At 34.4% G+C, this 72,089-nt stretch overlaps 1 protein-coding gene across 1 annotated transcript; it reads left to right on the top strand.

The window, feature by feature from the left end:
- The first annotated feature begins 43,269 nt into the window (after nt 1–43,269).
- LOC145278353 (uncharacterized) lies at nt 43,270–58,225 on the top strand. The gene is made up of 7 exons (XM_080130645.1): nt 43,270–43,353; nt 45,249–45,357; nt 46,592–46,691; nt 47,392–47,518; nt 52,553–52,620; nt 55,112–55,294; nt 57,986–58,225. Exons 1-7 carry the CDS (start codon nt 43,284–43,286, stop codon nt 58,139–58,141), a joined length of 813 nt encoding a protein of 270 aa, XP_079986771.1. The 5' UTR covers nt 43,270–43,283; the 3' UTR covers nt 58,142–58,225.
- Nucleotides 58,226–72,089: the final 13,864 nt, after the last annotated feature.

The raw sequence follows: 72,089 nt of genomic DNA, 5'->3' as shown, positions 1-72,089 counted from the left end.
CAGAAGCTACTGCATGGTCCAGAATCCATTCACTAAATGGCAATACAGCAGCCCCAGTAGTTGGGACAGCCTTCTGAATGGTTAATCCAAGGCTCGATCCCTGACTACCAGGCGGATAACATCAGCCCAGATAAAACGTTTACCTCCAGCACCATTACTAGTGACATAGCTACAAGGATAGACATAGAAACAGAAAATTTCCGACATCTCTGGCGGCTGTTCGCGCAAAATGCTACCAACCTAGAATACAGCTATTTCTTCTCCCTTTGTCAGAAAAAAATCACTCATAAACAGATGAGGACCGAGGGACAAATAAAGAGAAGCAAGAGTAACGGGAGCTGCCGATAACGCATCCACAATGCGTTCTCTACTCTCCTGTTGCTTTTGGTTTCGATACTATCTGATGGTACCAAAATACATTTGTTTACATTTGAAATCACGACTTTATAATAATACATACGAAATCTGGACAAATTAAAATATCATTTTGAAGCGTATTTTACGCCCGTGAAAAGCCAGCCCCCGTTAGTAGTTATAGATATATATGATGGACTCTCCCGTCGATGTCGACGGATGAGCGTCTAAAAAACTAATTTTAGCCTCGGTCTTTCTGTCTTTCATGATACTTGAGCCCAGCCAGTTACCATGCAAATGCGACCACAAACCAGGCACATTTATTTAATAAATTTTGCTGTGTTTGGCAGCCAATTATTTCCTTTTTTCCTTGGACTATCTGAGTTTTTGTATTCGTCCTAATTCAAAGATTTTTAAGGCATTGTGACATGTCAGTCTCCATTGTTTCCTGTCAAAAGTTGACAGTGAAAAGTTAGTTGTCGGATTGTGCTTGAGCTAATCCTTGTACCTCAACCTGTTTGAAGGTGACCGTACAAAAGTGCCTTAGACATTCTATCATAACTCATTATGACTACGTGTCTGGTTCAACGTAACTGACACTGTATAAGAATAATTTCAATTCCACTGATATCACACTTTTCAGAGAGATCAGCATTGTCACCTTGTCCTTCAGGGTAAATCCACATATTGTGCGAAGGCATGGTTTGTGAAATGCGTGGAACTGCACCGTACACTCTGATTTTACTTTCTATGTTTATACCTCTATCTTTATATCACAAACGGTTTCGAAGTTTACCAAAAGCTGATATTGCCTTCGTTATAGGATTTACAATTTCATCGTCAAGGGTTCCGTTTGAGTTCACTATTCTACCTAAGTATTTGAAACATTCGACATATTTCAAATTCCTCCCATCTACAGTAATATAATAATTAGGAAAGGAATGAACTGGAGGATTTTGTTTCACATCATTTGTTTGCTTTGGCGAGGAGGCGGCTAATGAACTACTTTAGTTTTCTTAATACTTATTGTGAGTCCAAATCATTTGTTGGCTTCAGAAATCTGTTGACAAGTTTTTGCGCTGCAGCATACGATATAACGACCAATGCAGTATCATCAGCAAATAACATGTCATATATCATTTGGGTTCTTAGCAATGTTTCTGCCTTTAAGCGCTGATGGTTAAACAATCCACCGCTGGTACAAAACCGGAAGTTCACACCACCATGGAAATCACTGTCAAATGTCAAAGCATCACCGAAAAATCCAGCGTGAATAGAACTGGAGCGAGCACACACCCTTGCTCTGTACCATTTGAGACATCAAAAGTATCTAAAGAAGATTCATCTGAGATCACAGTACTTTTTATGCTGTCATGGAATGCTGTAATAACATCAAGTATCTGGTATTCCAACCTTTTTCAGTACCTTCTAAAGTGCCTCTCTTTTAGTAATATCGACAAAGACCAGGTACAATCCACTGTTTTTGTTTCTGTGCTTTTTTCGGCTTGTCTAAAAGAATATAGTCATATACACAGTACCCCGGCCAAACCTAAAAATGTAATTCAGGATAGATGTCATACACCAGACCTCTTTTGATTCTATTTAGAATTAGATGCGCCAGAAATTTATGATTACTTTGTTTTTAGAAATGTGTTTCATATCCGCATGCTTAAAATCTTGTGGAATCTGTCCATGAAGCCAAATGATTTTTAAAAAGCTGATGCAGCTTTTTGACTAGTTTTTGGCCTCCATACTCATAAATTTCCGGTGGAAACATATCTTAAACAAGGGGCTTTGCCTGAAGATAATTGCTTGACGCCGTTGACGACTTTAAGGGAGGTTCAACAGCTGTGGTAGTTCTGGGCGTTGGAAGATCAATGCAAGTGCTGCCTTCTCAACGGTATAGGTTGAGTTTAGCTTTTGTCTTCAAATGATCTTTCCATCGCAGCATTCACTCTTCTCAGTTAAAAGGGTTGTACAATCAGAAGCAAGCACTGGTGAAGTACCACTTTCTCTGGGACCATACACTTTCCTCAGATCATCATAAAATGCTTTGCAACCTTCTTGTCTGCAGCTTCCTGCAATTCTGATGCCCTTGCATCCCACCAGGCATTTTTCATTTGCTTTAATTCGGCCTGAACCTTAGCTTTACATTTTTTTTGATTGCTTTGCAGTTGATTGTCACAAATCCATGCTTTATGTGTTCTATACATATAATAGTCTTCACCTCGCATTATTGTCGTCAAACAAGTCCTGGTGTTTGCGAACTGAGAAACCAATGACCCCCTGTTATGTGCTGTGGATCACATATCATAGAGATTTCCACGAAGAGTCAATGGTCTCAGAAAGCAAGACTGAATTAAGAGATGAGTCCATTTTACTTGACAATTCGTTACGCTTTTCCACGTTTCTAAAAAGTAAGACATTTATGCGTTTAGGCAATAGATATTTTTTAGCTGGATTCGCTTCGTTTTTTTTTGAGCTGGATTCGAAGAAGAATGTGGTTAAACAAATAGTAGATTGAGTAAAATCTAACGAGAAGTCATTATGTATCCTCGCCTTGTGACAACATGATCTATCATCTACCAATCCTTGGATCGTGGATGCATCCATGAAGTTTAACACTGATTTGGTAGCTGGACCTATTCCACCATTCCAAGTGACATAATCAACGCGAGCATTACAATCTCCAAACACTATTAGTTTTACTTTGTACCTAGCATTTGTTATAACAGTATGAAAATCATTGTGGAAGTTATCTACCTCATCTGTGTTTGACATAGTCGGAGCATAACAAGTTATTATCATTTTTAGAGTTAATGTAGGAGATAGCTGTAGGAAGTGAGGAAAGGGGTTTGGCAAGCTCGGTTTTTATTAGCAAAGCCTACACCGGAAGTACGACTTTCTTCTTCCTTCCCACCATTAACGAAAAAATGTATAACTTCAGCTGACTTCATCAACTTGTCTAGAATCTACCAAACGAGTTTCACTGAGCAATCGATATATTATATTTTTGTAGAATCATAGCCACATGTGCTGCTGTCTTGGAGTGTACAGACATTCTAAGAGGCAAGTTTCAATTTTATTTGTTTCTTCGTTTTGGTACTGCAAAACAATGGATAACCAGGAATCTGCAACTAACTCCCAGGTGAAGTCATGAGAACTCAACATTTAAAGTTCAATTTATCACCCCCTCCCCTTCCATAGAAAGTAGATCTGTACCTAACTGGGCATGCTTTGTCATCAATGGAGAATACGGACGCGCAAGTACCCAATTGGCCACTGAGTTCCAACTAGGAATATGGCCTTTTCCTCTCACCTTTGCTCTCTCGTCACTGGACTTATCACATGTGGCTATAACTGAAACCGAAAAAATCGTTTAGTTTTGGATAACGAATCAAATTTCACAGGCATCGAACGAGCCATCAGACGTTAATGACTGGGCTTTTGATCGTTCGATTCAAAAGTACCCGAGGAGATAGCGGAATTGAGAGAAGTAACGTGAATAAAAGAGTGCTTATGTTAGATAAAATGGCCACCGGAGATAAGGAAATGATAAGGTCAAACTGTATTGTGACAACAATGGGAAATTGCAATAATTATTGCGTAATATGTCGAAATCCGATTAAGTAAGGGGCACGAATAATACCTCTGGCCCTCTGGGTCAGTTATAAACCGTTTCCTATTGTCTCGTATAATCTCGACAAAGGGAGTGAGCAGTTAAGAGACAGCATTAGTCGTAATTGTTTCATCAAAAGTGTCTGAACAGTTAAGAAACAAAAAGGGCTGTAAAAGTTTAGATACACTAGTTGTCTCTGATTATCTCACTATCTGGAGATACATTTAAGATACATAGGTTGTAGAACTAGGCAAAAGGTTTTGCTAACTAGTGTTACAAACAGCCACCCCGACATATTTTTCCTTTATTTGTTAGCGATAGAATAAATATCTAATTATATGTTCGAATTGAGCCAGAGTCCACTAATTCATTCTTCTTTTAAATCCTAATATTAAAGTCAGTCTAAAGGGACGAGAGCGTGCAACCACATCTATTTTCTATTTACTTACCTCCCCGCGAGGGCAGAGTTGGACAAAAGATCAGTTTTGATATGGGAAAATCCAGCTCCTCAAAGAAGGGCACTCTAGATGTAAACAAAAGTGAAGATTGTCTCAGTCATTTCTCTTCCACTGACTGAGGACAGAAAAAGTAAAGTATAGTAGCAGAACAGATACTACACTGTGATACGGTCTCGAAAGCCAAGAGCTCAGCTATTTGAAGTATTTCATCAGCCACAGAAAAGAAAAAAAAAGATTTCATCAATTTTATTTTTCGATCAGCCTCATTTTTCTGTGGCCCTTAAGCAGCTATGACGCGTCTCCAAGCATTGAAGTTCAGAAAGAAGAAACATACCGGCTAGAGGCGAGTTGGAACGTTTAGCCGTCTCTTTTCTGAAGCGGAAAATATCCTAATTAACACCGCGGAAAAGTTATTTCGGAAAACTGAAAACGAATACATATGATATGAAAAGGGGATGATAAAAAAGAGAAAAACTGATTTTATTATTTGAACGTTCTTCCCCCACTCCACTGGACTAAATACGTCGCTAACAAATTATGAAAAGAAAAAAAACAAAACAAAAGAAGAAGAAAAAAAACTATGAGTGAATATTTGTTCCTCTATCTATCTCAGACTGAAGATTTATTTTCTCGTGGTCGCGTAATTTCCAGTTACGCCGCTAATCTCTTCTTTCCAAGGTTTTCGCTCAGTTCAAAATTGCTAGAAATATTCCAAACTCCATAAATCTTGAATCCTTTCTTTTCGATAAATTTTTCTTTCTCTATCTTTAATAAACCTATATTTATTTTTATTCGTTGTTTCTCGCATTCTGTTGTGTTCGACCCTTTTATGCCTTGCATCCCGTTTGTCTGATAGAAACCGATAGGTGTTTCTTGTGTCAACCTTTTTTAATTGAAATTTGAACCTTAATAGGACCTTTATGAGTCACACCCCTACGCAGAACACTTGTTGGCATGAAATAAATATTTTAAATATTTGATAAAAGAAATCCTTACATAAGAATCCCTCCCATCTTTTTTTTTATTTTCAAATCCCCTTTCACATTTTCTTACCTTTGCCACGTGTGCGCCTGCCGTATCCCCAAACACTAGTTTAGTCAGAGAATTTTGGAGAGGAAGTTAAAAATCTATTTCCGCAGTTGGCGTGGAAACTTGTCGAACACAAAGAAAGAAATATTAATATAGGTAGAGGAAATTTGAAGGTTTATAAGAAAATGAGAAAAGAATGCATAAGAAAATAACTTGCATGACGAAAAATAAAATTAAAAAATAACAGTACAACCTCTAAGGTTTTCCTTGAGCTTAGGGAATAACCAAAAGTTACGTCTGGACGATAGGGAGGGTGTGAAACTGTCTTGATGCCCATCTTGGTTAAATAGTCTGTGATAAAGACGGAGTTGTGGTGTATTGTCCAAATCTTCAGTTTCACGCGAATAATTGTGTGTACAGTTCCCACCCTGACTTCCATAAACTGTACAATTATTGTCTCTATAGACACACAACGTTCCTTATCCATAAAATTCTTTATTGGGCTGATCAACTCTAATTTTCTGACTTCCTTACCCCTCCCACACCTCACATCACCTTTAACGTACCCCATGCCTCCCTTAAATCTCTTATGCCACTTAAAAACTGATGCTCGATTCATGAAGATGGTCCAAAAGTAGTCTGAAGCATTGCATACGTTTCTGTGGCATGTTTTCCAAGCTTAAAACAGAATTTTATTGCATATCGTTCTTCTAAAACATCCCCATGTTCAGAATGCATTTTTGAAATTCATCAGCTGTGACTATTAGGCTTTAGTAGGCTGTACTCCAATTTCTGCTGTAGCTGTTCATGTGAACCTAAAATCATAAAAATTTATCAGTCATATCTTTCCCCCACTCTATATCTGTGCCTAAATCAAAACGTGGATTCCATGAACAAAGCTTCTTTCTTAGAACTGCGCGCCTGTGGAACTCTGTTCCGTCTGCCTGCTTCCCACCTGACTACAACTTGGATGTGTTCAAATCCAACGTTAACAAATTCCTAATGAACCGCCCCCTTAAGTAAGCACTTCATCAAATCTCCACACTAACGTAATGTACTTGCAATAACCCTTATCCCTGAGTGGCTTCCGGGCCTTGATAAGTGGTGACATCTGTGTAAAAAAAAATAGTGAATTTTCAATATTTAAATACAAAAATTCTGAAGGCACCTTGTATGTGTATATGTATGCCATAACATTATTGAAAACTGTCTTGATGTGATAATGATGGAGTTGTCAGCATCTTAACTTTCACGTGAATAGTTGTCTGTACAGTTTCAACTCTTGCTTATATAAACTGTGCACTTATCTTTATAAACACACGACATTCTTTATCCATGCAATTCTTTATTTGGCCAATCAACTCTAATTTTCTAACTTCCTTACTTCTCCCACACCTCTTAACACTTCTCACATACTCCATGTCTTTCTTGAATCTCTTATGCCACTTAAAAACTGATGCTCAATTAATGCAAGATGGTCCAAAAGCAGTATGAAGCATTCCATACGTTTCTGTAGCATTTTTACAAGTTTAAAATAGAATTTTATTGCATATTGTTCTTCTAAAGTGTCCTTACATTCAGATTGCATTTTTGAAATTCATCAGCTGTGACAATCAGGCTTTAGTAGGGTGTATTCCAATTCCTGCTGTGGCTGTTACCGTGAACCTGAAATCATAAAAAATGGGCAGTAATCTCATACAGATGTAAATCAATAACATACTGAAATTTCAAGAGTCTAGGACAATTTTTAAAAATTCTTGAAACTGATTAAATGCACCTTGTATGTATATGATACCATAACATGATTGAAAACGGACGCAGTGACTATTTGGTGTAAATGCTGCTTTGCTATGAGATCTCTTTTAACGCTGGTTATAGTCAAGAGTGCTTGCTCTGTCTCTTTACGATCAATTATGATCAATGATTATCATTAATTAATTATATGAAAGCCATCTTCCCTTTCCCAATGTTAAGAATGATTTTCTTTTTACCTTGAGCATGTCTGATTATCTAGCCAAATGGATGGCAAAAACCGGAAGTCAAAAAGAGCACACATTCTTTACTAGTATGTGTTGTTTTGCTACGTAATGACACGGCTCAGACAGAGGTACACCGCTTAAGTATTATCTAGGAGCTCCACCCTCCCAGACCTTGCTATCTGGCCTTCAGGTTGAATAATGTTATTCCTTGTTGCCTATGGCGCCTCCAGCGAGGAATGCCGACGGGGATACCTGGGCAATTTTTGTTAGACCAGAGTGGCCCACTTTTAGGGGTGTGGCTTGACATCCCCACTTTCCGACCTTGTGTCACGTCTAGTTGAAGTAGGCAGCAACTCAATATCTACACCTAAAACCTTCATAATTCTTTTGTTGTGATATATTTTCGGCTTTTTCACGCGGGGCAATCATAAATAATCTATCATTTCAGCGGGGATAATCAACTCGCCTTTCAAGTCTTTAATCTTTAATCTTTAATCATTATATGAAAGGATCCACGGTCTTTTTCAGGCTTCCCCGTGACATTTCAACGTTTATAAATAAACAATGAGATCTCCAAAATATATAGCGTTTTTTTATGATCTGAACTCGACAACCGAAAATAATCTGTCATGACTTTTAAAAAATGTGTAAATAGAAGGTTCTCAAGAGCAACACATCAAGCCAAGATAGTAAAATTATTGCAGATGGATTTCTTATAAATATATATGATACAAAACTTGCAGGAAATACGACCTTTTATGTACGATTTCGAAGATGAAAATAATTATTAGGAATTTTACATTTCCCAGCAAGAAATGCCCTGATCTTTGTTTTGCTTAATAAACAATTTTATGAATTAACTAACAAGGAAACCCGACATTACTCGGGATTTAATTATGATCTACGAATAGTTTACACTCCCATATTTTTATTGTCATCAAAATCGATGAAATCGTCCATTTTTCAAGAAATTCGATTGATTTCCTGCTCTAGTTGGACACCCATCACAGTGCACCGGGTGGAAGCATCACATGGCTCCCACAGTGACTTAGTCCACAATATATTGTAATCTACATTGCACTGTAGAGAACCTACTGTTGATTCTATAAAAATATTTTTTATATATAATGGCTTGCATTAAAGTTTAAAATTAAAAAAGTCAAGGATCATGTGTTTTAATTGTGCTTTAAACATAAACATTCATTTCGAACGCACCCATGTAATATCAAAGAACTCACTGTTGATTTTTTATGACAGGCCTTTCTACTTGTGCGGCAATAAAACTTCTCAAATGCACTTGTGATGTTTGACTGTATAATGTGTAAACTTTGATCAAAATCGCCTGTTTTCATCGGATTATTCCGATTATCGATACTTATCGAAGACATTCCGATACAAACCTATCTAAGAACACCATTAGGCACATAAAGTACATTCGTGTGAAATTTCATAAAATCGGTCTGATTGTTTTCGAGTCCATAGGGAACAAACTAACACACAGACACAAACACGCATGCAAAGTTTCTTTTATATCATAGTAGAGATAGAGATTAAATATTGATGCCAGTCATATACGATTGAGGGACGAATTCAGGGAAGGAGACACAGATTAGCTAAAACTCTATTATAGTAGTGTAGCGCTAGGGAACATCTTCTAGTTTACAACTGTCGCCGAGAACTATCTCTGACGTTTAAAATGTATACATCAAAATTACTGTTTCTTTTTATCACGTTTTAAATATGCAGACCAAGCTAATTAGAATATTAAAGAAAACAAGTGAAGCATATATTGTTCCTTGGCAGTGTACAGTGAACGAGGCATAAAAAATACTAAGTTCAGCATTTATCCCCCCCCCATTTATCCCCCCAAAAACGGTGCAGTTTTATGCCTTAAAATATATAACTTTAAGTTCTGCACTATGCAAAAAAAAAAAAAAATTGACTCTGTCCATCATTTGTCCCCCCCCTCATTTAGCCCCAAAAGTCCCCAAATCCTTAACATATTTAAATTTGAGTTCAGCACCATGCAAAACTGCTAGATAGACATACATAGAAAATTTTGGATAAATATGGTAAAATAGTCCCAAAAATGGAATGTTTTTTATTAGCCCTAAGAGAGACCCTGGGGCACACCCAAGAGTTATCACGAAGTATAGAAAACAAAATTGAATAGAAATGTGTTAGTTACAACTGTTCAGAAAGTTTTATAAAAATCCAAGGCATCATTTTTTTTTTTGATAAGCACAAAAGTGTTAATTTTATCCATTGGAGCACTATATCTTAGTACCCCCGTTGTGGTGGTTGTTAACACCCCCTTCAGCATGGCCAGGTGGTAATTTGGCCGTAATCCAAGGGATACACAGAAAAATGCAATCCCATCTCTCTTTTCTCGATCTCTTTTTTTCGTCCGGACAGCATGGGGTTAGACGCATGTTTTTGTCTCTCCGTAAATGAGGGGAAGAGTACCCCTTCCTCATCACTAGTTAAGGTTAGTTTTAATTATAGAAGTTAATTATCACTTGTAAATTGTTTTTATAAAAATATTGTAATATTTTCTTGTAAAAAAATAAATAGTTAATTATATTTATCATTTTGTCGCGTGTCGTTTTTTTTGTGTCTGCATGAAGTCGAAGAAGGTTCCAGGCATAATGCCACTAGAGTGATCTCAAGTATGCCTCTCCTCTTGATATTCAGACCATTTTTTTTCAAGGTGGTCACAACTTATCAAGGCCCGGAAGCCACTCAGGGATAAGGTTTATTGTAAGTACAGTACGGTAGTGTGGAGATTTAATAAAGTGTCCACTTAAGGGGGCGGTTCATCAGGATTTATTTTACGTTGGACTTGAAGACATCCAGGTTGTAGTCAGGTGGGAAGCAGGCAGACGGAACAGAGTTCAACAGGCGTGCAGTTCAAAGAAAGAAGCTTTGTTCACAGAATCTACGTTTTGATTTAGGCACAGATAAAGAGTGGGGAAAATTTTTCACAGTGGATTCAGCTAGACGGGTGTTTTTCGTGAAAGATTGGCGAGGGGAGGATCAGAGATTGGTGTTCAGAGTAGCACCTTCTATGGAAATAACGATAAAACAAAGATAGGCTTGCAACGTCTATTCTGTGGGAGAGAGGTTGAAGGGAAGAGACAAAGGCATCCCCCACTAAGCCACGAAGTCTATTTTGTACTCTGTCAAGACAGGATAGACTGTTTTTAGCAGCTCCTGGCCAGATATGGCAGCAGTATTCCATCCTTGGACGTACTTGACTTTTATATAGATAGAGAATTGCATCAGTAGTGAGATATCTTTTGGGGCGGTAGAAGGATCCTACCATCTTTCCAGCGACCTTGACAACAGACTTGATGTACGTGTTACATTTTAGATCAGGAGTAAAGGTCAAACCCAGAAGCTTGTCAAAATATGGGGCTTCTCCTAGACGAGAGCAATCCATTTCAATTGATGCCAGATGGGGATCAGAGCGTTGATGATGTAAAGATAGGAGTTTGGTTTTAGATGCATTAAAGGTAACCAGCCACGTCTTCCCCCACTGAACCACGCGCTCGATATCAGAGGAGAGAGAATCAGAGAGAGCTTTGTCATTTACGGCTTTTGATGTGTTGCCGTAGATGGTCGTGTCATCAGCATAGATGTCAACGAATGATTTAAGTATGTGTTTAGGGAGATCATTGATGTAGATCAGGAAGAGAGTTGGGCCCAGGTTTGACCCTTGAGGGACTCCAGCATTAATACTGCAGGCCTCTGATTTTTGTCCATCAACCACTACTCTTATGAACCTATCAGAGAAATGATTTAATGACAGAGAGAACATTTCCAGTTATACCGTAGCTGGAAATCTTGTGAAGTAGACCCTTATGCCATACCTTGTCGAAGGCCTTTGATATGTCAAGAGCAATGGCCCTAGGAAGGAAGCCTTTGTCAAGAGATTCACTAATCCTATGAGATATAACAGTTAGCACATCTGCGGTAGATCTTGCAGAACGGAAACCACATTGCGTGTCACCAAGACGGTTATTTCTGCTGAGGTAGTTGACTATTTCTCTATTTAATATGGATTCCAGCAGCTTACTCATGACACACAGGAGACTTATTGGTCTGTACTGAGAGGGAGATGACTTTTCACCTGAGTTCTTAAACACAGGGCAAACTGATGAGGTTTTCCAGGGTGTTGGAAAGGACTTCTCCTTAAAGCAACGTTTAAACAGTTTCGTAAGTATGGGAGCAAGTTCTGGTTGAAGCTTTTTTAACACTATAATTGGGATGCCGCCAGGGCCAGTTGCTTTACTGGAATCAAGGTTCTTGATTAGCTTGGCGACCTCATGCACAGATATTTGTATGTTACCTAGCGTGTTCTGTGTTATAGGAGGAAATATGGGGAGTTGATGGCCTTCGTCGCATAGGGTATAATTAGCTGCAACATTTTTGGAAAATAGTTTGGCCTTGTCTGATGCTGACGAGATGACCTCTGGTCCATTGATAATGGTTGTGATAGAACGCACACTTCTGTTCAGGATCATGTTTGTTATTTGCCAAAACTGGTGGGAACAAAGCCGCTGCTCAGCTACTTTGGATTTAACGGACTGGGCATATAGCCCTCTTGCATTTTTTATTACTCTTTTATTGTGGTTGCTGGCGTTCCTGAAAGCAGCTTTAGTCTCGGTGCATATATTACGTTGGTAGCTATGGAAAAAGTGATTTCTGTGCGCGATAGCAGCAGCACATTCTGGGGAGAACCATGGCTGGCTGTTAGGTTTTTGTTGGAATTTTTTAGATGGCATGAATCAGGTCTTATACTATAGAGGACGCATCCTTTTTAAACATGGAATGCGGAGGTAGATCGGATATAAATGTACGGGAGCTATACCAGTCAGCCATAGAGTATCGGTATACAGTACGGTGGAGGGGTACGTCTGGGGACTTATTACATTTCGTTTTTATCTTAACTGATACGACGGAGTGGTCGGAGAATCCTAGACGAAAATGAACGGAACATGAACATAGCTCAGGGGAAGTTGAGCGAAAAAGGTCTAGGAGGCTTGCATATTGACCTGTAGTATTGGGCACACGGGTGGGCTCGCGAACAATCTGAGTGAGATCATAAGCAATGGCAAAATCATGACAGAACCTCCCCTCATCGTCCGTCTTATTTGAGTGGGTCAGCCATTCCACGTTATGGACGTTGAAGTCACCACAGATGTGGATGTTAACTGAGAGATGTGCAGACAGGATGTGGTTAATTTTCTCAGATATTCTCTTAAAGATAGTAACTCCACTGTTATGGAGCTGATAGAGGGCAAATATAAATGCAGTGGTGTAAGCAAGTGCAACCCGGAAGCACATATAAGGTAAATTAGGATCTTCTCTAGAGATATCCCTGCCATATGGGAAGCCATCCTTAATGTAGGCAAATATTCCATGCCCATGGCGATCTTGGGGGTCAGATTTAGATGTTAAGTTAGAGTATCCGTTAATTATACACTCATCTAGGGAAGTGGTCGGCCCTATTCCAGTTTCGTTTAGAAAGAATATGTCCGGTTTCGTCTCCTGTAATTGGGTTTCAACCTCTGGAAGGTTGGAACGTAGACCCCTGATGTTGGAGAAAGAGACATGGTAGTAGGGGTCTACGTTGAAAGATCGGGTTCTAGGTTTATTCGAGTTTTTATTCTGGAGATATTTCATGTTGAGGTTTTGGGATTTGTGGAACAGGTTGGCATATTTGGTTAGAGCAGTACAGAGAGGGAAAGTAAGAGAGAAAAAGACAGGAAATTATTTTTTTGTAGCACACGAAAAGGTAAAGCCGTAACAATTACCCACTAGTATGGCATCGAGAGGCCCCACCAGAGACTACTGCATGGTCCAGAATCCATTCACCAAATGGCAATACAGCAGTCCCAGTACTTTGCGCCTGCTGATAGGACAGCCTCCTTAGTGGTTAATCCAAGGTTCGGGTTCCTGACTATCAGGCGGATAACGTCAGCCCAGACGAAACGTTTACCTCCAGCACCCTTACTAGTGACATGACCACAAGGATAGACATATAGAGAGAAAAATTTCCGAATCTCAGACTACTGTTCACCAAGTACTACCGACCTTTAAAGCATCTTTTTCTTCACCCTTTTTCAGAAAAATCACTCATTTGAATGAGGACACGGACAAAAAAGGAGAAGCGAGAGTTACTGGAGCTGCCGATAACATATCCACTGTATTATCTACTCTCCATAACGACTAACGACTGACCCATCGTCACATCATCATGGGACCGTTTCTAAGACAGTGTAACACGTGGCTCGTGTTATAAATGATGCTCAATGACCAGGATATAATATTTTCCAACATTGAAATAATTTCGACCAGGTTTAAATCGATTACGGCGCGATCTGTTATAAATGTTGCCGTCAATCCAGGATTGTTTCTCGCATAGGAACAAGCACGACCCCACGAAAGAAAAGGTCAAATGTTATTAAGTTTGACCCTAATTTTGACCCCCTAACATTTATTATTTCTGGATCAAACTGAATTAAAAAGTTTCATCCATGTCCAAGTAACCTACATCTAAAACTTCAAGTGTTCATACCATAAATTGGCGGAGGAGTTTGGTAGAGTTTTCGAAGGTCAAATCGTTGAACTTTGACCCATTGACAGCCGAGAATCTGGCAGAAAAAAGTTTTTCCCAAATCTCAATACCCCTTATATCAAATCCTGTGTCTGTAGACTGAAAATTGACAGAGTAGTTTGGTAGGGAAATGTACACACACAGACAATTTCACTTTTATTTTTATTTTTTTTTAATTTAATTTTTTTTTATTACATTTTCACCCCAAACAAGGCAAATTGCCACTTTGGTGTAGGGGCTACTATCAGGGGCAACAACTACTGGGGTACTATGTAGGGATTTGGGCAGCAAGATATCGGTTCACGTTACATTTGAACTTCTTCACGTCAGTACTGTTGGGGAAGCAGGGACCTGGAATGGAATTCCAAAGTCTAGCGGTTCTGGGGAAGAAACTACTGGAGTAAAAAGATCTTTTACATCTAGGGATCTCTACACTGTGGGGGTGGGATTTTGCAGCTTGTCGGCTTTGTCGAGGGTGCTCACGTCGTGGGGGCATAAGTGCTTGCAGTTCGTCAGAGCATTCACCAATAAAGCACTTGTAGAAAAGGCAGAGGGATGCAACATTTCGTCGATGGGACAGAGGTTGAAGCTTAGATGCCAGTTTAGGGCCTATCAGATTTGCGACTCTCTTTTGAACCTTGAGAGACTAGTAGCAGATGCACCAGCCGAAATGTGACAGCAATACTCCATACATGGGCGAATGGTGGCCTTATAGAGGTACAGGATGCATTCGGGTGTTAGTAGTTGTCTAGCACGGTAGAGAGGTCCCACCTTTCTTGCAGCGGCCCTGGCAATGCCTTCAATGTAATGCCTTATAGTTATAATAGTTATAATAGATATGTTAGCTTCTTATATGAGGTCATTTCAAACCCTTATGTGAATCTATTTCTATAAAATTATTTTCTCATTTCGAAAGATTACTTGTGTAGCTTTAGTTACCTGCATATGAAATGGAAAGACTGAAAAACGCCTAATAAAATCGACAAAAACAATACTTTTTTCAAATATTCACTGAATTTGACCACCAACAACAAAGATTTGTTATGATTAATGATTGCGTATAGGATTCACGTTCGATTGATCGCCTGACAATTTATTTTTCCCCTTAGAATATTAACAGTTTGCGCTTCATCGGAAACATTTTAAACAATTTCTTTAATTAATTTAAAAAAAGCTGCAATAATAAAAAAACTATACCAGATTGAATTCGTTTTATTTAGGATCATTTGGACTACTATTTTCATATTGAGTGTTAGTTTCACAAAAGTTAGGCCGATGTCGTCTCCGACCTTCTTCAGGCACATCTTCCAAACAAAGGTGAGAATAGTAGATTGAATAATTATAATTCGCAAACAGTAATAATAGTGTATTTTGTGCGCATGAGTTAATTTCCTATGGACTCTGAAACGACTTGATACTTGACTGGTACTTGACTTTTGCATTTTAAACTCGAATTCAAACTATTATATAAAAACGATTTGATAAAGTTTACAGTGTGTTAAAATGTTTTGTGGATTAAGTCACTTCGTCGAGGCATGTAAAGCTTCTTCCTAGTGCACCATGATGGGACTTGAATAGAACAATCAATCGAGTTGATTGAAAAATGGATGCTCTCACCAAATTAATTATAAAAATGGACATTTAAAGCTGAATTGAAAATATAAGCTTAAAATATTACGCAATTCGATCAACAACAGAAAAGAATTAGGGTAGAGAAAAATCAGGGAGAATTCATTTTAGGAATTTAAACGAACGGAAAATTACGAAATTTGACGATCGATAAATAAATATAATTACACATTTTCACATCGTTTTCTGCTCCTTTATTTTTTATATCTTACTATCTTTTTGAGGTTTTAAGTGAAATATTTACACTTACTTTAGAGCCAGTGTTCTATATAAGTTATTCTAATTTACGGAATTAAAATATCAAGGCTGTTATAAATGAGTACACCCCCCACACATATATATATATATATATATATATATATATATATATATATATTCTGCTAACCTATATATGGATCCTTTTATATTTGAGTTTTTTCTATTTTTGACTTTTACTACACCACTCTCCTGTACAACTCACAGCCCCAATAAAATTATGACCCATTTTTATTTTTATTTCAAATTTACATTCTGTTGTGAAAAGTTTTGAATATCTTCCAATAGGTCCTAATGCGATCTTTCCTTTTTCTTTTTTTCTATCCCCCCTTTTGTTCTATCCTCTTTATTATAAACCCTTTATGAACCTTTTATACTTTTTTTGAAGAGCTCCATTTTACTTAATTTCTCTCTATCCCATTTTTCATTTTTATTTTTGGCGTCGAGAGGTTCCAGCTCGCTTGATGAAGTCTGTTTGACTGAAACAAATGGCTATTTGTAGCGACCATATGTAACTGTTTACCCCCCCCCAAATATATATATATATATGTATATATATATATATATATATATATATATATATAATAAGTACGAGCAAAATGAATGCCGATGCTCAAAATGTATAAACATTTTGACCCCTCCCTTTACTTAAAAATTCACCAAAAATCAGGAAATCAACCAATTTTAACGAAATTTTCAGTATTTCCCAAAACAAAAAAAAAAAAAAACGCAAGAATTTATTTTTGCTTTTTAATGTAAATAAAGCATCGTAATTCGTAACAATAAAATAAAAATAAAATAATTTTTACAGGAACATTACGAAAAAAAACCCATATTAATGAAATCGATATAACTCGAAGAAAAATTAATTTCCCGAAATATCAATATTATCATTGAATTAAGCATTTTTTAGTTAATATTTTCACACAAAAAATTATAATTGCACAAATTATTTATACTTTTTTTACGTTTACATTTTTAACGTAATCTTAACATGTAAGATTCTAATATTTCCAGTGCACGCAAGAACATATAATTATCGACGTAAAATAATGTTCATATAATCTTTGAAAAAAAAAAAAAAAAAAAAAAATTAAATCGAAAAACAGGAACATAGAAAAATAATTTAATTAAAAATGGCAAAAATTATACGAACGTTCCATGTCGGTAAGTACGGATGCTTAGAGTTGAAAAGAAAACTAGTCTGTTTTCCCACCCTCCTCCTTTTTTCAACTACCCGCCTGTTTGTGTTTATGAACTTTAAAGTTCACGTAAACATTATGATAAATTTTAATGTCTGTATTTTTTTAGTGTGTAATTTTTTCAATGATTATAAATTGTTTTCTAACCAATTGTAATTCTGTATTAATATTAAAAAATAATGGTGCTAACTTTTTTATCAAAGAATAAATTGTCAGTAGTATAATTAATGAATTTAATTAACTTTTATGCATTTTTGAATGAAGGAAGGAGGGTCTGCGACTAAAAAAAGTCGCTCAATATGCCAGAATAATGTTAAATAAACATATGAATTATGTTTAATTTGTCCTTCCATACTTATTTGAATTTTGCAGCCAGAGTTTTTTTGATAAGATAAACAAGTCTCGTTCCAACGAGTGATACATTTTTGGATAATTATTACTTTTTAGCAAAAGTTAAGTACATTTATTGTATTAATTCATTATCTTAAGACTTTAACTTAATACTTCACTTGGAAATAATTCCAGAAAACTTTTTTTTTTCATGGCCAGAAAAATGTAAACGCGATTTTTGTCATAATGAATTTATATATATAACCAGTAAGACATTCTAGTCTGTCCGAATCCTGCTCCTATTATGGTGTATCCTTACAATACGTTTTATTTTATTGGAAAATGTCTTCGGTCTGTCTAGTGCTTACAGTAATCTTCATATTATATGCTTACAATTTAAAAAAAATTTGGTGAATAACATCTTGCTTTTTTTCAACCTAGAGTTCGCGGTACAATCGAGAAAAAGTGACTATTTTACAATTAATGTTTCTAAAACCAACTTCGCTCCTTTCGCCCACTTCACTACTGCCACCTCCTACAAATCGTTTTGTAATACGGTAATGCACCTGTTTCGGGAATAATGCTTTTATCCAAAGACTACAAATATAACTACATTTAACACGTTATTACGTGGCGATTCGTTGCAGTTGTGTTTTGAGGATCACAACGCGTGATTCTGTAACATACGTTAATTATACCACTGTGTATGTCATGAATGTTACCGACCAGAATGTTTAAAACACTGACGACGAGCAGTTCAAAGCTTACACAGTAACAACACTGGTGACGAGCATTAGTTAAAACATCGACTTCATGGGTGTCAACCACAAAAGAAAAATATATTGAGTTCAAAGGCTTAAAATGGTAGGCGTTGTGGGGTAAGCTAATGTACATATTTCAGTAATAATCAGTGGGGTTTTGCTGCTTGTCAGGTTAGTCGGGGGACACAAGTGCTACAAGTTCGTCAGAACACATTTAATTAAAATACTTGTAAAATAAAGGCACATTATCACAATGGGACACAGGTTAGAGGTTTGAGATGACGATTGGTAATTCGTATTATTTGGATTTTCGGATTACTGTTCTCATCTTTTTTGTTTTTCGAACAAGAATAACACTGAAAATCATAACAGAATTGCGAAGAATTCAAATAATACAGTTTGAAGTTTGGTCGATTGTGCGGGAAGAAGAGACCAGTAGAAAATGCACAAGCCCAGATGTAGCAGCAATACTCAATGCATGAGCGAATAGTAGCGTTGTAGAGATATCTTATTGCATTTATTTATTATCAACACGTTGTGTTTTTTTTTCTTTTCTTTATTGTTTAGAGTTATAAACGCCAATATCTGAAAATAAAAAAGAAAATTGCCAATAAATCTTGCGCTATGTTTTTGTTCCAATATGAAGACACTTCGAATGGAAAATATACGGTAGATATATTAGTTCGATTATGGTCAGCTTATCTCTTATTACAATTCAATGTTTGACAGTTGTAAAATCAGGATCAGACATTTACGTGCCTTCTGCAAGTCACACATTTCATGTTTTATACCTGACTGTATCCTAAGCGTTGTTGTTTATTGCAAAGAGTAGACTACTTTTTATTGGCTTTTTTGTTTTAAGAGAAATTCTGATTCCATTCAAATATAGACAGCCAATACACGAATAAAAATCAGAATTAAAAACAAATAACAAAAAACAAAAAACAAATAACCAAGTCGTAGAAGGTAAAACATTTATTTTAATATCAATTGAAAATGAAAAATCTCTTTTTCTATATTTACTAGCAAGGTCCGGCGTTGCCTGGTCGTAAATACACTTAAATATGATATTTAAATTTTTGCAGATTTCATAATATTATTATCGAGCAAATCGTCTTTTAATTATTATATTGTACCTAATATATATACCTAACAACATTATTATTATATTGTACCTAATATATATACCTAACAACATTAGCTACTTTTTCTTTCTCTACCGCTCCCCCTCGACCCAAGACTGCACCATAATAAACAAAGTCTCTGACAGCATAGACACAGCACTCTCCCTTGACACTAGCGCACAAGTACATGTATTTGGTGACTTTAATGTCCATCACAAAAACTGGCTTGAATTCTCTACTCACACAGATGCAGCGGGTAGCACAAGTCATAGCTTCTCTATATCTCAATCCCCATCACAAATTGTTACTTTTTCAACGCGTTCCCCGGACCAGGAAGAACAACACGCATCACTTATAGATCTGTTTTTTACCACAGTTACTGATGACTGTATAACGAATGCCGACAGCCCACTTGAGAACGCTGATCATGCAGTGATAATGGGTGAAATCGCCCTAAACTCTAGAGCCAAAACTGAAGAGCCAGTGCTCAAAACAACGAGATATAAAAAGGCTGACTGGGAAGCCATCAGAGATCTTATTAGAGATGCCCCATGGGGATATATTTTTTCTCTTCCTGCTGAACAGTGTGCAAACGAGACCACTGAATGGTTCAAAACTGCAACCGAAGCGCATGTTCCCATGCGGAAATTTTATAGCAAGCCCCACTCTCCTCAATGGTTTACTTCGACTTGCGCAACTGCCATTGCTCAAAGGCAGCATGCATACCACAGATTTAACTGACATAAGTCCAGTCGAAACAGACAGAAGTACATATAAGCTATAAGTAACGTTAAGAAAGAAATAGCGACAGCTAAGAGAGAATTTATGGAAACGCATCGAAGCACAAAAACTAGGAACTCGTGACTTCTGGAAAATCTACAACAGTGTAGTAAATAATGGACAATCAACAATTCCCCCACTAACCAACAAGCACGAGGTTATTTGCTCAGCAACCGAAAAAGCTAACATGCTTGCAAGTCGGTTTGCCTCAAACTCCACACTGGACCCTTCCAACAAACCCTTACCTGACTTTCCTATGCGGACAGACGCCACGCTAGACGATCTGAAAATCACCCCTTCTCAGATGCATGCTATCATAAAAACCCTTGACACTTCAAAAGCATGTGGACCTCATTTCATCCCAGCTGTGCTATTAAAAAAGTGCTCAGCCGAATAGCTCCAGTTCTCTCCAAACTCTTCAACAAATGCCTTAATGAATCTTGCTTTCCAGGCTGTTGGAAAACTGCTTCTGTTGTACCAGTATTCAAGAATTCTGGCGAAAGAACTAAGCCATCAAATTATCGCCCCATTAGCCCCCTCCCACTTTTGCCAAAATATTTGAGACCTTAATTAACCATGCTTTAGTCCATCACCTAACAGATGCTTAGCTTCTGACTGACCAACAATATGGATTTAGATAAGCCCGTTCCACAGCAGACATCCTAACTATAATCTCTGAACGTATATACCAGTAATTGGACAAAGCGGGGGAGGGCAGAGCGTTAGCTCTAGATATATCTAGGCTTTTGACAGGGTATGGCATGAGTGTCTCCTCAGGAAGATTAGATCATACGGTATCACTGGTAGAATACTTAACATAATTAAATCCTTCTTAGATAAGAGAAAAATCCAGGTTGTCCTCGACGGTCGTACACCTAAACAAAATGATATAGATGCGGGAGTACCTCAGGGGTCTATCCTTGGACCTCTACGGTTCCTGATATTCATAAATGACCTCCCTGACAAAATTTCCTCTGAGATGGATATATATGCTGATGACACCACACTCTATAACAAGCACGACAGGAAAACAAATGAACACATATCTAAAGAAATGGCAGAAACACTAGAGGATGACCTCCAATCTGTAGTGCAATGGGTACAAAAATGGATGGTCACATTCAATGCCGCCAAGACTAAACTAGTTTCATTCAATAACCACAAGAAACCTTCTCTACCACCTATAGCAATAGCCAACGACTCTTTATCTGAGAGTACGTCTTTCAAGGTCCTTGGCCTAACGTTCACAGGAAACATGAGTTGGAACAATTACATCGAGGGCATTGCCAGGGCCGGTGCAAGGAAGGTGGGCTCTCTGTACCGTGCTAGAAAACTACTTACACCCGAAAGTATCCTGTACCTCTATAAGGCAACCATTCGCCCATGTATGGAGTATTGCTGTCACATTTGGGCTGGTGCATCTGCTACTAGTCTCTCGCTCCTTGACAAAGTTCAAAACAGAGTCGCAAATCTGATAGGCCCTGAACTGGCATCTAAGCTTCAGCCTCTGTCCCATCGACGAAATGTTGCATCTGCTGCCCAAATCCCTGCATAGTGCCCCAGTAGTTGTTAGCCCTGATAGTAGCCCCCTACACCACAGTGGCAATGTGCCTTGTTTTGGGGTGAAAATATAATAAAAAAAAATATATATAATCGTTATTTTGAAAGTTAAAAGACTATGCCATTAGCATTAAACCAAAACATTTAGCTTATACATTTTTTTATTACATTTTCAGCCCAAACAAGGCACATTGCCACTTTGGTGTAAGGTGCTACTATCAGGGGAAACATCTACTGGGGTACTATGTAGGGATTTGGGCAGCGAGATGTTGGTTCACGTTGCACTTGAACTTATGCATGTCAGTACAGTTGGAGAAGCAGTGACCTGGAATGGAATTCCAAAGTCTAGCAGTTCTGGGGAAGAAACTACTGGAGTAGAAAGATCTTTTACATCTAGGGATCTCTACAGTGTAGGGGTGGGATTTTGTAGCTTGTCGGGTCTGTCGAGGGTGTTTACGTCGTGGGGGCACAAGTGACTGCAGTTCATCAGAGCATTCACCATTATAATACTTGTAGAACAGGCAGAGGGATGCAACGTTTCGACGATGGGACAGAGGCTGAAGCTTATCAGATTTGCGACTCTCTTTTGAACCCTGTCAAGGAGCGAGAGACTAGTAGCCGATGCACCAGCCCAAATATGACAGCAATACTCCATACATGGGCGAATAGTGGCCTTGTAGAGGTACAGGATACTTTCGGGTGTTAGAAGTTTTCTAGCACGGTAGAAAGACTTTATTTATACAAACTTGACAAATTAACACAGTAAAACGTATAAATGAATATTTGCACATGCGGACAACATACACATGACATCGAAGTACGTCAGACAAGTTACAATTTTTTAATTATGGCCCCTTAGTATGCCCTTTTACCGCTTAAAAACCAAATCGATTTTGTTTTCGGTTCGAATACACCAAATATCAAGTTTCAAGTATGTAGTCCGGAAATTGACATAAATAGGGAGAATGAAAATGCAATTTCGCAGAAGGTGAAAAAAGTGCACGAATAGCAATGTGTGTAATAGTAAAAAAAAAAATGTAATATTAAGCTAAAAATAATCATCGATTAAGAAACAGAATAAAATAATGAATTAGTTATACTTTTTGAATTCGTATTTCGAAACGGCTGGGTCGAGTTTTTTGAAAATGCACACAAATGTACTATATGTATCTGGGAATGTTCTCATATATTGTCTTAATCGGAATGCCTCAGATAAGTATCGAAAATCGATAATCAAATAATTCGATTTAAGCAGAAACGGATTTTGACGAAGTGTTATACAGCCCAGCATCACAAGTGCATTTGAGATGTTTTTCATAGCACAAGCAAAAGGGCGCGGCGTATACAATCAACAGTAATGTATTTGATAAGACATAGGCGTATTTGAAATGAATGTTTCTGTTTAGAGCAAAACTGAGCCATTCTACTTTGTATTTGAATTTAAAACTATAATTTAAGCCATTATGTAAAAATAATCTTGAAAAATGAAGTGTAAGTTTTCTAATGTATTGTGGATTAAGCCATTGCGGGGAGGCATGTGAGGCTGCCTCACGGTCTACTGCGGTATATCCCAAACTAAAGCAATGAATCAATTTGATTGAGAAATGTTCGATTTCACCGATTTTTCTGACAATAAAATATTGGAAGTGTAGAAGATTTGCTGATCTTCATTCAATCCAGGAAAACGTTGGGTCTCTCTGCTAGATAAATATAAAATTTTTGAGAAAATTACAGAATTTTAAAATGAATAGAAATGGTATAAAATGTTTAAGTGTGACACGATGATGCATTTTCTTGTGCGATATTACTTAGTGAATCCAGTTAAATTAAGCAACAAAAAATCGGAGTTACCGCACTTTTAAGCGAAAAGAATATCCAATTTTTTATTTTCAGCTTATTTATGAAAAATGAGAAACAAGTTATTCATCAAAATAATTGTGAATCATCAATTAAATTTATAATGTAAAGTTCACACTAAACGCAACACAATTGTCCGGACATTATATATCAGTTTTGAATTATGTTTATAACAATAAATTTATATAAATTTATAACAATAAGTTTATATAAATTTATAACAATGATTTTATATAAATTTATAACAATAAGTCCTTAATCCGTGGAGTTTCGAAGAAATACTTTCCTTCTCATCAGAGGGCAGGAATTAGCAAAATGCGGGATCGGATTTTGCATATAAAAGTATTTAATGAAACTAAAAGTAAGTCACAGATCTTACTTGGTTAAAAAAGGGTGAGGTAAGGGGAGTAGGAGGTAAAAGAAAAATGATAAAAAGATTTCACATGAATTTTTTTTTTTAATTTTTTTATATATATGTATATATATATATATATATATATATATATATATATATATAAATGTATATATATATATATATATATATATATATATATTAGTTAGCAATCGAATCTACAAAGTTAATATGTATTATTTATACTTTGTCTTTTATTGCATTTTTGTATTAATAAAATCGTTTTAATTGTCCTGTTTAGAAATATTATTTAAAATTTATTTATTTCTTATTAATTTAATTTATTTGCAATTATTAACAGTTGACAATGGTTGCGCTTAAAACTGGAAATAAGTTTATGTATTATGAGTTATTTCCTGTTTAAGCTATGAAAGTTACTTTGCATTTGATTTTCTCAGACAAAGATTGACGTGCTTTTCGCTTCCATAAATCCAACTTGTGGTCATTTTTCGTCACAAGTTAGGATATTTGCTGTATCTTAAATAGCATGTGACTAATCTCCTCACGCGGCAATATGTTGTGACCGGGCAACGCCAGATATATACAGCTAGTCAAAATATAAAAGAACAATAGGATTTAATTTTTAGTCAAAAGCAAATTTCATTTAAAATTTTCTAAAAATCACTGCAACTATTTTAAAGTCAAATTGATTTTCCTTTGTGGACAGACGCCACACTAGACGATTTGAAATCTCCCCTTCATGGTATTAGAAATTTCCCCGTACATGGTATTAGAAATCTCCCCGTACATGGTATTAGAAAAACCTAGATACCTCAAAAGCATATTGACCAGATCTCATCCCGGCTGTGCTATTAAAAAAATGCTCTGCCGAGGTTGCTCCAGTTTTCTCCAAACTTTACAATAAATGCCTTAACGAATCTTGTTTTCCCGACTGCTGGAAAACCGCCTCTGTGGTACCAGTCTTCAAGAATTCTGGTGAAAGAACTGACCCACTAAATTATCGTCTCATTAGCCTCCTTCCATTTTCCGCCAAAATATTTGAGTCCTTAGTTAATCAAGCCCTAGTCCAGCACCTAACAACTGCTAAACTTCTGACTGACAAACAATATGGATTCAGGCAAGCGCGTTCAACAACAGATATCTTAACTGTAGTCTCTGAACGTATATACTGTTCACTGGACAAAACAGGGGAGGGTAGAGCGGTAGCCCTTGATATATAAGGCTTTTGACAGCGTATGGCACGATGGTCTTCTAAGAAAATTAGATCATATCGTATCACTGGAAGAATTCATAATGTAATTAAATCCTTCTTCATAAGAGAAAAATCCAAGTTGTCCTTGACGGTTGTACATCTGAACAATATGATATAAATGCGGGAGTACCTCATGGGTCTATCCTTGGACCTTTATTATTGCTGATATTCATAAATGACCTCCCGGATAAAATTATTTCGGAAATGGGTATATATGCTGATGACACCACTCTCTTTAACAGACACGAAATCAAATGAACACATATCCAAGGAAATGGCAGAAACACTAGAGGATGACCTCCAATCTGTCGGGGACAAAAATGGATAGTCACATTCAATGCTGCAAAGACTAAGCTTGTTTCCTTCAATAACTACAAGAAACCTTCTCTACCACCAATAGCAATGGCCAAGAATACATTGCCTGAAAGTGCTTCTTTTAAACTCCTCGGCCTTACGTTTACAGGGAATATGAACTGGAATAGATACATTGAGAGCGTTTCCAAGGCTGCTGCAAGGAAGGTTGGCTCCCTCTACCGTGCTAGAAAACTAGTTACGCCTGAAAGTATCCCATACCTCTATAAGGCAACCATTCGCCCATGTATGGAGTACTGTTGTCACATCTGGGCTGGTGCATCTGCTGCTTGTCTCTCGCTCCTAGACAGGGTTCAAAAGAGAGTCGCCAACCTGATAGGTCCTGAACTGTCATTTAGGCTTCAGCCTCTGCCCCATTGACGAGATGTTGCATCCCTCTGCCTGTTCTACAAATACTTTAATGGTGAATGGTCTGACGAACTGCAAACACTTGTACCTCCTCCTTGATATGTGGTGAATATATGATAAAAACGACTTAAAATAATCATTTAATTTAATATTTATCAAAAAATAGTTGTGAGTTAATTTTGCCTACAACACATTATAAATATATTGCGATTAAATAAATTCCAATAATGCACACCATTCTTTGTTTTTTAATTCATTTAAATCTCATTTTCCTGTATTATTCGCCCCCAAATGGCCCAAAAATGACACTTTTTGCCCCATAGCATTTGATTCATCGATTAGATTTTCCTGAAACTTAGCCAAAATGTGGAGGCCATTGTTCTCAATAAAAATTCAGTATGGCTGACCCTGGCAAAATTCTGGTTCACATCCCTCTCGGACTCTTCGGGTAAAAACATGCCTTTTTGGAGCTCTCTTATCATATTACTAAAAAACTTGATGTGTATGTCCATATAGTGGTTTTCCATGGTGCTGAATTCAAAGATACATTCAAAGATAGGTGTGAAACTGCACTGTTTTTCCATTTTCACTGGGATTCGGCATTCCCAGAAGCTAAAAAGGGGTCACAAATGCCCACAAATTACAAAAATTACACCTTTTACCCCATAAGTTTTGCACCATCCATTAGATTTTTCTGAAACTTGCATTCACTGTATTTCTATTTCTATTTATTTTTTATTCATAATTTGCAGTCTATCAGTTCTAGGGAAGAAACTATTAGAGCAGAAGGCTTTCTAGCATCTGAGGATCTCTAATGTGTAGAGATGTGATTTTGCTGCTTTGCGGGTTTATTAGTAATATTTATGGGTACAATGGCTTGATGGTCACCGGAGCTCTTAACATTAACATGCTGGTAAAATAGGCAGACTGATGCAAAATTTCGTCAATGGGACAGAGGTTGAAGCCTAGCTGACAGTGCGGAACCTTGGCGACTCTCGTTTGAACCCTGTCTAAAAGAGAGAGAGAGAGAAAGAAAGAAAGAAAGAGAGAAAGAGAGAAAGAGAGAGAGAGACTAGTAGCAGATGAACCAGCCCAAATGTGACAACAATACTCCATACATGGGCGAATGGTGGCCGTGTAGAGGTACAACCACCCGGATCGACGAGATGAATCTTTTTAAATTATCGATTTTCGAAATAGAGATTCTGATGTAATACCTATACATCATATCTTTAGTCAGGTGATCTCAACTTGTCATTAAACCCTCTCATCGGCGAAGGAGAGCGTGCCACCACTATGTATTATATATATATAGAGTACAATATAGAGCTTGGATACGCTTTCGACGGTCCGTAATTTTTGTTTCTCTTAAATTGCTGCTTAGTCTTCGTATTGTATGAGCGATGGTTCTCATAACGAGAACATTTGCTGACATATAGTGTGAGCTGTATTTAGAAACGCCTTGAGTAATTCTCTTCTTTCCTATAATGGGCTTGAGCTTTACTCCTGATCTTAAATGGAATACGTACATCAAATCTGTTGCCAAGGAAAAATGGTCGGATCCTTCTATTTCACTGCTGATGCAATTTTCTATCTATATAAGAGCTAGTTATGTCAAAGGATGGAGTACTGTTGCCACATCTGGGCAGGAGCTGCTAGAAAGGACTTGTCCTGCCTTGATAGAGTTCAGAATAGACTTCGTGGCCTTGTAGGAGATGCCCTTTTCTCTTCGCTGCAACCTCTTTCTCACAGAAGAGATGTTGCGAGTGTGTCTGCTTTATCGTTATTTTCATGGAAAGTGTTCGACTGAGCTTCAATCTATGGTAGCCCCTCGCCAAACTTTCACAAGAAGCACTCATCTAACTGAAAACAATATCAATAATCTCCCCCACTCTTTATCTGAGCCTAAACCTAAACGTAGATTCCATGAACAAAGCTTCTTTCTTAGAACTGCACACCTGTGGAATTGTCTTCCGTTTTCCTGCTTTCCAGCTGACTACAATATGGCTGTCTTCAAGTCCAACGTAAACAAGTTCTTTGCGAGCCGTTCCACTTATTAACAAATTTACCGATTACTGTAGTGTCCAATTGACTACTGTACACTCTTAACCCTTATCCTCGAGTGGTCTCTGGACCTTGATAAGTGGTTATGCCTATGTAAAAAATAATTAAAAAAATAATTACGTACGTAATGAGGGTGCTGAAGTGTGTTATTTCGTTTTTAAATTATTTGTCTGATAGTTTAAAGATTCGAACCTTGTGTAAAACACGAATGGGTTCTCCTATCAGCATAAAGCCGTAAGCGAGCACCTTATCCATCGGACTAAGACGCTAACGAGTGCAAATTTCTCTGTTGGAAAAGAACGTTAGAAACTTGCGTTTGCGCATGCATCGTTTAGATTCAGCGAAGGTTTTACATGACGCTCCCTTCAAATAAAATATTTCTTCATAAAATAATTTACGATTTTTTTTTCTAACTTTTCGATATTATTTGTCTGAAAGATCGCTCTTTCTTACGATACCATGATCATGCTGCAACGATGCGGATGACGAAAGTTTTTAGCGGACATATAAACACACACATACGTTTAAGATTCATTTAATCACTATTATGGATATCCGGCGTTGCTCGGGTGAACATGAAGTTCGATTTAGACACAGCTATTATACTAAGGATATTGAGCACTTTCATTGATGGTCACACAACGGTTTCAAAAATATAAAAACAGAATCACCTCTCCCTCTCAAATAATAAAAATAATAACCTCCCCACCAGATATTTTGGCAAATGGAATACGTGGAGAAATAGCTATTCTTCGAATATTGACCTTTTTTTGTGGCTCATGCGTTGGAGCCCCTCCCCTGAAAATTAAATAAATGAATCAAAACAACTTTTCTTTCAATCAAAATAGCAATCGGTGTCCGTGTGACTGAAAAAAAAATGAGCCGCAGCAGCTGGGTTCGAACCTGAAAGCGGAAAAAGACAAAAAAAAAAGTTACTGGTAAACGCACTTGCAGCTTGCCGTTACGGCCACGGCTTATTATGACGTCATAAGGCTGCAAAATAAGTTTTTTAAACTAAGTTTTAATGAATTTCGCCTGTGTGTCTTGTGAAACACGCGACACGAAAAATGTTCCCCTACTAAAAATAGTCCCATATCCAACCGCAGAATGAATCTTTTGTCAATTTTTTTTTACATATTATGCATCCAGAAGAATGCTCTTTCAGATGGTATCGGTTTCGACCCGGTCGGATGCAACTGACAAAAGTTTTTTAAGACGTACAAACACACGCACTAACATACAGACGATTTTCTTTATATAAAAGACTAGCACGGTTACCCGGCGTTGCTCGGGACCATATAAAACAATGAGACAATGAAGTTGCTTTTAAACATTATTCTTAGGATAGATGGATTTCTGATGTCTATGTATCATTTACTAAAAAATAGTTTACCTACCCTAAGACGGGTATTACACAACACATATATGAAATAATTGTACCTTCTGCAAAACAGGTAATTTCCAGCACTATATGAAATAATTTTACCTTCTCTAGGACGGGTAATGTACAGCACATATTTAAAATAATTTTACCTACCCTCAGACGGGTTATATAAATACATATATGAAACAATTTAACGTATTCTCGACAGGTATTGTACAACATATATGAACTATTTTCTCTTCTCATCAAGACCACCATAATTTTAAGAAAAATGAAGTCATTGTTAGAAGATGGATCATTAGGATTTCCAAATAAATACATAAATAATTTGTCCTGGTTAGTGATAAGGCAACCCTTGCTTCACCATACAATTCAGCATTACTGTGTTTCTCCTCACCACAACCACAACCAACATTATGACTTTAAACGAAAGGATGTCATTTTTGGAAGATGACTCAGTGGGTTTTCCAAATTAATATATAAATACATTGACACGGTTAGTGATTAGGCAACCTTTGCTTTAGCAAGAATTTTAACATTGTATGAGTTTCCTTCCCCACCGCCGATACTATAATTTTTTAAGCAAAATGACGTCATTTCCGGAATATGACGCAGCAGATTTTCCAAATAAATACATAAATAAATTGTCACGGTTAGTGATTAGGCTCTTGATTCACGATATAATTCGGCAATAATGTTTCTTCTCCCTGCCAATCACTGACACTATGATTTTAAGAGAAATTACAGATGATTCATCATGTTTTCGAAATTAATACATAAACACATTGACAAGGTTAGGGATTAAGCAACCCTTGTTTCAACAGGGATTTCAATAATGCCGTGTTTCCTTCCCTTCTCACAACCTACACTATAATTTTAAGGGAAATAATGTCATTTCCGGAATATGACTCAGCAAATTTTCCAAATTAATGCATAAATAAATTGCCACAGTTAACGGTTAGGAAAAACATGCTCCACACACAACTTCAACATTAATGGGGTTCTTTCCTTTCTCACGATCAACACCATAACTTTAAGAAAAATGATGTCATTTTGGGAAGATGTCTAAATAAATGCATTGGCAATGTTGATGATGTTTTAAATGTGTCAAATAAGCACTCAGTATAAAAGATCATATACGTGATTTTTGGAATGTGTCAAATAAGAACTCGACCTTAATGATCAATGTATGCTATTTTTGGAATGTTACAAATAATCAGTTCGCATTACTTGATCAATTTACGTGATTTTTGGTATGTGACCAAAAAGCACTCAACATTACTTGATCAATGTGCGTGATTTTTAGAATATGAAAAATAAAACCTCAGCATTATTTTATTATAAATGTACGTGATTTTTAGTATGTAAAAAATAAGAACTCAGTATTACTTGATCAATGCATATTTACGTGTAAACAACAAAACGAACACTACGTACGTGATTTTGGGAATATGATAAATGAAATGTTTCGTGTTGATTTTTCATTTTTTTTAGGAGGAGATAAATCCTGGTATGAAACTACTCTATATTACGGTTATTTGGCCTTTTGGCTAAGATCAAAGTGTAATATCTGTTCTCGGCATTTAAGCGATCTCATCTTCCGCCTCCCTATAAACAGAGTACGGGTATCATATTTTAACTAATACTAAATAAAATGGCCAGTTAAATTAAAGAGAAATGACGTCATTTCGGTAAAATGACTCAGCACTTTTCAATTTATATCCTAAATCGTTCTTCTCATCGTTACATATTTTCATTCATAATTATTTTTCTACCTTATAGTTTTTCGGGATCCTTGGATGTTTTACTATTTGATACGCGACAATTACGTATTTACGATTTTTTTAAAAACTTGAAAATCAATATTTAAATCGGTTCTATAGTGGTGAACCACCCAGTTTATCGTGTAATAATAGACCCTATTAAAGAGATATGGTGTCATTTCCGATAACATGAGTCAGCATTTTTTCAACTCTACATGAAATACATTGCATTCTTTAAAAAATACCATTCTTTCAAAAAACTGCCATAGAATTAATCTTTGTGGCCAATTTTTACATATTTTTCATCCGAGATGTTGCTCTTTCTGATGATAACAATTTTATGATGATCGAGTGCCGATGACAAAAAGTTTTCAGGACACATACTAATACACAAACACACTTACAAAATCGCAAACAAACGCACAAACTAACCCACAGCACACAAACAAACAGATAGGTGAAGGTGAGATTTATATAATAGATGAGATTGTTATATCCGTATGTGATGGATGGTTTTTAGATCATACAGAACTTCATACCATGCCTGTTGGAATATCTTTTTATTCTTTCAATGGTTTACAATCCTCTCTGTGTTCTATTTTCAAATCCGCTACTTACATCTCCGACATGTTGACAGAAAAATGTGTATGAGTATATTCAATAATTTAAATGTTTCAGTTCACTCTGTATCCAAAAGTTTGTTCCAATTATACATCACAAACATTTTTAATTTAAAAGTCCTTTCAATAAATGGAACGTAAGCGATTAGCTCGCTTTCAAATTTTATTTATTCATCAATGACGTTTTTATGTTTTTCGTTCTCATCAAAGTTGCTTTTTTCCCTTTCTTTCTTCACGCGTTAAAATTGATTATTGACACATCTAAGCCGGAACAAGATTGTAACTTACTATTTTTATTCTATATTGTCACATGCAAACTTCACTGACAATTCAAAGTTCGTAATTTGTAGCTATTGCTTCCACCGGGCAACGCTGCTTAACGTGTCCTGCTAGTTTTGTAATAATTCAATTGACCGCAGCTTAAACATGATTAAGTAGGCACTTATTTTTTCTTTGTTTATCAAATTTTAATCATCAAAAACCAAGATAAGCATGATTTTAATTAAGGAGTTGTCTTTCTTTGGAAGAAATCACTTATACAACCATGTTTTTGTCCCCCCCCCAAAAAAAAACATAAAAAACATTAAAACCAAAATGACTTAAGTATATCCAGGGCAATGTATGTAATAGATTATTTTGTGTTTTGAAATATTTACTGCCGATCTTATTCCGCCATGTTCGATGAGAATTGAAAAACGTGATACATTCTCATTCTGGCAAAGACAAATCAAAAAAGAAGCACAAAAGAAAATCTCATTTCATTAAAATAATCACTATAACTTACAAGACTTGTGAAAATTCCATGTTAATTAAAGAAAGTATTTTTATTGTTATTTAATTTCTCATCTTTTTAAATTTTCTTCTCAGTTGAGAGAAATCAAATACAGTCGTTACCCCTCCCTCTCTTCCCGAACCGCCACCACCGTAAAACCGAGAGTAATTAATCTAATTGGGACTCAGTAGACTTTTTTTTTGTCAAAATCAACATTTGAACATTTCTATATCGGTAAATATTGTGTATATTTATCTCGAATCAACCAGTAGAATAGTTTACCGAGTCCGTCTTTCTTTTGTGTGCATGAGATTTATTCACTTCCAGCGGCATATCAACCCGAAAGAGAAATCGACTCCGACCAACTCGATCAACAGGTCCTATTACGCTGAGATACCTTGCGAAGGATCCCCTGCGAAAGACCGAGCACAGGTTACATTAGGGTGACCTTCGACGTGCGTAAATCACAGTCGCTACATAACTCAACTACATCATGTAATCGATAGAGAAACTTTGCTTAAAGGTTCTCCACGACAAAGTGACGGCAATTTATTACAAAGTAGATTCATCACATTTTGCTGGTTGCGTATAAATATTTATTTATTTAAATCTGTAACATAGTCTAAACAATTGTGTTAAAATGTGATCACATATCATATTGGTACGGATTGTATAGATTATACAGCATTATATAAACTATAATACTATAAAATATTATTACACACAATGACAAATATATTTAATCAGCAAATATGTTTTGATAAAGCTGATATTTTAATGGATAACTCAAAAAGTTTCTTTTGGACAAAAAGCCAATAACATGCAACAAATGAGTTAGTTAACATTTATATTAAAATAGTGTCCATTGCATATTAAATATAGAACTGACCAAAATGTGATAAATTAATAAGTACTAATAGATAATAAAAATAATATTGTGCTACATAGTTCAGTACAAATAATAAGATCACAGTGGAAGAGACAATCTTAACTTCTCCAGTTCAGCATCTCTTGTTCTTCCTTATTTTGCCTTGTTTTTTCCGAATGTTCCATTTTTTACTAACGCTTCACTTATTTCTTTCTTTCTTGCACGTCGATATTAGTACGATCTCCATTCTCAAAGCATTAATACAATAATCATATATTATTATAATAATAATGCAATAATCATATATTATTATAATAATACAATAATTGTATATCATTATCAGAATGCAATAATCCTATATTCTTATATTAATAAAATAATCATATATTATTATAATAATACAATAATCATGTATTATATTAATACAATAATCATATATTATTATATTAATACAATAACCATATATTATTAAAATGATACAATAATGATATATTATTATAATAATACAATAATCATACATTATTATAATAATACAATAATTATATATTATTATATTGATACAATAATTATATATTATTATAATGTTTCAATAATCATATATTATATAAATATAATAATCATATCTTATTATTATGATACAATAATCATATATTATATATATATACAATAATTATATATTATTATAATGATTCAATAATCATATATTATTATATTAATACAATAATCATATATTTTTATATTAATATAATAATAATATATTATTATATTAATACAATAATCATATATTATTATAATAATACAATAATCATATATTATTATAATGATACGATAATCATATATTATAATAATACAAAAGTCATATATTATTATGAAACAATAATCATATATTATTATAATAATAATACAATAATCATATATTATTATAATGATATAATAATCACATATTATTATATTAATACAATAATCATATATTATTATATTAATAGAATGATAATATATTATCAAAATAATACAATAATTATATATTATTAGAATAATAAAATAATCATATATTATTATAACAATGCAATAATCATATATTATAATAATAGAATAATCCTATATTATTACAATAATACAATAATCATATATTATTATAACACAGTAATAATATATTATAATAATACAATAGTCATACATTATTATAACGATAAAATAATCATATATTATTATAATAATACAATAATCATATATTAATTTAATTATATACGAAAAACAGGCTCTATCAAATGGAAGGTCACGCTTATATTCTTTCCCCGGATTACAAGATTGGCATTTTTAAAACCCAAATTTCGTGAATTTAACCTCTTTTATTTATTTAATTTTTACATAGGAGTCACCACTTATCTATATATAGATATACAGCACCTTAATACATAGTTTATCTCCAGATCACCGAAGTTAAGCAACGTTGAGCCTGGCTAGTACCAGATTGGTGACCATCTGGGAATTCTAGGCGCTGTATGTGCTCTCCGCTGATCTCGGTATTTTTTCCAATCGTCCTGTACTTCACGGTCCACTGTTATTTAACAAGGTCGTCTCCACTTATTAAGGCCCGGAGGCTATTCAGGGATAAGCGTTATTGCGTGTACAGTAATCAATGAAATAGTATTTTAGTAATCATAAGTATTGGAGATTTGATAGAGTGTCTTACTTAAGGGGACTGTTTGTCAGGAATTTGTTTATGTTGGACTTGAAGACATCCAAGTTGTAGTAAGGTGGGAAGCAGGCAGACGGAAGAGAGTTCCACAGTCGTGCACTTCTGAGAAAGAAGCTCTGCTCATGGAATCTACGTTTGGATTTAGGCACATATAAAGAGTGGGGAAAATTATTGATAGTAGTTTCAGCCAGACGGGTGTTATTCGTGAAAGATTGGCGATGGGGGATAGAGATTGGAGCTCAGACGAGCACTTGCCATGGAAATAACGATAAAACAAAGACGGGCTCGCAACGTCTCTTCTGTGGGAGAGAGGCTGCAGGGAAGAGAAAACGGCATCCCCAACTAAGCCACGAAGTATTTTGTACTATGTCAAGGCAGGATAGGCTGTTTTTAGTAGCTCCTGCTCAGATGTGGCAGAAGTATTCCATCCTTGGACGTACTTGGATTTTATACAGATAGAGAATTGCATCAGTAGTGAGATATCTTCTGGAGCGGTAGAAGGATCCCACCATTTTCCCAGCGTCCCTGGCAACAGACTTGATGTACGTGTTCCATTTCAGGTCAGGAGTAAAGGTCAAACCCAGAAGCTTGTCAAAACTTGGAGCCTCCCCAAGACGAGAGCCATCCATTTCAATTGATGCTAGATGGGGATCAGAGCATTGATGATGTAAAGATAGAAGTTTGGATTTGGATGCATTAAAAGTGACCAGCAACCTCTTCCCCCACTGTACCACGTGCTTAAGATAAGAGGAGAGAGAATGAGAGAGAAGTTTGTCATTTACGACCTTTGATGTGTTGCCATAGATGGTCGTGTCATCAGCATAGATGTCAACGAATGATTTAAGTATGTGTTTTGGAAGATCATTGATGTAGATCAGGAAGAGAGTTGGCCCAGGATGGACCCCTGAGGGACTCCAGCATTAATACTGTGAGCCTCTGATTTCTGCCCATCAACCACTACTCTTATGAACCTATCGGAGAGAAATGATTTAATGATTGAGAAAACATTTCCAGTTATACCGTAGCTGGAAATCTTGTGAAGTAGGCCCCTATGCCATACCTTATCGAAGGCCTTCGATATGTCAAGAGCAATTGCCCTGGAAAGGGAGCCTTTGTCAAGAGATTCACTAATCCTATGAGATATAACCTTTAGCACATCTGATGTAGATCTTGCAGAGCGGAAACCATGTTGCATGTCACTAAGAAGGTTGTTTCTGTTGAGGTTGTTGACTACTTCTTTATTTAATATGGATTCCAACAACTTACTCATGACACACAGAAGACTTATTGGTCTGTACTGAGAGGGAGATGACTTTTCACCTGAGTTCTTAAATACAGGGCATACTGATGAGGTTTTTCAGGGTGTTTGAAAGGACTTCTCCTTAAGGCAACGCTTAAACAGTTTTGTAAATATGGGATCAAGTTCTGGCAGGAGCTTTTTCAGCACTATAACTGGAATGCTGTCAGGGCCAGTTGCTTTACTGGAATCAAGGTTCTTGATTAACCTGGCGACCTCACGCACAGATATTTGTATGTTGCATAGCGTGTTGTCTGTTATAGGAGGAAATGCAGGAAGTTGATGGCCAATGTCGCATAGGGTAGAATTAGCTGCAAAGTTCTTGGTAAATAGTTCGGCCTTGTCTGATGCTGACGAGATGACCTCAGGTCCATTGATTATAGTTGGGATAGAACGCACGCTTCTGTTCAGGATCCTGTTTGCTACTTGCCAGAACTAATGGGAACCAAGCCGCTGCTCAGCTACTTTGGATTTAACGGACTGAGCATTTTTTATTACTCTTTTACAGTGGTTGCTGGCAGTCCTGAAATCAACTTTAGTCTAAGTACATCTATTACGTTGGTAGCTATGGAAAAAGTGATTTCTGTGCGCGATGGCAGCAGAACATTCAGGGGAGAACCATGGCTGGCTTTTAGGTTTTTGTTGGAATTTTTTGGATTGTATGAATCCGTCTATGCTTACAATTAACCATTCGGTCAGGTCCGATACTATAGAGGACACATCCTTTTTAAACATGGAATGGGGAGGTAGGTCAGATATGAATGTACGGAAGCTATCCCAGCCAGCCAAAGAGTATCGATATACAATGCAGTACAGTATGTGGCTGTAGATTGCGCATCTTCTGCCACAAAAATTTCATGAGCATACAACCCTTCGTGGGGTATCCATAGTCTGTGCAAGACTGACAAAGCCTGCTATATATATATATATATATATATATATATATATATATATATATATATATATATATATATATATATATATATATATAACAAAATAAAATAATTTTTTTTAATTAGACCCTTGTCTTATTTTTCTTTTATGATTTGAATTCTTTCCTCTTTTCCTTGTACCTATTTGCGGATTATTCCACGAATTTCTGCCTTTTGGATTATTTTGCACCATCTTCCAATTACACGATTTCCTTGGGTTTTACTTGTGCGAATGGAAATTTAACTAACTTTCTTGGATTTACATTTTTAGATATTACCGCCATTGGATACTTTACCTTTCACCTGACTATCCATTCACGTGAAATCACTTTTTTCTTCACCATATTCCCTCTGCTTCACTTTTTGTTATCAAGTAAGATCTTTGACTTACTTGCAGTTTCATCAAGTACTTTTGCATGCACAATCCGATCCCGCATTTTGCTAATTCCTACCCTCTGATGAGAAGGAAAGTATTTCTTCGAAACTCCGCGTATTTAGGACTATCCACTTATTTAGTGTTTCTTTTTAAAATTAAATATGTTTTGAACTCTTTTTCAAAGTGTTTTTTAACATTTAACTATTTGCGCTTATATATATATATATATATATATATATATATATATATATATATATATATGAAGAATGAATACGTATTAAATACGTTTTAAGCCAAAATTGCAAAACTCTAAATTTATAAAATAAACGAGTGTTTATTTTTAAAGAAATATATTTCGGAGTAAAACTCACTTGTCAATTATTTGTGTTTTTTTTCTCTTTTTCTTCGTCATAATGTCGAGTGGAAGAAAGTTAAATGAAGAGTCCACGTGATGTTTAACTGCGGGTTTTTTTATGAATACGGATAGGTAATGCGTTGTCGCGCGGTTTGAAAATCTGGATAGTTTTTTTTTTATTTCTGTCCGTTTGAAGAGCTGACTGAAATTTGAAGAATAAATACGTATTTAATACGTATTTATTCTTCAAATTTCAGTCAGTGCTTCTAACGGACAGAAACAAAAAAACTAACCATATATATATATATATATATATATATATATATATATATATATATATATTCCACGAAATGGCTGTCTTGGAAAGGTGTTAAAACTTAAAACTTTACAGACCCTTTCATTTCTTTATATCTATTCTTTGAGGTTAAACACAAAGTGTAAGTTTGATGGAAGTATTTCTGTGGAACTGGATTCTAACTTGGCATATCTTGGCTTTTAATCCGTATTCTAAACCACACTATCGTTACCGTAAACCACAGTACCACAAAATACCTTTATACTCTCGTAATATAATCTCAAGGTTTAATAGTCTGGTAATTACTTCCAGGGTGTGAATATTGGCGCCTCTGCGTTGATTATTCACAATATATATATATTTCACACACTTATTTATCTATCTATAAAAGTGAGATTGTGTATGCGTGTGTGAGGACATTTCCTGGTTTATATACTCAACAGATTTCTGATTTACAGACATAAAATGTCGTATATAAGGTATACAGACATATGGAAAACGTTTAAATCGGTTGTCATCCGGACAATAGTTTGCTAAGGAGTAAAAATTGTAAAAATCCGTACGTGGATGTCGTAGGATTTTTGTTTCCGTTTGCTAACCGTTTCACGAATACGGATGCGTGAATCGTTCACATTACACATTCATTGTCTTAAGGACATATAGGTTCATAACACTTTTTTAAACTGCGTCAAGCTAGGTTAATGGATATAGTACCTGATTTTGTTTTGGTTTCGATCTCAGTTCGAGTATTTTTTTATTTTCAAGAAGTAAACTGTTTAGAAAAAAAAGTATAATATTCGCATGCATATGTCTCAGTTTCTGTATGGATTTAAATATAATATTTATGCGCATTTTACGATTGGGCAACGCCTGGCGGCCTGCTAGTTAGCAATAAAACATGTCTTTGTTTGTACCTAGTTAAATCGAACATTTCTTGATTAATAATAGTTTGTGCTTTATCATTCGATTAATAAAAAATGACACGTGTCATCTGATAATATTCCAAAACGAGGCCATCGTTTGATTTCTTTAACTGATTGTCATCCGTTTTTATCAGAAACGATTAATAAAGTCGTGATTAAAGAAACCGCATGGGTCCGATTTTTTCAAAACAACATGGAATCATGAAAATCGTTTGTGGGAATCGAAACAGGTGGAAAGAGATTGAGGATTATAAAAGGCTCACAGGGTCTGAGTGCACATTCAAAGCTCGAATCGTCTACAGTGATATCCTCCTTAGGTAAGCTCTCTTCTTTTCTGAGATCTATCCTCGTATCCTTTTCGAAGGCTTTATCGGTTGGTCCGCCATGATTAAGATTTTTTTTTATAGAATTTTCAACGATTAACACTTATACTGAATTAACGTCTCTTTATTTGAAACGGCTCTAGACTTATCTAGAAGAATCAATCCATGTAGGCAGGTCGTCGTGCTTATACGTGCAGCTGCTCCTATATAAATTTAAACACTGTTCATTATATACTGTTTTTTTTAGTTATGCTATTGATTTTGTTTACATATAAAGAACTCACACGGGTTTCTATAATTCAATTTTTTGGGACTATAGTCGGGTTATTCCATTAATCGAATTTTTTAACATCTTAACAGTCTTTATATAATTAAAAATACGACGTAATCACGTTAACACCCCGGTTCCCGTTCGATCACCGAAATTAAGCAACGTTGAACCTGATCAGTACTAAATGGGTGACCATTTGGGACTTCCAGGTGCTGCATGTGCTCTACGCTAATCTTAGCATTGTTTTGAGTCATCCTAGATTCTCCTTGCCACTAGACTCAAGTAGTGCCGATTTAGGAGTAGTGTGGTTGAAGATTGCGCAACCCCTGCTTCAAAATTACACGCGCAGCTGCCACTGTATGGGTATCCTTTGTCTTTGGAGACTAAAAGGAGGCATCGGTGTAATTTGAGTTAGATATATAATGTTTACAGCCTGTATTTATTATTTGTTATTTAATTATTAAAATACATTTCCAATTGTCGTTTATTTTCTTAGTAAATGTTATTAATGGCATAAATTGTAGTGTGTTTATGATATGTGTCAATTTCTTTTTTTTTTACATCGAGGTCACCACTTATCAAGACCCGGAAGCCACTCGGGGATAAGGGTTATTGCATGTACAGTAATCAATGTGATAGTATCGTAGTAATCGTTAGTATTGGAGATTTGATAAAGTGTCTGGCTTAAGGGGGCGGTTTATCAGAAATTTGTTTATGCTGGACTTGAAGATATCCAAGTTGTAGTCAGGTGGGAAGCAGGCAAAGGTTAATCTTACAATTTTCATCTCCTTATTTTGATTATTAGTTTAATCATCTGTAATTATGAAATATAATTATTCAAATGCTTCAAATAAAGCAATATCACCAACATATTGCTTATATTAGTTTTTACAGTGGTTTACTGTATAAGTCGTATAGTATAGGCTTATATGTGCAATCAATGCGTAATTATCATTTGATTCAAGGTAATTTAAATATAGCAATACGTCTGACATATATTATCGCTTATATCAAATTTGGACAGTGTTTTTATTTATCACGAGTATAGGTGCAAGCAATACCTATCGCTGCCACGCTTCTGTTTTTTCTTGCTTTTAATAATGTTGCCATGAATATTTTCTAATTAGATCGTAAAGAGTGTTATCATCTACACTGATAATCATAAACTGGTGCTGTTTAAATATTAACCTTTATCACTGTTTAAGCAAAGTGCTACTTCTAATATATTTTTTTCTTAATCGTTATTCTTCTATTATATTAATTATATGATTTTCTTTTATCATTCAATGTTGTGATAGCCATTTATTTCCACCATTTATTCAGAATTACTATCTGATCATCCTAATTTTTCACAATTACATGCGCAGCTGCCCCTATACGGGTATCCTTTGTCTTTCGAGACCGAAGGGAGGCATTGATGTACTTTAAGCTAGATATATAACGTTTACAAATACAGCAGCATCACTAACATATTACTTATATTAATTTTGCACAGTGTTTCAGTTATAATTCGAATAGTATATATATATATATATATATATATATATATATATATGTGTGTGTGTGCAATCAATCCGTAATTATGCGCAGCCCTTGTCTTACAATTACACGCGCAGCTGCCCTTACAGGGGATATCCTTTGTCTTTCGAGATTGAACGGAGGCATTGATATATCCGAGGAAAAAACTATTAGAGTAGTAAACTTTTTACATATGAGGATCTCAGTTTTTTTAAAAATTATGTTTTATCATTCTTAAACGAAAATTTACAATACAGTACTTTGCGATAATTTCTAAACTAACTCTTTCTTATTCACTAATCTTTTGTATCGTGGTGAAATGTCGCTTAGTTTCACGAATAGTAACAATCTTGGACGCATGTTAGACATACCTTTCATTATATCATGTTTAATCTTTAAACATTGTAACATTGTCATGGTTAAACACTTATAATGAATAGACGCATTCTCATTTTAAACGCCTCCAAGCGTATCTATGAGAGGCAATTCATGTCCCCAATACGAAATGACAATACTTAACTCTGAAAGAATATAACCGCTAATAATACATAACATTAGCAAGGCGCCCGGCGTAGCTCGGTCGTAAAATATGCATACATTTATGCAGATTTCGCATTTATTATTACAGCCAATCCTCTACTGAGTGTTATATTGTACCTAATATATTTAAAAATAAAAAAAAGAAACTCAGACATGTGCATACGAGTATTGGGGTTTATCTTAACAGTTCACTTCTTGTAAGTAAAAGAATACTCGCGATGAGATCGAAACCAAAACCTAAAGACAGTGAATCAAGTACGATAACCATTAGGGCAACTTGTCACGGATTTAAAAAGTGTTTTTAAAATACTTATTTTTAAAATCAAGCATCTGTAATGTGAATGATGCACGTATAAAAATGCGATCACCCCCCCCACGTACCAACTTTTTAATTTTGACCTCTTAGCAGCAAATTTCAAGTCAGTAGATAAAAACTCCGTTGAGTATATAGGTTAAGAAGTGTCCTCACAACACATTCTCACTTTTATTGATTTATAAGAAATACATAACTTTTGTCATCTCTACTTACCTATGAAGGCACTTTGTCTCTGTGTCTGTATGTTCGAGTTCGTTCCTTATGGACTCCGAATTGACAGAGCTTATTTCTTTGAAATTTCACAAAATGTACATTATGTGTCTGGGAGTATTTTTAGATATGGTTTGTATCGCAATTCCTCTAATAATATTAAGAATCGATAATCGAAAGATTCCAATTAAAGAAAGAACAGTTCGATTTTGAACTAACATTTTACCATATACCCATATCATATGATATATATATATATATCATATATATATATATGATTCGACGTTCTTTGTCTTTTGTTTTGTATTATCCGGTCAGGCAAAATTGTCAACGTAATCGAACGTCGCCCGTTAATTCAGTTTCTCTCTTTTTTGTCCCTTCTTTCTGTTTCTTTACTTAATTACGTCTTTTATTTGATTTTTTTTATTTAGTCAATTTAAGAAGTTAGTATTATTTCTTATGGATTGTTGACAATGCGTATGGTATTGAACACAAAAAAAGTAAAATATTATTTCAAAACAAAGCCTGGAAAAATAATGGATTACATAGAAAAATGCGAGCATGAAAAGTAATATGTTAAGATTAAGCTTAGAAAAATTCAGAGATTTAAAAGCAAAACTGTATTCTATATCATGACACCCCAGCAGTGTGTATCAAACATCACGCCCATATAAAAACAATGGCAAAATCGTTTCGGATATTGGCTGAATTTTTGGTTCAGATTAATGTTTTTATTATGTTATTAAAAATGTATTCTTCATATATAATTCGTGTATTTTTTTAATAATACCAAAACATTCATAAACAATAAAACAATTGTTCTTACTTTTCTTCGTTTTTATTTTCAGCCATCATGATGAAACCTTTTCTCGTCTTTCTGCTCGTGGCCAGTTGCCAGGCTATCGAACTTTTCGATAACTCAGGTAATTAAAAACAGACAGCAAATATTTGCAAAATCATTTCATTTTATTTTTGAATTATTAAGTTTTAAATTTTTAACTTGAAGGGAAACATTCATGATTAAGGAGATTGAGTTAGAGACACGAATAATTTTGCTAACAATAACAATAAATAATAATGACACGTGTTAACAAGATGTAAGTAATAACGACTAAGACGTTGCAGTTTTCTTTTACAGAAACTGAACTAAAAGCATTTAAGTTAAAATTGGAATGCAGATTCAGGGTCGCTTTTGAAATTCAAAGCTAAGTATTTTTTAACACGTTATGAGTTAGTAGACGAATTGGAAAATATACATTTTTTCTTTGTTGTTTAATGATTGATTGTGTAAAATAGCACTGCTTTTGATGAATAAAAACCAGAATAGAAAAAACTGAAGAGCAAACATTGTGACCAAGTAGCATGCACCTCCTATGTTTAGAGCTCTAACCGAGAGCTGACTGTATCTACTAAACTAAGTGTGACAGTAATATAATATTGTCAGCAATAAAAGTAATGAGAACGTTTTTACTCTGTTCCGTGAGAGACGTTATCGATGTAAATTAGCGGCATGGGATTACATTGTAAGGCATTAAGCATTTTAAAATTGAATAACTTGTGTCATAAGCACTTATTAAAAATCATAGGAAGTTGGGTACCGATGAAGGTAGATTCCAAGACTTTTTAAATCAAAGATAGTTTAATAATGTATTTTTAGTGTTATTAACTAGGGTTAGTCTTAAATTGAAGGATGCGTTTATGTTTTTAATACCGTAATAATGAAACACTAGTGTCTGTAAATATCAAACATAATTATAGTAATAATTATGTTAGCCTCTTTAAAAACTCGGTTTTTATTTGAAGTTGAAATTGAAATTCTAAGTTGAAATTAAATTCAATTAAGCTCTCATGCATATATCATGATGTTGTAATCATAAGATCACTCTAGCCGCCTATACATTTATATAAATGTTAATTTCAACTGCATTTCTCGCAGTTAACGTTTGCTGTGTAGTTTGTTCCTTGATAATGGAGTCAGAGATGGCTTCATGGTCGGATTCGAATCTCCCGATCGGCTATAATTGTAACACTTGCACTAACAATCCCCGAAAGGATAAAGCACTTATGTCTGTAGGTATTAAAATTATTATAGTAATTATATAATTATAAACACACACACACATTTATATATATATATATATGTATATATATATATATATATATATATATATATATAAATGTGTGTGTGTTTTATTATATTTCACTTCGTGTATGTTTAGAAGCAATGGATATTAAATATAACTACAGAGCATATATAAAGATCATTTTTTTCATGCATCTCTTGCAGCATGTAAAAATGTCGGTTAACTTTTAACAGATCCGTTTAGTTATGTAGAAACAATCGTTTATTATTATGTCAGTACCAATCTTTCGGGCATATTCTCCTCCATTATTTCTGAGGAGTACATGCATGAAAATAGTCGGTATTGGCATAATAATAATCGTATGTTTCTGCATAACAAAAATCATCTGTAAAAAATGTACCGAAATTTTAATATACTGGAGGAGCGGTTTTGCATGAAAAATAAATATTTGGATCTTTGGATATAACTATACTGTTATTCCTTTATATATATATATATATATATATATATATATATATATATATATATATATATATATATATATGTGTGTGTGTGTGTGTGTGTGTGTGTATAAATATATATATATATATATATATATATATATATATATAACTTTGTTTTAAATTTAGAATTGTATGTAACCCAGATAAACATCATAAACTATATTCTCGTTCATTTGCAAAACTTTAGACTTCATTGTATGACATTTAAAATCATTATATTTTTTCTTATAGTTATAGGCTATGACGTAGTTAAAAATGTCGAATTGAAGGACCTGGTAAAAGTTGCCGAAGATGAGATGTTTAAGATGTTAACCAAGGAATATCCCAACGAAGACCCCAAGTAAGTACACCCAATTATAAGACGCTAAACCTGAACTCTAATCCCTACGCTCTGAAAATACGCAGAACAATTGATAATCATAATCTTCTTCTATATAATGTTTAATCCAAATATCCAACTAATAGCATGTATAATTTTTGTGTGCAATTTTAAAACTAATATTCCGTTGGTAAAACCTCGACTTCATAAATCTAACTTATAACATGTAATCCGAATATTACTTACTACTTCTACATAATGCCTAATCCTAACCCTAACTTTACGTTTCTGAAGTTTTCAGATAAAGATTAATAATTTTATGTTTTATATTGATCGGACTACTTTCCTGATCTCATAACGTTTCGGTCGATGTAATATGCAACCTTCCTCGGGTGCATCTTGTCGAACCCATGGCGTAACAGATAAAGGACTAAGTTAAATTCAGTTTGAAGCGCCACCTTTCTGCTGGTTCTAAGGTTCAATCCTCAGTGATCACGATATTAAATAATAGAATTTGAATTGTTTAGGACGTCTACCCGTCATGTTACTTGCCTGGATAAAATTAAGGGTTCTGTTTAAAATTCCATATAAATCCAAGAGTTCGACAGAAAACTTCCCGATTTTGATATCAGAATATAAGTATTTGCGGAAGTTTAAAACAAATTTCAGAATTCAATAACAGTCATAGGAATAATATTTTCGTAAATTGTCAACTAAAACTATAATAAGTAAAGTATTTCTTTCATTTTGTCAAACAATTCGAGGTTCAACATTTACACTTCGCTATGTGTTGGATATTTATAAGATAAGTAATTTATGTATGTCCCTATAAAATTAAGGTTATCAACTTTGGCTGCTATGTTTTCCGTCGTGATGTTTAAGAGGTTAATGAAAGCAAAACCCTTGAGCCAAATTCATGTAAACAAAATAAATTCGTGTTCAAGTTGATGCTATTCAATTAACTTACCGGTTTTCGTCTTGTGGAACTTTTTAGCGTCGTTTCGTTATTTCTATTTTTTGTTAAAACGATTTTTTAATTAAAAAAAAAACGTGTTTGATTTTTATCAGAACACTTTTGTTGATTGTAAATTAATTTCGTTGATTGTAAATTAATTTCGTTGATTGTAAATTAATTTTGTTGATTGTAAATTAATTTTGTTGATTGTAAATTAATTAGAAGAAATAAAAAAAATGCATTTTTCCTCTGAAATTTTTTGTGAGAAATCTGCAAATTTGTTTTCTATTTTTTTTTCAGGATGCTTCACGAACTTTCTCATCAGATCGCCCTCCTTGTTAAAAGCGAAGTCGATACCGCTTTGGCTCTCGTTGAAAATGGTTCCAAGATGGCCATGAAGGTAAAACGAATTCAGTTATATCGCATGAATTAGTATTTTTTATGTATTCATATTTCATAAACTATATAAAATATATATTATTATTATTATCTACTCACTAAGTATTGGCTCTTTAATCGCAAGTGGAAGGCTTACAACAATCAGGCGTTGCTAATACTGTAATGTAAACATCTGTTAATTAATTTTGAGGCGAGAATCCTAAGCGTTTGAATTTATATAAACTGCATAAGAACGTAATTCAGTTTCAAACAATTACTGGCTCTTTCCAACGTATGAGTAAATGTTCGCTTGGAGCGTTTTGCAATAATGTAGTCAATCTTTAACTGACGTCACCCATCATATTGAAACTGGATAAAAAAGAAGCGAACACCCTGAGAATTTGAATTTATACAGGCTACGTAACGTGAGTCCTAAAGTGATTGGGTATAACTTTGACGCAATCACACTGACCAATGCATGTCTTTTTTTGCAAATCCCAATACAATTCATGTGCGATTTCTAGGTAATCAATTTCTAATGCCCAGAAGCAATTATTAAATATATTCGCTTATGTCCGATTTGCTTAACAAAAACAAAAACAAAAACAAAAAACCAAAAAAAACAAACAAACAAAACAAAACAAAATCAAAACAAAAACAAAAAACAAAAAAAACAGGACATTTACGTGTTAACGTTTTATTTCTTATCTTTTTTGTATCAGCTGACCCAGAACATGTTGGAAAATCTGAAGAAAGCTGCTTCTGATATGGTTGATGGTTTGGATTCCATCCCTGAATCTGTCAAAAAATTCCTTAAGGACTTCACACGTGATGCCACCGAGATGGAAAGTAAGAATGCGTTTTTAAATGTTTCGCATGAGCGGCAAACATTAGACAGAAGTTACAATTACGCCTGAGAAAGAAAATCATATTTAAAACGGATTAATAAAATTACTATTACTCCTGTCACCTTTAATTAAATAATTAAAATGTAAAAAAATAAACAAGAATATAGTAAAAATTCAAATAAAAATATAATGATGTGTTATTAGGTTGGTGCAAAAATAATGTAGTTTTTTGACGTTCAACTTCATATCAGAAAACGACATAATTTTTGTACTATTCATTCTAAGATTCCTTGACTCTACTTAATTCCGAGATTTTGTCGTAACGAGTAACTTCCGTAAGATCTTACTTAAAAAATAAAACAAAAGAAGAGGCATAAATATATGCACACACATGTGCATAATAAAGATAAAAATACACGAAATAAATAATTGTAAATATATCTATGTGAAACACCTAATAATAATTATTAATAGTAAAATATTATAACAATAATTTAACAATAAACATCTCTTCTACTGTTGACATACTACTTCCGGTATTAGACATAATATGACTCGAACGATTGATTGTACATATTAATAAAACATTGTTTTTCTCTTTCTGATTCATTTTATTTAGCCAAATTGTTTGCCGCCATTTTTTTCTGTAATACTAAGATAAATATAAATTCGCAAAGTTCGTTGGTTTAATATTTAAATTTGGATGTGTAAAACAACTGAATTTTTCACATAAGGCTAAACAGAAGTGGAAAATAAATATAAAGCTTATATAGTTTTTAACATGTTTTTTAACATACGCACATCCAACATTGCTACAACATAAATATTAAAAATATCCGTAATTTTATATGACTCGTGTTATTTCAAACGAAATATTGCTGTAAGGCTTCGCTGAAAGAGGTTATTCAATTTTCTTGGAATGATTTCGTATTATTTAGCCTCTTATAGTTCAAATAGTCCAAATAATCCACATATACAATCCCTCATCTCAAAAATTGTGAAATGTAATTCGAGTTGACTTGTATTTTTCTATTTGTTAATCTCAAATGTTTGGTGCAAGAAGGACATGAAGAGGTCAAGTAGAAATAACACATCTTCAGGCAACATTGGACAATCTATATATCTATAAAAGTGAACGTGTCTGTCTGTCTGTCTGTGTGTCTGTGTGTCTGTCTGTCTGTCTGTGTACATTTCCCTACGCAATAACTCTGTCAATTTTTAGTCTATAGACTCGAAATTTGAAATACCGGGTACTGAGATTTGGGAAAATCGATGTGACGGGTGTCAGCTAGAAATTTGGCTGTTAAGGGGTCAAATTTCAACGATTTGACCTTTAAGAACTCTACAAAACTCCTCCGACAATTTTTGGTCTAGACACTTGAAATTTTAGATATAGGTTCCTTGAACCTGGATCTAACTTAATAAAGTGATTTGAGCCCGAAACTATAAATTTTAAGGGGTCATAATAGGGGTCAAAGTTTAAAAAAATTAACCATTTTTTTGTTTTTTTGCTTTTTTTGCACAGCATACACCTCCGATTAAGAGGTCAAAGTTCAACGATTTGACCTTTGAGAACTCTACCAAACTCCTCCTACAATTTGGAGTCTAAACACGTGAAATTTTATATATAGGTTCCGTGGACATGGATCTAACTTAATAACTGGATTTGAGCCCCAAACAATAAATGTTAAGGGGTCATAATAGGGGACAAAGTTAAAAAAAAAGACGTTTTTTTTTTATCAGCATACAACTCCAAACACCCGGGCAACGCCGGGCACCCATGCTAGTGTTTTATAAAAAAGAAAAACTTATGAAGTTCATGTTCGTATTTCGTTTTCTCGGTGTCAAATAGCTTGAAGCGGAGGTCATCTTTTTATGTGGATGACTCTGTGATGCTGGAAGGTTTTTATGTTGTTTGGAAAACGATAATCTAAATTGCATCAAAATGTTAAAACAGACGCGTTTGCCGATGAAAAGCGAATCAGAATATCCATTGCAGCAATTCACTTGAAGAAACCCAACGAATAAAAAAAAAACAACGAATAAAAACCGAGAACGCATTACGTTTGGAGATTCCTCAATGAAAATCAAGACGAATTTCCTTACATTGCTGGGTTACGCTGAGAGCAAAGTCAAGAATGTCACATAGATGCATATATATATATATATATATATATATATATATATATATATTCAATCACTCTGATGAGTGGTAGATGACGAAATACGTGTAAGTGGATAATTATAATTAACTATATATATATATATATATATATATATATATATATAGTGGGTAGGAGAAAGAGAGAGAGAGAGAGCATTATGGACAAGAAAAAGTAATATTTTATTATACATAGATTTATTTGCCGATGTAATAAGGAAAAGCTACAGCTATGAGGCGGTATTATTTGCTCTCTATACGTCGGTATTGTGAAGTCCAATACTTCTCAGCAAAAGGCCTGACGGCTAGGTTGCAAATATTTCAATGAGACATATATATATATATATATATATATATATATATATATATATATATATATATATGCTTAAATATGTATGAATAGAAAAATCCATAGGAAAAATATATAAGTGTTTATATCTTTTGTGTATTTATTTCCTGTGTGTTGACATGTAGGAATACAAAAAGTCTTTTGAAAATAAACAAGAATGTTTCCTTCAAAAGCACATATTTTTGACCTATCCTTCGATCTTCCTCAGTGTGAATGATAGAGACATGAGTGTACCGGCAGGGTTAGCAGCAGGAGGGGACACGGCTATAGCCATTAAGGTAAAGATCTATTTGAATATGACCCTTCCAACATTTTTGGCTTGGAATGCTCAGCAACTTGTGTGGCCTCTATTCAAAACTAAGTCTTTCATAAAACTTTTAATTGGACACCCACGCATCCCACGAACATACTCGCATATGTGAACATACATGCATATACACTCGCGCACTACCACATATGCTTTTCACGTACCCATACATACACAGGATACGCACACACACGTTTCTAGACGTGCGTACATATACAGCTGCGGATTGATGAGCAGATGTAAGTGATAATCTAAGTGGATGCTAAGTAGAATCTTTTTATCAAAAGCTTATAGGTTGAGGGTTTAGACGAGGTCAAAGGCACGCTGTTGTCTGGATGGTTCACACACACACACACACACACACACACACATGCTTATTTATTTTTTAAAACGCTACTGTGGATTTCGTCGATTGATATATACAAACGTATAATGTTAAAAAATAAATAAATAAAATAAAATAACTAAATAAACGGAGAATATTTTTTATGTTGATCATCATTTACGTAATTATTTCTGCCTATTTCATATATATATATATATATATATATATATACATATATATATATATATATATATATATATATATATATATATATACATATATATATATACATTTTTGCAGTTTATGAGGATAATAACTTAATAACTTGCGGTTTCTTTTTTTTATTACATTTTCACCCCAAACAAGGCAAATTGCCACTTTGGTGTAGGGGGCTGCTATCAGGGGAAACATCTGCTGGGGTACTATGTAGGGATTTGGGCAGCAAGATGTTGGTTCACGTTGCACTTGAACTTATGCATGTCAGTACAGTTGGGGAAGCAGTGACCTGGAATGGAATTCCAAAGTCTAGCAGTTCTGGGGAAGAAACTACTGGAGTAGAAAGATCTTTTACATCTAGGGATCTCTACAGTGTGGGGGTGGGATTTTGCAGCTTGTCGGGTCTGTCGAGGGTGTTCACGTCGTGGGGGCACAAGTGCTTGCAGTTCGTCAGAGAATTTACCATTAAAATACTTGTAGAACAGGCAGAGGGATGCAACGTTTCGTCGATGGGACAGAGGCTGAAGCTTAGATGCCAGTTTAGGGCCTATCAGATTTGCTACTCTCTTTTGAACCCTGTCAAGGAGCGAGAGACTAGTAGCCGATGCACCAGCCCAAATATGACAGCAATACTCCATACATGGGCGAATGGTGGCCTTATAGAGGTACAGGATACTTTCGGGTGTTAGTAGTTGTCTAGCACGGTAGAGAGAGCCCACCTTCCTCGCAGCGGCCCTGGCAATGCCCTCGATGTAATTGTTCCAGCTCATGTTTCCTGTGAACGTTAGGCCAAGGAGCTTGAAAGACGTACTCTCAGATAAAGAGTCGTTGGCCATTGCTATAGGTGGTAGAGAAGGTTTCTTGTAATTATTGAATGAAACCAGTTTAGTCTTGGCGGCATTGAACGTGACCATCCATGTTTGTCCCCATTCCATTACTGATTGGAGGTCATCCTCTAGTGTTTCATTTAATGCCATAACCAGCAAATTCTAGCATTGCTAAAAAAATATAATTTGCTGATTTTTTTCTGTCCTCTGATGAGAAGAATGGCAAGAATAGTATTCTTTGTAAATTGTTTTTGTTTTTTTGAGTATTCGGTGAAATAATAAATTTAATAGTAAATTTCAACTTACAGTTTTAATTTCTTTTCTCTTATATATACATGCATACATATATATTTACAAATATGCAGTACACACACACACACACACACACACACACACACACACACACACATATATATATATATATATATATTTATTTACCAGTGGTGAAAAAACCGGACTAGAGTGCTCAATGTGTAGTCAGAGCATTATAGAGTCCATCTATGAATTCTGATTATGCTAGTTGGATTTTTCCTCTCTTTGAGGATTTTCCTCTAGCTGAAACAATTTGTAAACTCATTCTGGACTCACAGTAATAAATTTCCTATATATATATATATATATATATATATATATATATATATATATATATATATATATATATATATATATATGTATGTTTGTGTGTGTGGACTTTATTACACATTCGTTATTTTCATTAACTTATGATCTGAAGAAGTCTGAATCCTGATGATATCAAGCGAAGAAAACTCAACTAAAATTAACGAGGTGTTCATGCTTAATAAAGTTACGGAATAAAAATGTCGATTAACCGAATTTCTTTGCTTTTCAGATGCTGGTGTCTTGGATCTTTACATGGATGACATTTTTGATTACATTGTCGACAGAGTTGTCATGAGGGTGAGACTATATTTCGAGTTGATCCACCTTTTTCTCTTCTTTAAAATCATTTCTTGTTTCCCACTCTTAATTAACACTCATATATCGTTCAATGATTACCTTACGTGTTTATAGAAATGAAAATTCTATATTTGTGTTTTGGAAAAATGAAATCCCTTTGTATTTATTTGTTTGAAGTTGCTGACGCGATGTACGAAAAACCTTCAATCAGTTCCAGACTTATTTTCGTATGGGCATTGATAATAGTACACACATGCAGCTTTAGTCCCCTTAGAAGTGATCTCCTTTGACTGCAATGCACTTGTTTTACTCTTCCAACAACTTCTGGAAGGCCATCTAGAAGTCCTAGTGTGTGTATCAATGACCCTTGTCACAACCTCTTTGATCTCCTTAATCGTCTTATAACGACAGCTTCTAACGTATTTCTGTAGCACAGGAAATAAACAATGGTCACAAAGAGAAAGGTATGGACTATAGGGACGGCGAGAAACTGTCTTGATGTCCATTTTGGTAAAATAGTCTGTGACAAGGATAGAGTTGTGGACTGTATCCTTAGGATTAACTTCGCGCAAATCTTCCGCAGCTTGGAATCACTGCGATTAATTGTGGCACAGTTCACACACTGATATAAAACTGTGCACTTACTGTCTGTACAGACATACGATGGTCTTTATCCATGAAATACTTTATTTAGTCAATCAACTTTGGTGTTCTGATTTCCTTGCTCCACTCACACCTCTCATTATCTTTTACAGACACTCTGCTTTCCTTGAATCTCTTATGCCACTCGAAAACTGATGCTCGATTCATGCAAAATTATCCAAAAGCAGTCTGAAGCATTTAATACGTTTTTTTTTGGCAGTTTTCTAAGTTTAAAAAGAATCTTATTGCATATCCTTCTTCAAAAGTGTCGTCACGTCGAGATTGCGTTTTTAAAATTCACCAGCTGTGACAATTAGGCTTAAGGGTGTATTCCAATTCATCGATTCATTCGAATCGGAAATCATAAAAATTGGTCAGTCATCTCATAAGATGTATAGCAATAACATCCTGAATTTTCAAGAGTCTACGACAAATTTTAATTCCTGTAGAAAAATGTCTGGAAACATATTTAAGACACATCGTATATCTATCTATCTATCTATCTATCTATCTATCTATCTATATTTTTTATCTTTCTGACTTTCTTTATATACCTTATATTTATTGTTTTTCTGCTTGTCTGTTCGTTCCATTTTTCTCGGAATCTACTGAGACGATTTGACTGAATATTTCCCTCTTACTATGCACAATTATTAATAAAGATTTACTCACCTCGATATCCCATTTAATTAAGAGGTTTTCTCAAAACTTACTGGGCTGATCTTGATAAAATTTTGTATGGACTTTATAATTAGCAATAAACTAAATTTGATGGTATCAATTCGATTCACTGTTTAGTATTAATAGGAATTAACCACCACAATATCACATTTGCTCGAAAACAACTGTGCCAATCTGGTATAAATCATGTATAGAATATGATAAGCAGAAAAGAAGCCGATATTCTGGTATTCTAGGATTGATAGGAAAATATGTAAAAGTGAGCGTAAATTATAATAATATTCAACCTTAAATTTGACATTCTAAGACGATGGGCTATTACTATTATCCGTTTTTATTGGGCTAAAATCTAGAGAGATAGATATAGAGATAGATAGACAGATAGATATATAGACAAATAGACAGGTAAATAAACGGACAAACAGATATATCGTATCATTCGGATTTACACGAATTTACGTAAAAAAAAATGTTCGTTTCGTTTTTTTTCTTATTGAAACTTCGAGCCAATTTGAATAAATAAGTTAAAACTTCTCATCAGAAAAATTTGCAAAATGAATCCGAATGATCAAATAATTTACTGGTCAAATGCTATATCCATCGAAAAGCTAAAAAAATATTCTGACATTTTTATCAGTATCCATACTTCAATCGAAACAAATAAAGATCTCTCTATCTAATATATGCATGAATCAAAGAGTTTCAAAAATAAGGGAGGTAATTCTCATCGCTTATTGTATCTCAACCCACAATAACCCATAATCAATTAAATTCAAAGAAATTCAATTATTAATTACCTTTTATTAATAATAAAATTCTAAACAATATAATAGAATGAACTCTGACAATATTTAATGAAAGATTATTAATAATTTCGAATTTAATAAAAATGTTCTCGAGGTTTCCTCTCGAAACTTTGCAATATTAAATATCATTTTTGTTTATTATTTTTCCATTTCATTTATCTTTTTTTATCTTTATATTAAATCGCAGATGGAATGCGCCGCCGTTGAGCGCCGTGATATCTGAGGTCAATTGAAGGACATCCAGCCAAATATTATCATATTATTTCCTTCCTATTAAAACTTCGTAATATAATTTTTTTTATTTATTGTTGCTTATTACTGTCCATTTTATTTATTGTTTTTATTGTTATACAAAATCACAGATGGAATACGCTGCCGTTGAACGCCGTGACATCTGGGGTCAATTGAACGACACTCTGCATCGTATCATTGGACATTTGAGCGGCAAATTCAGTGATTTGAAAGATTTCTTCCGTAAATCCATCAAAGCAGGATCAGAGAAATTGCAACCTCATCTCATCAACATCAAGCGTATGGCTCAAGACGTAAGATAACTTTTTTGTTTTTGTAAACGTACCCGGCATTGCCCGGATTTAAATACTCGAAAATGTTCTAATGTATATTACAGCAACTACATAATACATTCGAGTCGATTCTTGGAACTCTTCTAAAACCTATTAAATTACTTTTAATTTTTTTTAATTGAAAAGAATATCATCACTAAGATATTTTTTTTATCCACCTTCAACCCAAAATAAGGCACATAGTCATTTGGACGTAAGGGGCTACTAATTGGGAATGGGAATATACCAAAGAAAAATTAACTAGATATTGGTTTACGTTGCATTTGAACTTCTGCATATCAGTACTGATTGAGAAGCAGATAACTGGGAAGAAGTTATTTGAGTAGAAAACCTTAATGGCATTTAGGGACCTCAACAGTGAAGGGATGTGATTTTGCTGCTAAGCGGATTTGTTGGGAATATGTACATCGAAGGGGCACAAGTGCAACGAGTTCATCAGAACACATTCCATTAAAATATTTGTGAAACAGGCACAGGGATGCAACATTGCAGCGATGGGACAGGGGTTAGAGCCTAGTTGACAAAATAGGACCTATTAGATTGGAGACCCTTTTTAGATTCTGTCCAAGAGGGAGCGACTAGTGGTTGATGCACCAGCGCAGGTCTGACACCAATACTCCATACATGGACGAATAATTGCCTTATAGAGGTACATGATGCTCAGGCGTGAGCAGTTTTCTAGCACGATAGAGGGTGCCCACCTTCCTCGAGCAGCCTTCACAATGTCCCCAATATATTTATTCCCGTTTATATTTCCTGTGAATGTTAAGCCGGGAAGTTTGACGGTAGGATTCTGAGGTAGGGAGTTATTTGTCATGGATATCGGTAGTTGGAGAGGCGTCTTGTAATTGTTAAAAGGAGAACAGCTTAGTCTTACTAGCATTAAATGTTGTCATCCATTTATGTCCCTATTCAACTACGGTCTGGAAGTATTTTTCTAAGGATTCAACCATTGTCTTTGATTTATGTACATCCGTTCTCCTCTCCTGCGTGTTACAGAGCAAATATACCACTCCCGGATTCAATATTATCGGGGAGGTAATTGATGAATATCATGGATTAATTAATAGTGGTTTAAGGATCGACCACTGAAGCACTCCCGCGTTAATGTTATGCGGCTTAGATGAACGTCCATCAATGGCAACCTGGATGGTCCTCTTGCCTAAGAAAGATCTAATCATATTTAATATTCGTCCAATTATACCATATCATTTGATTTTTATTAGCAGCCTTTTATGCCAGATTTTGTCAAATGTCTTGAATATATTAAGGGCTACAGCCCTGGCTTCACATCCATCTTATCCAGTGCATGGTATATGCGTTCAGAGATGACGTAAAATATCTGCAATTGAACGACATTTCTTGAATCCGTACTATTTGTTATAAAGATTAACTTTTGCAAGGTGGTGGACTAGTGCTTGATTGATTTGCGTCTCAAAGATTTTAGCGAGGAAGAGACTGATAGGGCGATGATTGAAAGGGTCAGTCCTTTCGCCAGAATTCTTGTACATTGGTACTACAGAGACCATCTTCGAGCAATTAGAGAAGCAGGATTCAGTAAGGTATTTGTTGTAGAGTTTGGAAAGTACGGGGGGGGCTAGCTCAGTTTAGTATTTCTTTATTCGTATAGAAAGGATAAGATCAGACCCACGCGCCTTGGCGATGTCTAAGTTTTTTATGACACCGTGGACATGAAAAGTGGTGATTGTCGTTTCTGCCTGCGTAGCGAAATTTGGGAGGGAGTTGTTTGTTAGCTCTAGGGTAGAGTTGAAGGTAAATCGCCGAGCAAGTAGTTCTGCCTTTTTTAGTGGATGAATTACTGATTGTCCTGTATTCACTACACTATTATATATGTTCCAATAACCACTTATGTACGTATAAGTGTATAAGGCAAGTTCTAGTGATTGAAGAGCATTGAGACCACCATCATCCACCCCCGCCTCCGCTGGGTAAAACACACGGGTGGATAATTCAAGGCTCCCCAAGAAATGCTATATGGAGAATTGACCATCAGTACGAGGCCACGAGGAGTCTTCAAAATGCGCTACAAAGACCAACTCAAGCGCACCCTAGCTCTTAAAAACATCGTCCCGTTGTCGTGGGAGAAAACTGCCAGAGACAGGAAGACATGGAGAGATGTATCATACCATGGCATCGTGGACTTTGAAGAAAAGAAGAGAAAGAATGAAGAAGCTAGGAGGAGAAGAAGAAGATAATATGAGAACAACGGCGCCCCTTACCCTTCGTTGCGAACTCATTCTAGACTCGGACTTTACAGCCACATCACACATAAACATCCACCCTAAAGATAGAGGACTAATGACAAACGACGGGACCCAATATTCGTACACGAGTAGGAGCCGCAGCCAACGACAAAGATGATAATTTATATATATATATATATATATATATATATATATATATATATATATATATATATATATAAAATCTACATCTACACTTTAAACAATGCTTAAAGCAAACTATATTAACCGTTTAATTTATTAAACTTTATTAGTCAGATTTCCTGAAAGACAATTTTACTAGATTGTATTAATCTGACCACATCTGCAATTATTGCAGTAGCGATAATTTGAATGCATTTGCTGTTTTACGTTGAATTCATTTTCTTGTGTTTTTTTTTTCCTGCAGCTCATTGCTAACATCAGCGTTGTCAGCCAGAATGTTGCCCAGCAGGCGCTCGAGTTTTTCAAACCATTCTCCAAGCAACTCGGAGATCTCTGGACCCAACTCGTCGAAAAAATCCACGCACGTTTCCACAATTTAGCCAACCCTGACTCTTATTAACTTTATTAACCGCATTTCTTTTTTTTTTTTTTAAATATGTTGTACTGAATATTCCTATCAGAAATAAAACTAAAATGAAATTTATTCCTGCATCACGTATTCTTATTTCTAATGATGTTTTTCTTTATTCTTAGTTCAATTTCAGTTTATCATTTTGTAATAAAATATTTAATTGGCACAAGAAATTTCCAAGTAAAAAATGTCATAAAATAACATTAGTTATGGATATGAACAAACTGCATACACACATATCTATCTATCTATCTATCTATCTATCTATCTATCTATCTATCTATCTATCTATCTGTCTGTCTGTTTCTCTCTCTCTATATATATCGATATATATATATCGATATATATATATATATATATCGATATATATATATACAACTATTTACTGTAATAATTATTAAATACCTACAGACACTAGTGTTTCATCCTTTCGGGAATGATCAGTGCAGGATGTCACGTTAATACCATATATATATATATATATATATATATATATATATATATATATATATAAATTCGTATTCCTGTCTGCTTGTTTGTTTGTTTGTTTGTTCACAAATTGATTAATATATATACTAAAATCCATTACTTTATCATATTATTAATTCCTATATATACTATGGTTATTGCAAAATATAAGATTAAATAGGTGACGTCATTTTCATATTACATTAAGGAAAATCGACTTTATTAAATAGGGGTGTATTGTTTATAGTGAGATTATTATTGTAATTGTTCTTATATAAGTTTATTATTTAAATTTTAATTATATTGATAACATATTTAATTTAATTTATTTTTACCGACATCAATTATTTTATGAATCGGTTTGAGTTATTTCCCTTAGGCACGGACGTTGTTCTTTTTGTTTTTGTTTTCTTTTTACGCGGATATTAAAACTAAAAACTTTCAAGCATTATTTTTGGAATTAGTTTAAATAAAATAATTTCCGTGATTTCGCAATTAACGTTTTGGTCCAGTGAATTTTTATTTTAAAATAAACAAACATTTCAATTTAACTACGATTATTTATTTAAAACAAAAACAAAAAAAATTTCATTTACATTTTTTTACCAGTTTTTTGTCACATGACGTAATAAGTCATAACTCATCATTTTTATAACATAAACATTCGGTTAACACAAATTCTACTTTGGTATTTTTGAAACGGAATTATTTACAGTTTGTTTTCGTTGCAACAGACCGTAAAGACAAATCTTTCTAGACTGAGGTAGCATAAAGGAATTGGCTTAAACTGGAATATAGTCATAATAGGTGCTCAATCGTACCCTTTCTGCCTAAATATCTGGTGGAGAGTCACGTATTTCTTTTTTCAGAGGATGCGGGGAGATTACATTTCCGTGCTTTCATTCGTTCTTTTATTTTTGAAATTTTTTTTGGGTAGCAATAAAGTTGATATATAATAATGAAAAACTGCTCAATATTCTTAGTATAGCAGGTGTGGCGATCCCGAACTTTATGTCGACCCTGGCAATGCTGACTATCCATGCTAGTATATATATATATATATATATATATATATATATATATGCAGTAGAAACTCTTGATACGGCATTAAAAATTAGTAACAAAACACAATAATATATAATACACACGTATATAATCCAGTAACATTATATATAACACCGTAAGACGGGGAAAATACAGTAACCAGGGGCCAGAAAAACATCATATTCCACATCGTAACTTAAAAAAAAAAGAAAAAAAACGTATACCAGGGCTTCAGTATCCCGGGGTTCTACTGGCAGGACTCAGGTAAAACCGTTACCCGGTGGAAGTATGATACAAAGCCAGAAAAGAGTCGCTAAAGACCTACTCCCCCGAAAATAAATCAAACTTATGTTTGTCAGATCTGGGAAATAGCGGCCACTAAAATTATTTATGGATACGACATGAAAAACTCCATCACATTATACATACCCACATATCTATCTCTCTATCTATCTATCTATCTATCTATCTATCTATCTATCTATCTATCCATCTATCTATCTATCTATCTACACTAGTGTTTTATCCATTCCAAGTTGTTCAATCAATCTATCTATCTATCTATCTATCTATCTATCTATCTATCTATCTATCTATCCTGAAAGACTAGTGATACCCACTGTAACGGTACCTGCGCATGGAAATGTTTGTGGCCAGTACTGTGCAATCTCTTGCCACACCTATCCTGAGTCGGTGTTGAAAAATACCAGTGGCAAGTGGACGTAGAGCACACAGCGCTTAGAATTACCAAATGGTTACCCATATATATATATATATATATATATATATATATATATATATATATATATATATATATACTAGCATAACTCATGTACCGGCGTTGCCCGGTGGAAGTATGACAGCAAATCAGAAAATATTTGGTTAATGTCCCCTCACCCCGAAAATCAATTAAACTATAGTTGTCAGACCTGGAGAAATAGCGGGCACGGATCAAAATGAAATCATCTCGCTTCCACTCTCGGGAATTGTCTGGCAGTCGCAACTAACGAAGGTCACTGGCTGTTACTGGCGATGGGTACTGGTGACGGTTGGCTGTATCTGCAATTGGCAGTCACTGGTGACCACGATCAGTATTAGCCTCCAGTGAACTGCTCCAAACTGAAATCGTCTGAATTAAACTTTCAGGCATTGTTGGACACTAGAATCCGCTGGATGCCTGTGGCAGGCACCGATGCTTATCGGTTATTAGTGCTGTTTTGTGGCTTTTACTTGCATTTACTTGCGTTTATTGTCGGGTATGTCCAGTATCGGAGTAACTTGGACTGCTACGAAATTAAATTTATTGCTTTCAATCTAGTTTAATTGGGGTCATTGGCGTTTTTAGGCAGTTACTTGTATTTTTTTTTATTGTCAGTCACTATCGGCCATGACTAGCGTCGTGTTTCATCGGACTGCTGTCAAATAAAATGGCCTTCAATATTCGTGCACTGCAATTCATTGTATGATACTGTCACCCAGTAACGGGCACTGCTAGTTATTGGCGGCTATGACAGTGATTGATAGTGATTTTCAAATGGTTATTGTCACTTCAGGACAGTAGCGAGAACTGGCAGGAACTGTCCGGCAAATCGGCGCTCTTCACTTGTTGGGTACAGTCATCCAGTGACGGGCACCATCATCCATGTTGGTAATAATTCTTTTAAGTTCGCTACTCTCACTTCATAACGCGGTCGGGCTTTATCGAGTACTGCTATCTCTAGTCGATTACTGCTGTATTAAGGCGGTAACTGCTGTTTTCACGTGATTACTTCCGGGCATTGGCTTTTACCCGCAGTCACCATGGGTCACTGGTGGGTACTCGCTGCCTTAACAACTGTGGTTCATTGACTGTGACCGTCGCTCAAAGGCGGCCATAGCACATGTGGTGTGGTGTTTTGTTCCAAAGCTGAGAATAGCATAGAGCATATTGCACTTATGCAGAATTCGGAGCGAGCTTTTTGTTAACTATGATGGTCAATATAAATGTAACTGTATACGGTAGTGTTTGTGTAAATGTTATTTGAAAGTCCTTAATAGTTAAATGTGTCATTAGTATTATAATACAGTCCGTATTCATCATAAGTACCCATTTGGGAAGTGGTACGCGACTACGGCGACGGCAAAAAAAAAAAAAAAAAAAAAAATCAAACACAAAAACATTAACAAAAAAATCTAATAAAAATTAGAAAAAGCTCGAATAAGAATATTTTGTTTGGTAAAATCAAATCCAAATTCACGCTGCTAAGTTTTTATTCCGCTGGGTTAGTTTAAGGAAAGTAAACATAACCGAAGAGAAATCTCTCTAGACTGAGTAAAATGCTCGTTACGGAAAAGATGAAGCAGAAAAGTAATAATGTCAAGTGGTCTCGAAGACAATTACCGAAAGTCGGATTTTGCGAAGTTGTATTAAATTTAGGTTTATTTTGATAAACAAATCTATCCGAAAAGAAAAGCTTTTAAACTAAGATTACGATAGGCTCTTTATGAAAAACGCTAGAATAAAATAAATATTATTATTGAAAACATTTTTTGAAGACAATTACCAAAAATCGATTTGTACTAAGACTATCAAGGTTTGTTTATTTATCACAACATATCGATGCTGTAATTAAGTTAAGAATCGATGGAAATGTTAAGTCGGTTTTATGACGTTGTTTGTAATTGAATGAAAGGGCAATGTTTATAAAATGTTTATAAAATGTTTATAAAAAATAATGGCAATGTTTATAAAAAATACAATGTGACGGCAATGTTAAATGTACTGAATATGCATTATGTAGTGCTCGATGAATACGAAACCTAGAATGACGGTTTTTATTTGTTTAGCCAATGAAAGTGTTGTTATGAATGAAAGTGAAATTAACAGGGATCGTTCATTATTTATCGAGTTAATGGTGTGTTCGTATAAAGTAGAATCACGTAAAGTCAAAACGCGATAATTAAAGTGAATAACGATAAGCGTAATATTAGATCCGGTGATGACTTGAGTACTAAAAATAGAAAATAATAAGTGGGTAAGTTTCACTGCTACCCTCTTTAAATATGTCATAATTGAGAAGGTAACTCGGATCAGAAAAAATTGTAGCTATTTAGGTATTGTAATTAAACCGACTGATAATAGCAGAAAACAAACGAAATACAGGTATAGCATCGCCGTTTTTGTTTAATGTCTGACCTCAGTGTTTTTGTTTTATTTTGCTATGGTGTCATTTTTCAGACGGGAATAATTGTTACTGTATATATATATATATATATATATATATATATATATATATATATATAATAATAAATTCCACAAGTAAACAACGTCGCAGCCCACAAGAGCCATGACAGTCAACGAACCGGGAATCCAAGACTCGAGTTTCGCCGTCATTTGGGTTCATCAGTTAGACACATCCAAACTCAGGATTTGAAACCCGAGCTCTTGCATGCGAGGCAAGCATTCTGCCAACTGAGCACAAAAGAAATTCTATTAACTAACACAGATCAAGCAAAACGCGCCGAAATCCTACCGTGAATTTGACCTACTTCGCCTCGACAACCAACCCAACCCGATGTCTCACAAGTAGAAGTTTCAACTCAAAATACGATGCCATCCAGCAATGGTAACCTAGCGAGCAATTAATGATACGATTTTCAGAATGTGAAAGATTATATAATAAATTCCACAACCAAACAGCGTCGCAGCCCACAAGATCCATGACTCTTGTGGGCTGCGACGTTGTTTGGCTGTGGAATTTATAACATAATCACTCACATTCTGAATATATATACATACATACATATATATATATATATATATATATATATATATATATATATTGCGTATTGAGCTTTTTTTTAATTCGATTGGGATTAAATTTTCTATATATAAATACTGTTATTCATATTAGTTTGAAGTTTACCATTGCGTATATCAGGTGAACACTACATCCCTTTGATTTCATTAATGTATGTCTATCTATCTATCTATCTATCTATCTATATATATAATATCTATATATATATATATATATGGGTGGTTGTGGGGTAAATAAGCCTTTTCAATTATATCTCACCATTTGTGTATACCAATCTTTAAGTCTAGAAACTGTATTTGTAAAATATAACAACAGACCATATAAAAATGAATAACGATCTACATTTTAAATTCTAACGTCTTATTACAGTTCTTTCAGCTTATCAAAACTTCCGCACATTTTACAGACAAGTTCAGCTACGCAGAAATAAGCATTATTTATATGTCAATATTGATCTTTTTACACATACTTTTATTTTAAAGCGCGTTCCTTTATACTGTCGAAAAAAAAAACTATAGAAAATTAATATCGCATATTTATTTTGATAGCCATCTTAGTTTAAGTGTAATGCTATTTTACCTTTCCTTTACATATTGGTTAAATAATGTTTCTAAATTCTTTTAATCAATAAAATATTATGTAGTAATGTATTCTATTTATTCTAATAATTATTGTCTATAATATGTTTATGAGGTTTATATCTACAGTGGTTGCATTGAAGTTATTGATAGGAAACTAACTCCTTATTTTTAATCAGTATTTCATATTTTATAGGTGGTAATATTCATTTTATAAACGATTATATCGTATTCTTCATTTCCCATACAAACTTAAATTGTTGCGTATATCCCAATAGTATAAATATACACAGTGTTTCGATCGAATTTTCAAAAATTTAATTAAAACATTATTTATTTTCTAAATTTGTCTATTTTTGGCTCATTTTCTTTGCAGATTAATATACTTTTATGCTTTAGCTCAAAGTATTCCTAAATTTAATTTCTATTTTTTAGAAATGAGTCTGCGTGAGGCTATTATTTAGCTAAATAGTGCGGGGAAGACAAACCCAGAGTATCGGAAGGCCCAAAATTGACAGTTTGGGATGCGGTAAAGAACTTGGGACGACGGATGATCGGCCCAAATGTGGTCGTACATCATCCAAAATTAAGGTCATTAGGGAGCAGATAAGGAGGAACCCCAAACGAAGGGAAATGGCTAGGAGTTTGGAAATTGACGAAAAAAGCGTCTGAACCACTGTTAAAATAGATCTCAAATTGTCCTATTTGAAGATGAGCAAACAACACACCACACTGGTGAAATCATCTGACGAGAAAATGTTCACTGTCGAGGCCAAATCCAACTCGCAGAACAATAGAATTTTAGCAAAGACCCCGGATAGCAATCTATATTCCGTGAAATGTTTTCCGTCGCCAAAACCTTGCCTCGGTAATGGTTTGGGCTGCCATCTCTGAGATTTGGAGATCACCTCTCATTTCTATTAAAGAAGACGCAAAAATTAACGCATATATATAATATAGGATATTTTGACTTCTGCTAATCTCGAAACGAAGAAGCATCTCCAGACTTAAAACCGTTTGAACTTTTGTGTCTGTTCTATCTTAGAGAAAAATATCTACGCTACAGGTCATTATAATACGGAAGCTCTGAAGAAGTCCCTTAAGCGAGAATGGGTCAAATTTCCCCAAGAAACCCTCCGTGCTGCATTAAAGAGCTTCAGAGGAAGACTTGAACGATTAATTGAAAAATAATTCAGTAGAAATGTTAAATGGGTAACTCTTTTTATTTGATGTCATCCTTTATTAAATATTTTTACAAGATCGCGGCCTTTCACCGCACCCTATATATTTAAAATATAGTCATATTCAAATTAATATAGATAGTCTAATATACGTTGAATTAACTTAGATTATAGGAGATTGAGCGTTTATAACTCCTTTCTCTATATGATTGTTTTTTCATATCTACCTATATTTATCTTGTCTTAAATTTATATATATATATATATATATATATATATATATATATATACCCGTTCAAATACACATTTCATGATAAAGAATTAGATAGAATCGAGCAATTGCATCGACAACGGACAACGCCAGACCCAAAGTGGGTTTCGGTGTACTGCATCTCATCAGTGACGTGCTCCGACATAGGCGCGAACCCAGTTCGTCGCACTCATGAAGTGTGCAATACTGACAACCTAACCATATGGGCCATGGCGCAATCGATTGGCTATGCCTCGATTTTTAAATTCTTATATTCCTTTTATCCAGTTCTACATTCTACGATGTGACAAGCAACGCGTCCTATACAATTAAGATAGTTACTGCTGGTATGCAGGCGGTAGATATCACATCTACAAACATTAACTGAAATTAGCCGACTCCTCAGACACGATTTCGGAACAACCTATTTGTTGAGGGACATCACGCCCCTACGAATGATGAACCGCTTTTTCTACACATATTAGACATTAACAGTATATTATATATAGATATATAAACACCCGTCCACATACACATTTTACGATAAAGATAGAACCCAGAATTAGATAGAATCGAGCAATTGCATACGTTGTCGATGCAATTGCTCGATTCTATCTAATTCTAGGTTCTAGCTTTATCGTAAAAAGTGTACGTGAACGGGTATTTATACATCTATATATAATATACTGTTAATGCCTAATATATATATATATATATATATATATATATATATATATATATATATATATATATATATATATTTATTTTCAATCCATTAATGTGTGACTATCTCTAATATTTATAATTTTTGCGATAACATCGGCTATATATATATTTATATATATATAGTAGCATGGGTGCCCGGCGTTACCTGGGTGTTTGGAGGTGTATGCTGAGCAAAAAAAAAAAAAAAAAGAAACGGTCATTTTTTTTTAACTTTGACCCCTTAACATTTATCTATTTGGGCTTAAATCAAGTTATTAAGTTAGATCCATGTCCAAGGAACCTATATCTAAAATTTCAAGTCTTTAGACCCCAAATTGTCCGAGGAGTTTGGTAGAGTTCTCACAAGTCAAATCGTTGAATTTTGACCCTTTAACAGCCAAATTTCTGGCCGAAAACCGATCACGTAGATTTTCCAAAATCTCTGTACCCTGTATATCAAACTTCGAGTCTGTAGACTACAAATTGACAGAGTTATTGCGTAGGGAAATGTACACAAACAGACACACAGACAGACACACAGGCACACAGACAGGTTCACTTTTATATGCATATATATATAAATATAAATATATGTATATATATATGCGTGTGTATGTATATATGCGTTTGTATGTATATGTACGTATATGGATGTATTTGTATATGTGTATGTATGTATATATGTATATATGCATATATATTCTGTACTATTATAAGAGGCTGTCTCGTATATGATAGTTGTAGCAATGTATATTACAAGTATGTATGGGTGTCTGAATGTATTTGTATATATGTTATATATGTATATATACACCCGTGTGGAATGTAGTGGGATTCTATTTCATATATAAAGGGGTTACCACGCTACTGAAGTTAAAAAAGGCACCTTATTATTATTGAAAAAGGTCTTTGCATTTGTGCATGTATTGCTGTGTTTTCCTGTGTTATGAGTGACCGGGTTTCTGTGTGTCCCTGCGCGTGTGGGTGTATGCGGTGGTCTGTGTTGGTATATATATGTGTACGTGTCTTGCATACGTCTGTGGAGATGTGGAGACACGAGTAGATGGGGATGTTGTCGGCACCTGCAGTTAGTCTGAATGTGTATGTATTGTGTGTACGCTGGTGCGCGTGTATATGTATATGTGTATGTGTATATGTATATGTGTATATATGTATTTGTACTTGTATATATAAATATGTGTACGTGTGACTATATGTATATATGTAGATGTGTGTATATGTAAGTGTGTGTATGTGTATACATATGTGTATATTTATGTACGTGTGTGTGTATGTATATGTGTGTGTATGTATATATGTATATATATGTATATATATATATATATATATATATATATATATATATATATATATATATATATATACATGGGTTGATTTATGAGGACGTGTATCCAGTTGAGGTCCACGGGTTTTAGAATTCCCAATTATAGTATTATTATTATTATTATTATTATTATTATTATTATTATTATTATTATTGGTGGTGTCATTAGTATTATCAATATTACAAGAATTATTATTACTAGAATTATTAGTGGGATTAATATTAGTTTTGATATAATAACAGTCATGATGTATGGTACCCAAGTGTGTACATGGATGTCTGGATTTGAGATTCCACGTATGGATATTACTACGTATGTAGGTATGGATGTAAACATGTCATAACTGTATATGACCATTATATGTCTATGTATGTCTATATGTGTGTGTGTATATATGCGCGGGTGTAGCAAGGTGTAGGAGTTTATAAGTACATTAATATATATATGTACATGTGGAGTTTAGATAACTTTCGAGGTTTTATGTTTATTCTTATTTTGTTTGTTTATTTGTTTTTATTTATTTATTTATTTTATTTATTTGTTTTATTTACCTTGTTTTAATTTTAATTTTATTCTTGCGGAGTTATAGTTATTGCCTAGTTTCAGTGCGTGTGTGTGAGTAAAATAAAACGAACAGCATATATTCGCTTCTGAATTTCTGTATTAACGTGTGTGTGTGTTGTGTGTGGGTGTGTGTGTGTTTGTGTTTGTGTGTGTGTGTGTGTTGTGTGTGTGTGCGTGTATCTGTGTGGATGGGTGTTGATTGAAAAGCACCGGTCAGTACTCGGTGACCATAGGAAATGTTTTTAATTTACAGACTGTAAGACCAAAATACTAAATTCTCAAGTACCTTATGCCATAAAACCAAAAGATGGGATGGATAGAGAGAAAGGGAAAAGAAAAAAGAATATGTTTATTATCTTCAAAGACCTAACTTGTCCTCTCGCAGAGTTATGACTCCCACCAGGTTACATTCTAACTTTACAAACGAAATAGGAAAATGTTTTTTGATTGAAATATCAGTTTTCGACGGTAATTCTTGGCCTGAAGACGTAATCACCCAACGCGGGTGATTACAGAAATATGTATGCACATATGTAGCCATTAATGTTTGTATAAATAAATTTAATATATATATATATATATATATATATATATATATATATATGCAAAATGGAATACGTGTAAGAAGCTTATGGAAAAATAAATAAAAATATTCATCTACATTAAAAATAAAGCTAAATTAAAAATGATTGTGGACTGATGTTTCAATGGTAATTAGAAGGTAATTTTACATGATATATATGCTATAGAAATACATCGTCATTGAGCTTATTATAACACTTTTGACCATTGTATATATGCTTTAAAAAGTATGTAATTTATATGCTCTAAATATATATATATATATATATATATATATATATATATATATATATATATATATATATATATACTAGCATTTCAGCCCGGCGTTGCCCGGGTGTTTGGAGGTGTATGCTGAGCAAAAAAAAAAAAAAGAGTAATTTATTTTTAATTTGACCCCTATTATACCCCCTTAAAATTTATAGTTTCGGGCTCAAATCACTTTATCAAGTTAGATCCAGGTTCAAGGAACCTATATCTAAAATTTCAAGTGTCTAGACCCAAAATCGTCGGAGGAGTTTTGTAGAGTTCTTAAAGGTCAAATCGTTGAAATTTGACCCCTTAACAGCCAAATTTCTGGCTGACACCCGTCACATCGATTTTCCCAAATCTCAGTACCCGGTATTTCAAATTTCGAGTCTATAGACTAAAAATTGACAGAGTTATTGCGTAGGGAAATGTACACAGACAGACAGACAGACAGACACCTTCACTTTTATATATATATATATATATATATATATATATATATATATATATATATATGTATGTAATATACTGAGTTCGTGTAATTCAGCAAGTTTTCATATACCAATGAGTTTTAAGCCAGAAAGAGTTGACTTAAGGAGTAAGCTACAAAATTATCATATTTCATAATTGAGCATTTATATACTGTGGAAGCAAAATCAAGACTACGTGTTTAAATGATACTACGTGGTCTGTAAAATTATCTTTCTCCACGTCCAGAGACTTAACAAACACTCTAATCAGCTCCAACAATAGAAAAATCAGCAAAATAAGGAACAATAACGAACTAGCATCAAACGAAAGTATCATAAACAGAAAATGTAATTGCAGAATACCTAGAAAATGTCCATTAGATGGGAAATGTCTAACCTCGGAAATAGTGTATAAATGCGAGATAAAAACCGACAACACTAAGAAGATATATCTGGGAGCCAGGGGAACAGTGTTTAAGGACAGATATAGAAACCACGTAGTATCATTTAAAAAGGAACCTGAGATAGAAACTAATAGAGGTGGCGTAAACAATAGCAGGGGGTGGGTACAAAAATCAGCATTAAAAATAAAAAGAGAAATACAACTGCATTAGGTGATTGGGTTAGGGAAATTAATAGAAATAATGAAAATTTTGAATTAAAATGGTCAGTAGTAGACAGGGGGAGGAAGTATAGCCCCGGGAAATCAAAAAGGTGCAATCTATGTTTATTGGAAGCCTTTTACATAGTGAATTCTAAAGAGGAAATTTTTAATAAAAGACGTGATGCCATACAGGGATGTCTTCACAGGAATAGGTTTCTGCTATCACGCCTTAAATGTAACTGAGGTATAACTTCTTACAACATTAAGGATCATCGGATGATAGGATTAAATTTTAAGGTAGAGTTAAATAGCTAGAAATGTTATAATCTAAATGAAGGATCCAAATCTAATATGCGGATATATTTTCTATTATTCTAAACCGGGTAAGAAATATGAATAAAGTATAAAGCTCATCTAAGCATTTTTGTATTCAGTTGTAGCAGTATTGCCGGTGAAATAAGTGATACCCTCTTCAAATCAATAAAACAACTTAACAATTAAACTATATTTTATTAAAAATTAAATTAGCAATATTGGGGGCTGAAAATTAGTTTAATTGATTTTGTCATCTGACATCTAAAGTTGGTAAAATCCATGCTGATTTACTTATTTTTTTACTTCACTCTCTGTTCTAAATGTTTTTACCGATAAATGCAGGAGTAGACATTTTCTCATCGGAGTGGAGCATATTTGTAGCTATTGGGTGGTTTTGCTGTCAGAATAATAATTAGTGGATATACAATGTTTTATTTAGATACCCAAGAATACAACACACGAATTATAAGACATGAGCACCATAAGTGATTAATAACAGATGGGGGTTAAACCCATGGGTAAAAACCAATTTTTTAAGATTAAATACATAATTTATATCCTTAATTTGTTAAATAAGCTATCGTAGCACGATCTGAAATTAATTATTAAATCATAGACGCCTTCTAGTAATCAATGAACCGAAAACATCAAACAGCCTGAATTATAAAAATCGACCCAGTTTCCAAGAAATTAACTAGTAGCAATTAACAACATAATTGATTATCTCCCTTCATAATTGTCTTTAGAAACAATATGAAAACATTAAAGTAGAATGACAATAAATTGTAAAACATTAAATAATAATAAATAGATTACAAAACCTCACTCGAAATATTGTACAAGGATTTATATATACAATACAGCCTTTTTATTTATTCTCATATTCAATTAAACTTTAAACCTAAAATAGTCTCATATCTAAGTACTACAATAACGATAATCTGTAAACATTACTTGTCACTAATACGAAACTAAAATTAACCGTAACGTTATTGCAAGGTTGTTACGGCCATATTATAAATATAGTAATAAAAATTAAAAAACTCTTTTTATAAAAAAATTAATTATTGGAAAATAAAGAAACAGCGAGATCTAATTGACTCAACGTTTTTAAAAATGGCTCAGGGTTTTCTGTGAAAACTTCTCATGAATCTGTTCTTAAGTAAAGATACGAAAATTAGGCGATATATTAATATTTAAATGGGCTTTTCTGTAACTACAGCAAAGGTAAATGTTTCTCACATGCTTTTCCCGTTAAGGCAATTTTTCTTTTTTCTTTCTCTTCAAAAATGCTCTATTGTCAAAAGTGTGTTTATTCATAAAGTCTGAAGAAATGCTGGTTTTGGAAAATGTTCAAACGATATAATGTTTGAAATTGTTCGACTGGACATGGAAACAATTGTAACGTAAAATGAAATACACTTTTTGTTGCCATTAACACCTTGTTTGAAGTCTTGATTTGTCTTCTACAGTATATATATATATATATATATATATATATATATATATATATATATATGTGTGTGTGTGTGTGTGTGTGTGTGTGTGTGTGTGTGTTTGCGTGTGTGTGTGTGCTTGTGTTCAAGCAAATATTATACAATAGAACGGAGGTACTTTGTTTTAGGTTCTTTTTTTCAATTTTCCGTATATAACCCTTTTTATATAAAAATCGAAAATATTAATGAAACTTTCAATAGTTATCACGAGTGCTTTCGATTCGACTGCGAATCATCTTCAGATAGAATTCGTGAAGTTGATAATGTGAAAGAGAACAGAAGCG

This window comes from Euprymna scolopes, chromosome 6, assembly GCF_053919585.1.
Source record: "Euprymna scolopes isolate OS-2025 chromosome 6, ASM5391958v1, whole genome shotgun sequence".
NCBI lineage: Eukaryota > Metazoa > Mollusca > Cephalopoda > Sepiida > Sepiolidae > Euprymna > Euprymna scolopes.
The sequence above is the reverse complement of the archived record's forward strand: the minus strand, read 5'-3'. Positions and strand labels throughout refer to the sequence as shown.

Coding starts and splice junctions, on each gene's coding strand:
- LOC145278353 (XM_080130645.1), top strand. CDS start 43,284: ATGATGAAACCTTTTCTCGTCTTTCTGCTCGTGGCCAGTTGCCAGGCT. Junction 43,354..45,248: donor CGAACTTTTCGATAACTCAG/GTAATTAAAAAC, acceptor TTTTTCTTATAG/TTATAGGCTATGACGTAGTT. Junction 47,519..52,552: donor TGATGCCACCGAGATGGAAA/GTAAGAATGCGT, acceptor TTTGCTTTTCAG/ATGCTGGTGTCTTGGATCTT.